Source organism: Dendrobates tinctorius, unplaced genomic scaffold (genome assembly GCF_039654945.1).
Source record: "Dendrobates tinctorius isolate UK_male_01 unplaced genomic scaffold, ASM3965494v1 ptg000134l, whole genome shotgun sequence".
NCBI lineage: Eukaryota > Metazoa > Chordata > Amphibia > Anura > Dendrobatidae > Dendrobates > Dendrobates tinctorius.
Window position 1 is genome coordinate 15,292,093 of NW_027361802.1, and position 72,089 is coordinate 15,364,181.

Consider the following 72,089-nt stretch of genomic DNA (forward strand, 5'->3'; position numbering starts at 1 on the left):
TGGTGAGAACTTTGAACCCCCATGGGCTTCACAGAAGTTTATAACATAAAGCCATACAATTAAAAAATCATATTTTTTCCACAAAAATGATCTTTTCACCCTCAATTCTTATTTTTTCAAGGGTAACAGGACACTAAAAGTTATTGTGCAATTTGTCCTGAGTACGCTGATACCCCACATGTGGGGGTAAACCACTATTTGGGCGCATGGCAGAGCTCGGAAGGGAAGCAGCGCCATTTGACGTTTTGGGCTGGAATTGAGATCGGACACCATGTCGCGTTTGGAAAACTCCTGATGTACCAAAACAGTGGAACCCCCCACAAATGACACCATTTTGGAAACTAGACCCCCTAAGGAACTTATCTAGATGTGTGGTGAGCACTTTGACCCCCCCAGTGCTTCACAGAAGTTTATAACACCCGGGCGTGAAAATAAAAAATTCGTATTTTTTCCACAAACATGATCTTTTAATCACCATTTTTTTATTTTCCCAAGGGTACCAGGAGAAATTGGACCCCAAAAGTTGTTGTCCAATTTGTCCTGAGTATGCTGATACCCCATATGTGGGAGAAAACTACTGTATGGGCACACGTCGGGGCTCGGAAGGGAAGTAGTGACGTTTTGGAATGCAGACTTTGATGGAATGGTCTGCGGGTGTCATGTTGCCTTTGGAGAGCCCCTAATGTACCTAAACAGTGGAAACCCCCCACAAATGACACCATTTTGTATACTAGACCCCCCAAGGAACTTATCTAGATGTGTGGTGAGCACTTTGAACCCCCCAGTGCTTCACAGAAATTTACAACGCCCAGGCATGAAAATAAAAAAATTCGTATTTTTTCCACAAACATGATCTTTTAGTCACCATTTTTTTATTTTCCCAAGGGTACCAGGAGTAATTGGACCCCAAAAGTTGTTGTCCAATTTGTCCTGAGTATGCTGATACCCCATATGTGGGAGAAAACTACTGTATGGGCACACGTCGGGGCTCGGAAGGGAAGTAGTGACGTTTTGGAATGCAGACTTTGATGGAATGGTCTGCGGGTGTCATGTTGCCTTTGGAGAGCCCCTAATGTACCTAAACAGTGGAAACCCCCCACAAATGACACCATTTTGTATACTAGACCCCCCAAGGAACTTATCTAGATGTGTGGTGAGCACTTTGAACCCCCCAGTGCTTCACGGAAGTTTACAACGCCCAGGCGTGAAAATAAAAAATTCGTATTTTTTCCACAAACATGATCTTTTAGTCACCATTTTTTTATTTTCCCAAGGGTACCAGGAGAAATTGGACCCCAAAAGTTGTTGTCCAATTTGTCCTGAGTATGCTGATACCCCATATGTGGGAGAAAACTACTGTATGGGCACACGTCGGGGCTCGGAAGGGAAGTAGTGACATTTTGGAATGCAGACTTTGATGGAATGGTCTGCGGGTGTCATGTTGCCTTTGGAGAGCCCCTAATGTACCTAAACAGTGGAAACCTCCCACAAATGACCCCATTTTGAAAACTAGACCCACTAAGGAACGTATCTAGATGTGAGGTGAGCACTTTGAACCCCCAAGGGCTTCACAGAAGTTTATAATGCCAGGGCATGAAAATAGAAAAATCGTATTTTTTCCACAAACATGATCAATTAGTCCCCAATTTTTTCATTTTCCCAAGGGTAACAGGAGAAATTGGACCCCAAAAGTTGTTGTCCAATTTGTCCTGAGTACGCTGACACCCCATATGTGGGAGAAAACTACTGTATGGACACACGTCGGGGCTCGGAAGGGAAGCAGTGACGTTTTGGAATGCAGACTTTGATGGAATGGTCTGCGGGTGTCATGTGCGTTTGGAGAGCCCCTGATGTACCTAAACTATTGAAACTCCCCACAAGTGACCCCATTTTGGACACTAGACCCCCCACGGAACTTATCTAGATGTGTGGTGAGCACTTTGAACCCCCAAGTGCTTCACAGAAGTTTATAACACTCGGACGTGAAAATAAAAAAATCATTTTTTTCCACAAAAATGATATTTTTGCCCCCAATTTTTTATTTTCCTAAGGGTAACAGGAGAAATTGGACCCCAAAAATTGTTTTGCAATTTGTCCTGAGTAGGCTGATACCCTACATGTGGGGGTAAAACACTGTTTGGGCGCATAGCAGAGCTTGGAAGGGAAGGAGCACCATTTGACTTTTTCAACTCAGAATTGGCTGGAATTGAGATCAGACGCCATGTTGCATTTGGAGAGCCCCTGATGTGCCCAAACAGTGGAAACCCCCAATTCTAACTCCAACCCAAACCCCAACATGCCCCTAACCCTAACCCTAGCCCTAACCCTAGCCCTAACCCTAACCCTAGACCTAACCCTAACCCTAGCCCTAGCCCTAACCCTAACCCTAGCCCTAACCCTAATGGAAAAATGGAAATAAATACATTTTTTAAATTTTATTATTTTTCCCTAACTAAGGGGGTGATAACGGGGGGTTTGATTTACTATTTATGGCGGTTTTTATGTTTGGCGGCTGTCGCACGCTAAAAGACGCTTTTTATTGTAAAAATAGTTTTTGCATCACCACATATTGAGAGCTATAATTTTTCCGTATTTTGACCCACCGAGTCATGTGAGGTCTTATTTTTTGCGGGACAAGTTGACGTTTTTTTTGGTACCATTTTCGGGCACGTGAAATTTTTTGATCGCTTTTTATTCCGATTTTTGGGACGCAGAATGAACAAAAACCAGCGTTTCATGAATTTCTTTTGGGGGGGTGCGTTTACACTGTTCCGCGTGCGGTAAAATTGATAAAGCGGTTTTATTCTTCGGGTCAGTACGGTTACAGCGATACCTCATTTAGGTCGTTTTTTATGTTTTTGTCGGTTTTATGCAATGAAAACTATTTTATATAAAAAATAATTATTTTTGCATCGCTTTATTCAGCGAGCTATAACTTTTTTATTTTTTTGCTGATGATGCTGTGTGGTGGCTCGTTTTTTGCGGGACAAGATGACATTTTCAGCGGTACCATGGCTATTTATATGCGTCTTTTTGATCGCGCGTTATTACACTTTTTGTTTGGCGGTATGATAATAAATCATTATTTTTTGCTTCGTTTTTTATTTTTATTTTTTAAGGGGTTCGCTAAAGGGGTTAACTAATGGGACAGTTTTATAGGGCGGGTCGTTACGGACGCGGCGATACCTAATATGTGTACTTTTATTGTTTTTTTTTTTATTATTTCCAAAAAATGGATTTATTGGGGGAATATTTTTTTTTTTTTCTAATTTATTTGGCGATTTTTTTTTAAATTATTTTTACACTTTTTTTTATTTTTTTTTTTACTTTATTAAATAGTCCCAGGTGGGACATCACTGTCCTGTGACAGATCGCTGATCTGTCACATCACAGATCACTGTGACAGATCAGCGATCTGACACAAGCACTGCAGAAGGCTTCCTCATGTCCGTCGCCATCTTGGATTCGGGGGCCTGGAGGAAGGGAGTCCCCCGCAGCAGCGCTGCACATTGCGCTGCCGTGGGGGGCTCAGGGAAGCACGGAGGAAGCCCCCTCCCTGCCGATGCTTCCCTTTAACCCCCGGTACACCGTGATCATGTTTGATCGCGGTGTGCAAGGGGTTAACGTGTCGGGGGCGGTCCGTGACATTGTGCCGGGTGTCAGCTGTGATAATCAGCTGACACCCGGCCGCGATCAGCGGTGCTCACCACGTGGGCGCCGCTGATCGCGCCGACGTACTATCCCGTCCCCGGTCATACGGGCCCGGGTACCGTGGACGGGATAGTATGTCGGATGGCAGGAAGGGGTTAAAAATGCCCATGGGAGGCTCCCAAACGTGATTGGCTACTGAAAACCTATAAATATAGTGTTCTGACAGGCCATATTTGACAGGTTGCAGAGGTGCAAGTGCAGGTTGTAGAGGAGGAGTTTTTGATGCAATGAAAATACACAGCATTAAAAACTCACCAAAAACTCAATGTGGACACACAATCTAATGGTGTGAAAATGTGAAGAGCAATTGCTATGAGTAGACATTATTCTACAGTGATTTTAGATAGTGAATGTATGATGTGATAAAGTCAATATTAGTATAGAAAGCATCTATCCCCAGCAGTACCACACACAATGAATAGAGCCGCTGTGATTATGCATGCCCTTCAGACCATTCTAAAAGGGCATTAGAGAGCTCCATTCTGGGGATCAGTGCTGTCCCAGTGGTGGTACCCTCAGCAATCTGCTAGTTACCCTCCTATTAACTATCAAAATGATAGGTGATAAATTATGTAGATAATGCTTTGTGTGGAAAAAAATGAATGTTATAACTTGTCAAAGTATGGAAAGTCAGCCTTATTTATAAGGATTGTCACAGGATTCCTAACTCATCTGTATTTTTACACAATCTCAATATCCATTGTTTCTGTGAATTGACGCATTCTAGATATGAATTAAGTGATAACGCTCTGGTTCGCTTGTAGCTTAGCTTCCACAAAGACCGGTATTCATTGGCAGAGGAAAAAAGTAAGTGTAAACTGATACGTCAACTCTGCCCACGTTTTATAGCTTTGTTTTTGCTGAAATGCTGCCAATATCAGTCTTCATATTGCATGTTCCCTGGCAAACCTAAGCACTTTGGAATTTACCCAAGCCTGTGAAGCAACCAAGGTAATGTAACCTGAATTTTAGGATACTGCTAACATCAAAAAAGGTAAGCCGTGTTACAGACACAGGGGTTAGACGTTTTAAATCAAATATTTCAGTCTTATTTTTACATATAATTTATGTATTAGCAATGCAAATTACAATATGTGTTCAGAAATAAAACATTTGTTTTAAGTTTTCAACTGGGAAAGTTAAAGGGATTTTCCCATGAACAAAAGTGAATTTTAATCAATAGATCTTGGAATAATAATAATTTCCAATTTTTTGTGTTTAAATAAAATGTTCCTGTGCCGAGAGAATCTTATAAATGTGTCCCCGCTGTGCGATGGCTGTGTCTGACCGTACAGGAACATGGTCTGATCATACCACAGCTTATTATTCCAAGATCTATTGATTAAAATTAATTTTTTTCACGGGACAACAAGAGTTTTTGCTACACAAATGTTATGAATTTTTAATCAGACATGACATTAGTGCATTTTGCACAATTTAGGAATGGTGTGAGACTAGATGATCCCTTATAATTCTCTGGCAGCCAAAAACTACATTAGGCCACATTTCACCAAAGAGTTTTTGATGCTTCAAAATATATGCACCTATTATTCAAATTAGATTACTTGCGTTATTTTACCATGTGTTTTTATTGTGTATTTGTTTTCGACACTGCATTTTTGTCTCTTTTTGGTGCTTAGTCATGCTTTAAATAAAGCTGCTTTGTTTTTTATACTTGCTGGTATTTGGCTTTGAAAAAACTTTATTAATTTAATTAGGGGTGGATTACATGCGGTTTTTATGTGTTTCCGCATTGAAAACGCACTAAAAACGCATGTATGTTTTGTTGCCTGTTGATTTTAAGCACCTACTGTAAGTCTATGGGAAAAATTCACACATAAAACTCGTCACACCCGCAAGAGAAATTGATATGTTGCAGATTTGAAACACGCACCACAGGTCAATTTACACTGAATAAAAAAACACAGTGGGCAGAAGATTTCTATAATAATAAAAATCTTTATTTTATAAAGCTCTGAAATATTCCGCAGCGCTTAGCAATTCAACAGTTCATATACAACAATCATAACAAAGTTAACGATAATACAATTTTTAATGCAAAGATATTGACTAGGATTGAGCGAATAGCTTCGGATCCAGTGGGTCGCAAACCGAGACTGAGGTCACAAAAGAGTCTTTACTCAAACAGCAGATAAAGTAGAACTTAGTATGTGGAGGAAACAGATTGGATACCCTTATACAGTACACTCACTCAGCCGGAGCTGAAATCAATATGCCAATTCAAGGTTCCCTGAAGAGTGTATTACACAGGGCTTTGAAATAAATTTACCTATCAGAAAGGTAAATTCAGGTACTCAGAGAACAGGTGTAAATCGAATGTAGTGATATCAAGGGACCCCCTGGGATAGCACACTGAGTATAACCTATACAAACCTACAATAAATAACAATACATATAAGTATAATACAAAGGTCCTTAAGTGCTTCAACTAGGGATACCCAGGTATTTATGACTATGGTACCGTTAACCTGAGGTGAGTCTCCACTCATGCAGAAAGACTGCAACGGCTGCAGCCAGTCAAAAATCTTCGGCGCCTATCAGTTGCAGCATCACAAGGCTCCTCATTTTGTTGGCTGGTGCTGAACCCAAACGCCAGGGACTTATAGTTCTGTAGCCTCAAGATGCCGTCTCTCCTCCTGTAGTCCTCACAAATTCTAGAAGCAATATGCCTGTTTCTGCATAAAATGTCTGTCCAATATTGCTTCTCAGCTCATCACAACAGGGACTTCACAGAGCTCCACAGTCACACAGCTCTCAGGAACGCTCTGCCTCTATTCCACAGCAAGGTCTCAGGCACCCACGTACACAGTCTCTTACAGCGTTCAATCTCTTTGCTTCTCACAATCTGCTCCACACACAGTGTCTCTCCGTGCAGTCTCTCTTCTCTTCAGTAAGCTTCCCTTACAGCTCTAGATAGCTGACACTGGGCCCTACCCCCCAGCACACACAGACTCCCAGGCACTCGCAGCACCTGCTCTTAGCTGCAGCAGGCAAGCACCACAGGGTCCTAGTGCTTTCCTGGTGTAATCACAGTTCACCCGCTTACAGACCTAATGAAAAAAAGAAGAATTAGCTGGGTAGAAAAGCAAAATGAGCAATTGTAAGTACACAATGCTATATAAAATAATGACTACAATATATTAGGAGGATAAAAATATTAACGGGAGTGCTTCTTTAATATGGACAGCACACGGAATGCACACTGATGTCATTCGTATGCTGCTCATGTTTTACATGGAACCATAGACTATTATTGGCACTTTTCATATATGATACAGGAGAATAATGGACATGTCTCTGTGAAAAAAACACAGACATGTGAATCGCACCATGTTTTAAAAATGGTTCTGTCTGTGAAAAAAACAGAACATGTATGTGCAACATGGATGTCTGAATGAGGCCTTACAGTACCAAAACAGGAGCACAGTGAAGCAAGTCTCAGTATATAGATACTGCACAGTCCCTGGGCTGGAGGAGCTAATAGGACAGTGTCACAGAGCTGCACATCCCTGCCCCTTCCCCCGACCCTGCCAATCAGGTCCAGACACAGATGAGGGATCACAGCATACTTTAATTTTAGGACCCTGAAGCCTTGTCCTGCGCTGCCTTTAGTACACAGGTAGTAAGGGAGTATTCTATCATGGATATGGGAGGAGCCGGATATCTACACCAGAGCTCCAGTCCTATATCATCATGTGAAGCAGCATTTGTGCAGAGCTGCTGACCATCATTCTGTCCATCAGCACTGCACTTTCTTTTTCTCCCTGCCTGTCAAGGCAAGAGACAAAAGAGGGAATTAATATATAGATATTATATCAGCAGTAGGTGGCACCACCCTCTCATGGTCTTTTGGTCTTTGGTCTTATTAAGCTTCATTACCATGGGACTTTACCTTTAAGGAGTTGACTGCCACTTTTATATTAATGACCTATGCTTAAGAGATGTTATCAGTATAAGATTGAGGAGGTGCAAGGTGTTGGACAACTATTAATCAGCTGTGTATAGCTCTGGCAACTACTAACAGCGTATGGCGCTGCAATGTTCTGCTTCACACACCATTTACATCCGGATGTCGAAGATGATAACAGCTGTTCGGTGGTGGGCACAAGGTGTCGGACAACCAGTGATCTTATATTGATGATCAATCCTGAGGATGAATACAGAATACATTAAATCTATGGTGTTTCCCTAGTTTCTCTTGAGAAATCCATGTTGGCTCATTTCTAATGTGCTATAAATAAGAGCATCACTGTTTATATGCATTTTGTGATATTTTTTAAGACATTTTTGGAGACCCTCTGTTAGGAGTCGGATTTCTGCGTTTACTCAGTAGGGATCCAGATCCTCACATTCTGCACTCTCCTCCTATTTGTCCACTGCAGAGGAGATTGCAGAGGAGATTGCCTTGCAGCAAATCTCTCCTGGGGCAAAGTCCTTCTGTCCTCTTACTGGGCATGCTCATGGGATGATCTCCCATTGGAGATCGGGAGTCATGTGCTCAGGTCCTGCTCCAGTTCTCATTGGTTCATCTCAGAGATCTGGAAGCGTGCAGAAGGTCCCGGCTGCTATAAAAGGCGCGCATGGCTGTTCCGCCATGCGCTAGTATAGACTTACTTGCTGCTGTGTGCATGAAGACGGATGCATGATTCTGGTGACTGACTCATTTGAAACCCCTTCCCTCTGATATTACGCATGTGGATAGGGACTGAGTAAGAATTAGCGCCAGCTCTCCTCTGCTGCAACATCCACAGCTGCTAGCATCCGACATTGCGCTTGCGCCTTGTCCTTGTCGTTTAGCGGCAGTGTCCACGCCGCGCTGCAGTAGCAGCCTCCATTGCATTCGCAGTTGCATACGGTAGGTCTAGACGGACGTAGTGCCGCCGTCTTGGGCTACTCCTGTGACTGCATACCGTGTGTGCGTTTTTTACTGAGTACTGTGACTACAACAGGCTCGGTCATTTGTGTTTGTACTCTTGGGCATCTCTGTGAGTTAACTGTGATTGCTCTGCGCACCTGGGTGAAGTTTAACCCTGTGTGCAGTTCCGCTATATTGCTCCTGCCACCACTTAGCAGCAGTTATATCACCTACTGCACGGTGGACCCCGAGCGGCGAAACACACTTTATTATTATTTTTATTTAGTGCGTTCCAACGTTCCTAACGTCCATCTTATGGTTAAATTAATTTTCTGTTGAATGAATGTGATATAAACATAGTTGATAATAACATATTAACCTGTCTTAACATTATTTACTTGTATAGGAGGATCATTCAACATGTTGTTTCTGACAAATGTGGAAATCACGTTAGCATTAGTGACATTTTTTATTGTCCTTTTAATAACAAAGAAAATCTGGAGAAAAAGAAAGCTTCCTCCTGGTCCTTGGGGACTACCGATTCTGGGCAACATATTACAAATCGAAGAACTTCCTCACATGACATTCTTTAAAATGAAGGAGAAGTATGGAGATGTATTTCTTGTAAAGCTAGGCTCGGTGCCAGTGGTGGTAGTGAGTGGATTGGAGACCGTCAAAAAGGTTTTACTAAAACAAGGAGAGCAGTTCGCTGGTCGTCCAAAACTTTACACTTTCAGCTTGATTAATGACGGAACAAGTTTGGCATTCTCAGAAAATTTTGGAGCTGCTTGGAAACTCCATAAAAAGATCGCTAAGACGTCGTTAAGAGAATTTTCAAAATCATCAAGATCTTCATCTTCCCAGAATCTTTTTGAAGAGTTTGTATCTGCAGAATCTGCAGCCCTCGTGGAAACACTGCTTATGAATTCTGAGAAGGGCTTCTTTGATCCATCAGAGAATATCACATATGCTGCAGCCAGTGTTGTCTGTGCTTTATGTTATGGAAAGCGCTACAGTCATGATGATGAAGAGTTTCTTGGAGTCATCCAAATAAATGATGAAGTACACAAGGCCTCAGGTTCTGCTGCCCCAGCAGACTTTATTCCCATATTACGTTTCTTTCCATTGCCCGGAATAAAAGCACTTCTGCAAGCAATTAAAGTATTTAACAACTTTACTAAAAGACGTGTAAAAGAACATTATGAGACATATGACAAGGTTTGTAATAATCATACACCAATTATTCTTATCATGTTTTTATATTGCTTTAGTTAATTAGACTGCTGTGTCTATAGTAGTAATGACATTTAAATTTCATAGTCAATGATTGCAAACATCTTACTACAGAGTGCTGTTGTATTCTTTGTAAATCAAATAGTTTGTCATGTGAAGAGTAACCGTCATTATAATTTTTATTTCAGAAATCAATAGAACACAAGGAAATAAGAAACTCTAATATATCTTATCAGATCAATCTGTTTCTTTCTTTGTTAGGACTGAGACTTCATTCTCAATTCGGGTGAATTCTGTATTCATATGTCATTTTTTGCCAGAGTTGTAAAGTTCTAAGAGCTTTTTACCAGATTTAGAATTTGTTTTTTTAGTCAGTAGATGTCTCAAAGGTCAGACATAACGCCATAACGGTTTCAGATAGTAACACACTTTTAACCCCTTAACGACTTATGATGTACTATAACTGTCATAAGGCATCTCCCTGTCTTTAATGTGGGCTTGCATGCCGGTAGATAACAGCTGAAGTATTCAGCCATTCTCTTCCTCTAAGCTGCGGTGGCGAAAAGCACCTCCTGTGGCTGTCAACCTGTTAAATGCCGCTGTCAACCTTTGACATCGGCGTTAACAGCGTGCTTCCAGTGGGGTGCACCATTCTATCCCCTCACTGGCGCGCCAATGACATGATCTTGGGATGCCGATGAATGAGGAACGTACACTCCAAAATGAGAGAATCACCCCAAATGCATCCAACTGAACTTTTTTTCTGTTTTCTTAATATTGAATCTTCCAATAGGCTTAAGCAGGTAAAAGATACAAAGTGAGTGTTCATGATCTCCGTTCTATGCATAAAGGATAGGTTGCATTTTCATTTTTTTAAACTTTGCTAAACTAAATGCTGAACAGCTTTATTGTAAAACTTGACATACTTTTCTGTGTTTGCATTAACTTTTTTTATTTACTACAGGATCACATAAGAGATATCACTGATGCGTTATTTTACTGGTGCGGCCGGAGACAGTTAGATGACAAGTTATCTGCTTTGTCAGATGCTCAGATTCTATCCACTGTGAATGATATCTTTGGAGCAGGTAAACAATTGTAATTCAGCTCATGTCTTTTACCAGATATTTAGAATGTAATCACTTATTTGGTTGCAAAGTGTGTAAAAAAAGAAACATTGCCTCAAGGCCATTTTATGGGGTCTGATAATTGATCAGAAAAATTCTCATTTCCGATTATCACCTGGCATAAACATGACGAAAGAGCAAAACATTTGTTCATCCCAGAGAGAAGGTATTGTGTGCTTTACTCCACTCCATCCAAAAGTTGGCATTGTGCTTGGTTATTTAAGGCTTACATAAATTGCTTGGCCATGGAAACTCATGCCATGTAATTCCAGGGCTGGCCATGACCATAGTCAAAGATTAGAGTAGTCCAACATCAACCTCTTTTCTCAGTGCCACTCTAGGTAGTTGACAGGTGAACACATAAGGGTGAGACCTGTCATTCAACTGAGCAGTGACCCATATTTTCACAACTGTTTGTACATGCAGACTGTATAACTGTGGGGGGGATATTATACATATGTAACAATGGAACTGAGCAAACAGAACAAGGCCTGGGGATTTAATGCATCTAACGGTGATCCAAAGATGCATTGAGGACCAGATGAGCAGTGATGAGGAGTGATTGGGCCTGTGAGATGAGTTTAAGGATTTGTTTTTACATTTTGATGGCCTCTTGTGGTTCAGAAAAATGGAATCCAGCTGCTGCCATTTTGCGTAATCTCTGTAAAAGTGAAAAACAAAAAAAAATCTGCAATTTGGAGATTGTGTAATTTTGGAAAATCTGAGTAGAATTTAATTCCACTCTAATTTATTTGCTTATCTCTAGTGAAGACTTAAGGTGGAGGACCTCCAGAGCAATATGCTCCTCCCTCTTTATAATTAAGCTTGGGATGATTAATTACAAGTAGAGATGGCAGGACTTGAACAGTAAAGTTCGGCGTCCGTACCGAACACCTACTGTTCAGCCATAGACACTGAGCACGGATTTTACCAGGAAGTCCATGTTACTGTTCGGTTCGGCCCCCGAACACCAGGTGTTTGTCACGCTGTCAAGTGCATGCCCCTAGCTGTCAGTTTTGCCTGGCTGGGTTTCAAAAATACAGGGGAACCCATGCCAGTTTTTCTTTTTAATTTTTTATTTAGAGCGCAGGTGCTAGCTGATGAATACTCCCATCAGCTGCCGCCTGCTCTCACTGTTATTAGCGACAGCAGGCGTTGGCTGATGAGAGCAGTAGTCCCATCAGCTGACACCAGTGACCGAAGGTAAGCTTTTTACCTTCTATTACAGCTGCAAGATCATACTGTCATTTAAAAGCTTTGGAACCACGGCTGTCTGACCCGCGGTAATGGTTTTACCACTGATCAGAAGCAGTGTTTGCCACGCTGTCATCCACATGACAGCGTGGCAAACACTGGATATTTGGGCACCCATTCAAGTTAATGGGGTATGGGTCCGAGTGCTGTTCTGATATCAAAACCCATACTTTTTTTAACTGTTTGATTGAAACCACTGGACACGAGAATCCAGGGGTCCGTCAATCTCTAATTACAATCAAAATAATTTTCACTATATTAAGTAAATATAATTCTCAGCACATAAAGAGCACAACATTTTTCTATGTGCATTCTCTGATGTGGAAATGTAATTGCATACTTCCCAACATTCACATTGAAAAAGCTCTAAATAACTCTATATAATTATCACAACATAGAGTACATCGTGCGTATGTAGCTACTTGTGTATTCAAATATACTTAAAGGGGTTTTCCCATGAACAATGTTCATTTTAATCAATACATCTTGGAATAATAACAATTTCCACAATTAGATGTGCTGAGATAATCATATAAATTTGCCCCTGCTATCTACTGTGTAATGACCGTGTCTGACAGTACAGGAACATGGTCTGATCATACCACAGTTCCTGGGCAGGGGAGGAAGCAAAAATGTATACAGACATGACAGCACAAGATCACAAATAATTATTTTTTTGTGGTAAAACATTTTTTTAAAAAACAGGCAGTGAAATGTTTTATGTCACCAAAAGAATCAGCTGCGATCCTGTGCAGGAATGTCTGTAAAGTCTTTTACTTTCTCCCCTGCTCAGGAGCTGTGGTATGATCAGTCAATATCCCTGTATGGTCAGACACAACTATTACACAGTACACAGCAGGAGCACATTTAAAAGATTTTCTAAGCACATCCAGTTGTGGAAATTATTATTATTCCAAGATGTAGTGATTAAAATCAACTCTAAAATTAACTTTGTTTGAGAGAAATCCCCTTTAACCCCTTCCCGACCTTGGACGTATTCAGTACGTCATGGCTGGTAGGTACTTACCGACCTTGGACATACTGCCTACATCATCGCTAATGCGGACTGCGACAGCCGGTACAGTGATCACATAAGGGTGCCTACTGATTCCCAAAGCAGGGTACCTGGAGTTGTCTTTCCAGTGGGTGATGACGCCCCTGCAACTACGATCACTGTGATTGGATGTTCAATTCTGAATAGCCAATCACATCATTTTCAGTGTTTCAGGCAATGGCGTCATTTGTGTGGGGTTTCCACTGTTTAGGCACATCAGGGGCTCTCTAAATGCGACATTGCATCTGCTCTTAATTTCAGTCAATTTTACTTTAAAAAAATCAAGCAATGCTCCTTCCATTATGAGCCCTGTCGTTCACCCAGAGAGTGTATTTCACCTACATGTGTGGTATCGTTGTATTCTGCACAACAGTAAAAAAAATTTGGGGTTCGATTTTCTCATGTTACCCTTGCCAAATAAAAAAAAATGTGGCTAAAAGCACGTTTTTGTGGAAAGAATGTGATTTTTTGTTTTCTCGACTCAACAGTATAAATTTCTGTGAAGCACCTGGGGGGTTCAAGGTGCCCAACACACATCTTGATAAGTTCCTTAAGTGGTCTAGTTTGCAAAGTAGGGTCAATAGTGGGAGGTTTACACTGTTTAGGCACATCAGGGGGTCTCCAAACACGTCACAGCATCTGCTCTCAATTCCTGTTAATTTTGTGTTCCAAAAGGCAAATGTGCTCCTTCCCTTCCAAGCCTTGCCATGTTCACAGACAGTAGGCTTACCTCACATACGGGAAATCTGCATACTCAGGAAAAATTGCACAATTTTTTTGAAATGCTGCTGCAGTGCAGTATAGTGCAACTTCCACCAGGGGGTGCTGGTGAGGGAGGAGAGGTTGCACACACAGCGTAGCACCACCATGAAGCAGCACAGGCGCCACCAGGTGGCGAAAGAGTGGTCAGACGAGCCGAGTCAATAACTGTCAGGAAAAACAGGACCAGATGAAAAAGCAATACACATGGTCAAAAACAAGTCATAAGTCAGAGGGAGACGGGAGCAGAGATAACAGAGACATGAGACAATAAAACAGGTCAGAAGACAAGTCGGGTCACATACCAAGAGGTCGAAGCACAGGGAGCGAACACTAAGACAAATGGGGTGGCAGGAAAGGGAAGTAATGGGAGCAGAGGAAACAGGCAGAGGACAAAAACCGGTATCAAGGGGTCAGTTGCTCTAGCCTGGAAGCATGAACTATCACTGATGTTGGTCTGCAGGCTGCAGCAGCCTGAAATAGCTCCACAGATCCCTAAATGAGTCAATGAAGGTTAACCCCTTCATGATCAGACAACAAGAAACAAACCCCGGCCTGGATCATGAAATTTTTGCAGTCCATTTTCTCCTATTACCCTTGCGAAAATAAAAAAAATTGAGGCCAAAAGCACATTTTTGTGGAATTTTTTTTTATTTTCAACCTTAGAAATGTCTGTGAAGCAACTGGGAGTTCAAGATGCTCAGATTACATCTAGAGAAGTCCCTTGAGGAGTCTAGTTTCCAAAATGGGTTCATTTGTGAGGGGTTTCCACTGTTTTATTCACATCAGGGGCTCTCCAAACGCGACATGGCGTCTGCGCTTGATTACATCCAATTTTGTGTTCAAAAAGTCAAGCCATTCTCTTTTCCTTCTGAGCCCTGCTGAGCGCCCAAACAATGGATTTCCCCCACGTATTGGGTATCAGCAAACACAGGAGAAACTGCACAACAAATTTTTTAGCCCGCTTTCTCCTATTCCGCTTGTGAAATCAAAAAAATGGGGTTTAAAATTTTTGTGAAAAAAAGTTAAATGTTCATTATTTTCTTCCACATTCTATTAATTCCTGTAAACACTTGAAGGGTTAATAAACATTTTGAATGTACTTTTGAGCACCTTGTGTGGTGCAGTTTATAGAATTTTGGTAATTTCTGTCTTATAGACCCCTCAAAGTCACTTCAAATGTGATGTGGTTCCTAAAAAAATGGTTTTGTAATATTTTTTGGAAAAATGAGAAATCGCTGGTCAACTTTTATCCCTTATAACTTCCTAACAAAAAAATGATGTTTCAAAATTGTGCTGATGTAAAGTAGACATGTGGGAAACGTTATTTATTAATTATTTTGTGTGACAATCTCTCTGATTTAAGGGCATAAAAATAATGTGAAAAGTTTGAAAATAGCAAGTAATTTCAAAGAAATTCTGCCACTATCATGAAGTACAATACGTCAGTAAAAAAAACAATCCCAGAATTGGTGGCATCCGTTAAAGAGTTATTACCACAAAAAGTGACAATGGTCAGAATTGTAATATTTGGCCTGGTCATGAAGGTGAAACAGGCTTTGGTGGTAAAGAGGTTAAAGATTTCTCTTTATGAAGGGGGGATTCATCTTAATATGTTGCTTTTTTTCAGAAAAATATAAATTTACCATTGAAGTAAATTGAACTGTCACATCTCAGCATCATTATCATATTTTCATTATGATTTATTTCTATCACTTTTAGGTTATGACACTTTGTCTTCTGCTGTACGATGGTCATTCTTATATTTGATTAAATATCCAGAGGTCCAAGACAAAATTTATCAAGAGATAGGTAAATTGCATTTCATAATTTTCCTTACTGTATATGTGAAGCGCCCCAGGGGCCGTGGGTTATCCGGTACCGGGCTGGTGTCTTGAAGGGGAAGTGTCGCGGTGGCAGTGACCCGGTCCGTGGCCCCAAGCGTTCATGTAAAATTAAGAAAATTGAATAATAATAAAGTTTATGTGAATGAGTTTGTGACGCCACCTGTGGTATATGGTCAGAGGTGACCAGCGCTGCAGTGAAGTTCCTCTGGGAGAGATGGTATGATGCAGCAGAGGTGTAATAGCTCTCCACAGGCAGAGCTGTAGTCCCAGGGCAGTTGAGAGGAATTTAGAGATGATGATGTAGTGTGGAGCAAGAGCGGACACAGACTGTAGAGGGCCCCTGTGCAAGAAATTTTTTGGGCCCCCCAACCCTTCATAGGGCAACAAAGTTATTTGTTATTTGTTGTTATCTAATATTGAGGCTCTGCAGGACTGGATATAATATCTGTATAGAACTTAATGTAACCCCCCATAGAATATAATGCAGTCCCCCCATATAGTATAATGCAGCCCCTCCATAGAATATATGGCAACCCCCTCATAGAATATAATGCAGCCCCTTATATAGTATAATGTAGCCCCTCCATAGAATACAATGTAGCCCTCCTCATATAGTATAATGCAGCCCCCATAGAATATAATAAATATAATACAGCCCCCTATAGAATATAATGTTGCCCCAAATAGAATATAATACAGCCCACCTCCCCATAGAATATAATGTAGCCCCCCATATTATATAACACAGCCTCCCTTTATAGAATATAATGTAAAATGTACCCCCCATGGTATATAACACAGCCGCATAGTATATAGCCCAGCACCACATGGTATACAGCCCAGCCCACTATGGTATACAGCCCACCATGGTATATAGCCCACCATGGTATAATACAGCCCAGCATGGTATATAGCCCCCCTGAATGGCATAATACAGCCCAGCATGGTATAATACAGCCCAGCATGGTATATAGCCCCCCCAGCATGGCATAATACAGCCCAGCATGGTATATAGCCCCCCCAGCATGGTATATAGCCCCCCCAGCATGGTATATAGCCCCCCCAGCATGGCATGATACAGCCCAGCATGGTATAATACAGCCCAGCATGGTATCTAGCCCACCAGCATGGTATAATACAGCCCAGCATGGTATATAGCCCCCCAGCAATACAGCCCAGCATGGTATATAGCCCCCCAGCATGGTATAATACAGCCCAGCATGGTATATAGCCCCCCCCAGCATCGTATAATACAGTCCAGCATGGTATATAGCCCCCCCAGCATGGTATATAGCCCCCCAGCGTGGTATGATACAGCCCAGCATGGCATATAGCCCCCCCAGAATGGCCCCACAGTCCATTACTCACACTGATTTAAAAAAAAACAAAAAAAAAACAACACACTTCTCATCTTCTCCTCGTGCCTGCATTGCTCCCGGCTCCTGTCTCCTCTCCTGCACTGCCTGGTACACAGTGAGAGCGCGATGACATCATCGCGCACCCGCTGTGTCAGAGGCAGAGCGGGGAATGATGGGAGAGGGAGCGTCAGCTGACGCTCTCTCCTCCAGGCTCCATCATTGCCTCCTTCAATGCGGGGAGGGGGGTGGAGTCGGTGCTGGGGGCAGGCGCACCCCCCTGCCTCACAGGGGCCCCTTTGCCTCCCACAGCGCTGCTCTCCTCTTTGCACTACACATCACTAATTTGAATTTTGACATAATTAGCCATGTGGTGCTGGACGCAGGAGGGGCCCCCTCTCCCCCGGGGCCCCCGTGCAATTCACGGTCTGCATGGGCAGTAGGTCCACCCCTGGTGTGGAGTAAAGGATGTAGCAGTTCTGGGTTGATGACACAGGAAGAAAGCAGATAACGCAGTTGAATGCAGTTCCAATACTTTACTCACAGTTCTGTCTGCAGTACAGATGCCCGGTTCAGTGCTCTGTTCTCCAGGTGAGGGGTCCAGCCAACTTCCAAGTAAAATGAAGTATACCCTTCCAGCACTCCATGTCAGTATATACCTTCCTTGACCGTCTCCACAATGCTGCTTTCCACTTTCCTTCCTTTCCAGCACTTCACAGTCAGTGTCCCAGGCCAGCAGCTGTGAATCCTGTCAGACAACGGGTATAATCTGCTTCTTTGATACTATATAGCTGCCTTTCTGGTGAGAGTAACTGTGGTAGTTTTCTGTGGCCCATAAAGTGACCACAACTGTCAGCTTGCTAGTTGAGTTCGATGTACACTCCGCTAGGCTAGGGGCTGTGTCCCTTTTTTGACCTGGTTCCTTCCTCCACCTGACGTTGGTCAGCATGGAATGAGACCCATGGGGAGCACATTTTACCCGTGCCTCTGGAAGAACCACTTTCCCTTCAGGGAGCTTTCTGTCCAAGCAAATCCATCCAACAGCTTCTACTAGCAGGAGCTGCTCCAGACATGTCCTTCTCCTTCCCTCCCTCTGAGGGACTCACTTCCCATCCTACAATTCTCTCCCTCTTTTCCTACGCTCCGCCCAACTCCCAACACCCTTCATGTTCCAAGCAGGGGCTCTGCTATTCTATATATGTGTGGGATGCGGGTGTGTAATGTGGTCGGGTGTCTCCACCTTACCTGGTCGTGGGGTACCACACCTCTGGGTGAGGTGCAGTACCTCTGTGGAGACTGGACCCTCAGGGGCGCCATATATGTGTAATCTAAACTGTTCATGTTTGCAAAAAGGTTTCTGAGAAGTAAAAAATTCCAGAAGCAACATTATTTTGTCTGTGCTGTAGGGAAAATTTAAAACCTACAACAAGGGCTTTTTTGGGCTGTAATATTGGAGCTCTATTCCTTGAAAAGGCTATAATTTTTGAGTGAGTGGTGGAGGTCTGACTCTGAACTCCCCCATCAATTTGCTGACCGATATGAAAGTAGTAAACTAGAGAGCACCAGACCACCTTATTACTTACCAAGTCACAAAATATGCACAGGCGCTGAGAATTGCATGGCGCTGCGCATAGGTAAACTATGCTGGAGACCTTTTGATCATTGCAGTACCACTGACTGTTTTAAGTTGATTAGAGGGGATACGTGCCTGCTTTACTGTTACTTCTGAACGGCAAACCCTAGCGATCAGCATTTATGCAAATTTGTGTTATTCTATCTACGCTACTTTAAAATTTCAAATACATGTATTGATGATTTCTCTATTAATTGCAGATACTCTAATTGGAGCTGGTAGAGTTCCAACATTTGATGACCGACACAACCTACACTTTACAGAAGCGTTTATACATGAGGTCTTCAGGCATTCATCATTTTCTGCATTTACGCTACCACATTGGTAAATTTTCAAAAATTATTAACAAACTCTGTATATCACAGGCAGTCTTTCGGTTATTAACTAGATTCTGTAGGTTTGTTAATAACCTGAATTTGTATGTAAAAAAAAAAAGCTTATCTGATCGCTAACATCTCTGGTTGCTCCCATAATCGCTACTTGCCATCCATTCCTCTTTTTTACACCATAGCATGTTGCATTGTTGGACTTTTCACTATAGACCAGGACTTCAACATCACAATCTTATGATGCATAGTGACCTCCGGGACCGGGACATGGCCAAAAGTGCTGGCCTATAGGAAAGAGGACAGAGATGCGACACGTGTCGGTGGTAAGAAGAGGGAGGAACAGGTGATGAACAGTGAGCAGTAGGGCAGCGAGAGAGGTGAGCGATGAGTTGAGTATAGTTTTTTTTTTCAATATCCAAAGGTCCTAACTTGAGGTTTTGTATACATCGAATGTTCACAAATCAGAGACTGCCTGTATATACTTTTACATCTAGTGATTAGACAGTAGGGTAAATGTGATATTGCTCTACATCATAAGCAGAACCAAAAAAAGGAGCTGGCACATCTGTTGGTAAAAGTGCAATATGTAGGTGCACATTCATACTGTGACCATTTAACAGACAAAACCTTGGATAACAAAATGAGCCATTACCCTGCAGTAAATACGTAAAGCAATAGTAATAGTATATGTAAATAACATATGGTACTTAGTTGATCAAAAATGTGTAAAAGCCATCCCACCTTGACAAGGTATACCCAACCAGGATGGTACCTAACTCTTGTAGTTCACTTCATTATGTGTCAGAAGATCTCAAAACAGATGGTTGCAGAGCAGGACCTAGACCTGACTTTTCAGATTCAGACACCTTCCCATGAAAAGCTATAGCTATATATATATATAGCTATAGCTATAGCCAAGATGTACAGCACAAAGTGAGTTCCCACACCCCTGTATGTAATAAGTACAAAAAACTAAGGGTGCTTTTACATTGCATTCCGACACCCATTCGGTGGATTCGTCGAGGCTTACATCTGAACCCATTGCAAAATGGGATTTTGAATCATGTGCCAACGGGGCCTGTATTGTCAAGTCAACACTACTGTTTGGATACGACTTTAAAGAAGGCTACTACTTGTGATACAACGCAATTTTATTTCAAAATACAAAATTAAAGGAATAGTATGATTGCATAAACTTTTGTATATTTTAACATGCAAAGGTTAAGTATATATAGGGATTAAGTACTCGTACATATAAAGTTTAAGCACATATACTCATATCATCACCATGGAGTAATTTAACTTATTCACAACATGCGCCGTTCTAGTACTGCTCTGCAGGAGGTGACAGCTGACACCCCACAGCAACGCCCACTATCTGTTCTAGCACCGATCTTGGGCATTTAACCCCTCTGATACCACTGTCAGTAGTGACAGCGGCATAGAGAAGCATCGCGCAGGGAGGGAGCGTCCTGCACGTTTCCATCAGAACAACACACGTTGTCCAAATAATCTCTATGGAGACCTCTGACACCAAGATAACCATGGGGTCCTTCCATATACTACAGGTAAGGTGGGATGGGCATGCCTCATTAATTGTCTGTCAGATCACTGATCTGATGTTCTGCAGTGCAGAGTGTTTGAACAGCGATCTGATGTAAAATAGTAATGTAAAAAGTAAAAAAAAATTACAAAGTGTTAAATTATTTTTTTAAAAATCCCTAAATAAAGGAAAAAAGAGATAAATATTTTCCTATAAATACATTTATTTATGTAAATAAAAAAACAATAAAAGTGCACATATTTGGTATTGCTGCGTCCGTAACTACCCGCTCTATAAAACTGTCCCACTAGTTAACCCCTTCAGTGAACACCATAAAAAAGAGGAAAAAGCAATGCTTTACCATCATACTGCCAAACAGAAAGTGCAATAAAACGCGATCAAAAAGACGGATGTAAATAAAAATAGTACCACTGAAAACGGCATCTTGTCCCGCAAAAAACTTGCTGCAATACAGCTATATTAGCAGAAAAATAAAAAAGTTATAGCTCACAGAATAAAGCGATGCAAAAATATTTTTTTCTATAAAATAGTTTTTATTGTGTAAAAGCACCAAAACATAAAAAAGATATAAATGAGGTGTCTCTGTAATGATACTGACCCAAAGAATAAAGCTGCCTTATGACACGTGGAACGGTATAAAAAAAAGCAATTCCTGAATTGCTGGTTTTTGTTCATTCTGTCTCCCAAAAATCAGAATAGAAAGCAATCAAAAAGTGTCATGTGCCCGAAAATGGTACCAATAGAAACGTCAGTTCGTCCCGCAAAACAACAAACCCTCACATGACTCTGTAGGCAAAATATGAATATATTAAAGCTCTAAAAAAATGGTGACAAAAAAACTAGTTTTCACAATGAAAGGCGTCTTTTAGTGTGTGACAGCAGCCAAACATGAAAACCCGATATAAATCTGGTATTGCTGTATTCGCACCGACCCGAAGAATAAAGTCGTCTAATCACTAATACCGCATGAGGAATGGCATAAAAAAAATAAAGCCAATTCTTCACATGCTGTTAATTTTTTTATTTTGCCTCCCAAAGATCGCAGTAAGACTTGGTGCACATTTATCCTGCGCTCTGTGCTGAGTACTTACACCAGTGTTTCGGTGAAAATCTCTGAAATACGTGATTCAGACAGAACCTCTGTCTGAAGATTCCCTATAATGAGGCAGATTGAGGCACTGTGGATGCCGTCTAACCTGTGATCTGGCGGTGTCCGTCTTTTTAGGATTGCACAAAAGTGCCATCGGCCACAGTTTTGTGCACTTCTGAAAAGAAGGACACATCGTAACTTTGGCCAGATGGAGTCCAGAGTCCAGAGTAACTATGCTGCCTCACTATAGTGAATGGAACCATCGGGGGTTTCATCGGAATCACGTCACTCTGAGATTTAGATGGAAACCACTAAGTAAGTGGTCAGCTTAGAGTGCCGGATAACTGTAATCCCAAACGCTATGTAAAATGTTCCCAATAAAAGCTTTCACTCAATCCACAAAACAGCAAGTCCTCACTCAGATCTGTCATCTGTTAATGGAAATATAGGGGGCTACCACGTTACTGGTAGCACAAAGGCTCTGGAAAAACTAAATGGCTCCTCGCCCCCCAAAAGAAATTCAGCAAATTCTCTGCTCCCAAATTCAAATGCCCCCCTCCCTTCTGAGCCCCAGTGTTCCTAAACAACATTTAGCAGCCACATGTTTGGCATTTCTGTAGTGATGAGAGCCTGCCTAATTTACAGGTGCGTGTCTCCAGAAGAATGAGCTGGGCATAATGTATTGGTCACTACAACGGCAGTTTGCAATTTTCACTCAGCAACATCCACTACTGCCTGATTCTGGAAACCACCCATGGAGTCAAAATAGTCACTACATTGGTAGATGAATTCCCAAAGGATTATAATTTCCAAAATTGGGTAACTTGAGGGGGTTTCTGCTTTAGTAGCACTTATGGGCTATTTATACGGAATCCGCAAACTAGTTTAGGAAAATCTGCGTTCCTGGAGGCAAATATCGCTCTGTCCCTCCTGAGTCACTCCTTATGGCAAAGTAGTACAGTACTGTACAACCACATATGGGGTATTTCTATATTCAGCAGAAATTGTGGGACAAATTCTGGTGCCATTTTTATCCATTTGCCAGTATGAAAATGTAAAACTTGGGGCTGAAAGATAATCTTGGTGGTAAAAATGTAAATAATTTTATCTTCACTGCCCAATGGTATAAAAGTTTGTGATACACCTGTAGTGTCATTATAATCAATGCATCCCTAGATGAATTCATTGAGAGGTTTAATTGGGGTCACTTATGAGGGGCTCTGCTGTTATGGCACCTCAGGGGCTCTGCAAATTTGACATGGCACCCTCAAATCCGTACAGCAAAATCTGCACTGTTATATGGCGCTACCTCCCTTCTGAGCTTTGCACTATCCCTCAAAAGTTGTTTAAGACCACATATGGGGTATCGGTGAACTCAGGAGAAATTGCAAAACAATTTTTGAGGTCCCTTTTTTCTGTTACCTTTGTGAAAATACAACATTTGGAGCTAAAAAAGATTTTTGTGGGAAAAATGTGATTTTTTTTATTTTTGCGGCTTAGCTTTATAAACTTCTGTGAAGCACCTGGGAGTTCAAGGTGCTCAATACACATCTAGATAAGGTCCCAAAGGGGTCTAGTTTTAAAAATGGTGTCACTTGTGGGTGGTTTCCACTGTTTAGGCACATCAGGGGCTCTCCAAATGCGACACAGCATCCACTCTCAATTCCAGTTAATTTGGTGTTCCAAAAGGCAAATGGCGTCCGCTAATTATTCCATCAAATTTTGCATTCAAAAAATCAAATGCCGCTCCTTGCATTCCAAGTTCTGGCATGAGCCCAAACAGTAGTATGCCCCACATATGGAATATTGCTGTACTCAGGAGAAATTGCACAACAAATCGTATGGAGAAATTTCTCCTGCTACCCGTAAGAATATGCAAAATTTGGAGCTAAAAAAAGATTTTTTTTGGAAATGTGATTTTTTTTATTCCCACGGCTCTATGCTATAAACTTCTGTGAAGCACCTGTGGCTTCAAAGTGCTAATAAACATCTAGATAAGTTCCATAAGGGGTCTACTTTCCAAAATGGTGTCACATGTGGGAGGTTTACACTGTTTAGGCACATCAAGGGCTCTTCAAATGCAACATGGTGTCCGCTAATTATTCCATCAAATTTTGTATTCCAAAAGTCAATTGGTGCTCCTTCCCTTCCAAGCCCTGCCGTGTTCTCAAACAGTAGATTTCCCCCACATATGGTGTATCAGCATGCTCAGAAAAGTTACACAACAAAATGCATTGTCCATTTTCTCCTGTTACCCTTGCAAAAGTAAAAAAAAAAATAGGTCTTTAAAGGAAGATTTTTGTGAAAGAAAGGTAAATGTTTATTTTTTCCTTACACATTCCAAAAATTCCTGTGAAGCACCTGAAGGGTTAATAAACTTCTTGAATATTTTGAGAACCTTGAGGGGTGCCGTTTTTAGAATGGTGTCATTTTTGAGCGTTTTCTATCATATAGGCCCCTTAAAGTCACCTCAAGTGTGAGGTGGTCCCTAAAAAAAAGTTTAGCAAATTTTGTTCTAAAAATGAGAAATCGCTGGTCAACTTTTAACCCTTATAACTTCCTAACAAAAAAATATATTTCTCAAATTGTGCTGATGTAAAGTAGACATGTGGGAAATGTTATTTTTTAACCATTTTGTGCAATATGACTCTCTGCTTTAAGGGCATAAAAATTAAAAATTTGACAATTGCGAAATTTTCTAAATTTTCGCCAGATTTCCATTTTTTTCACAAATAAACACAAGTCATATCAAAGAAATTTTACCACTATCACAAAATACAATATGTCACAAGAAAACCTTTTCAGAATCCCGGGATCCGTTGAAGCGTTCCAGAGGTATGACCTCTTAAAGTGACAATGGTCAGAATGATAAAAATTGGCCTGATCAGGAAGGTGAGAACAAGCTTCGGAGTGAAGGGGTTAACAAAGATTTGTTGAAAGTAGGAGTAGGAGAAATCAGATACTGTGGTCTTCTGGCTATTCTTTGTCATGGTATACCAGTGACATCCTGTTTGGAATATGTTTGGTGCAACAACTCCATTCCTGTCTATGTGTGTTTAGTTGCTAGATTTGTATGCTGTTTCTTAAAGTTAGAACAAAAAAAACTCCCAGAGTCTTCCACAGGGATAGCATGTGACTGTTTTTCCTGCTTTTTCTGTCTGTGTATGAGAGAAGCAGCCTGCTGTAGATGCTGCACAGATAGAGACACACAAATGATTTATTCCTGATCTATTAAGCTTATCATATATTGCTTCTGATTGTTCCTGAATAAAGAAGCTTTGATGTCACACGCTTGGAGAGTATCCTGAATAATCTGTTGCCAACAGGTTATGGGCCCAGAGTGACGCAGAACCCCAGAGTAACACAGTAACAGAAGCCCAGAGAAAAAGCAGCACAGAGCAACAGAGAAGATGTCCACTAGCAGCAATCCTGTCAAGTAGAGATGAGCGACTTTGCCTTTTTTTGGGTCGTCGGGTTTCACGAAACCCGACTTTCGCAAAAGTCGGGTCGAACGAAATCAGCCGATTATTGTGAAAAGTGGAAGTCCGACTGAAACACGAAACCCAATGTAAGTCAATGGGGAAGAAAAGTCGGCAGTGAGTGGAGGACAGGAAACACTCCTAGAGTGCCCATTTTAATGCCAAAAACATCAATTCTTATTCCTTAAGCTTGTCAACCTTAATTTACTTTATAATAATAGTTAGGCATTGAAAACTGGGGGTTATTTGGCTAAAGTTGTGGGGGGGGGTAGTGCTGGCTCCAGATTTTTGTGGGCCCAGGGCCAAAGAGTATCACTGGGCTCCTTTAATACATGACACAATTCATGATCCTTTGATAGGGCAGAGAAATAGCAGTACTTTACAATGAAAAATTCTTACATCACATGACTGATATCCATTTTAAATTCTCCAATAGCTCCAAAAACAGACAGTATATTCCTCCATACAGTATTATGGCCACCGCATAGTGCCTAAATAAAGGAAAAAAGAGATAAATATTTTCCTATAAATACATTTATTTATGTAAATAAAAAAACAATAAAAGTGCACATATTTGGTATTGCTGCGTCCGTAACTACCCGCTCTATAAAACTGTCCCACTAGTTAACCCCTTCAGTGAACACCATAAAAAAGAGGAAAAAGCAATGCTTTACCATCATACTGCCAAACAGAAAGTGCAATAAAACGCGATCAAAAAGACGGATGTAAATAAAAATAGTACCACTGAAAACGGCATCTTGTCCCGCAAAAAACTTGCTGCATCATACTGCCAAACAGAAAGTGCAATAAAATGCGATCAAAAAGACGGATGTAAATAAAAATAGTACCACTGAAAACGGCATCTTGTCCCGCAAAAAACTTGCTGCAATACAGCTATATTAGCAGAAAAATAAAAAAGTTATAGCTCACAGAATAAAGCGATGCAAAAATACTTTTTCTATAAAATAGTTTTTATTGTGTAAAAGCACCAAAACATAAAAAAGATATAAATGAGGTGTCTCTGTAATGATACTGACCCAAAGAATAAAGCTGCCTTATGACACGTGGAACGGTATAAAAAAAAGCAATTCCTGAATTGCTGGTTTTTGTTCATTCTGTCTCCCAAAAATCAGAATAGAAAGCAATCAAAAAGTGTCATGTGCCCGAAAATGGTACCAATAGAAACGTCAGTTCGTCCCGCAAAAAAACAAACCCTCACATGACTCTGTAGGCAAAATATGAATATATTAAAGCTCTAAAAAAATGGTGACAAAAAAACTAGTTTTCACAATGAAAGGCGTCTTTTAGTGTGTGACAGCAGACAAACATGAAAACCCGATATAAATCTGGTATTGCTGTATTCGCACCGACCCGAAGAATAAAGTCGTCTAATCACTAATACCGCATGAGGAATGGCATAAAAAAAATAAAGCCAATTCTTCACATGCTGTTAATTTTTTTATTTTGCTTCCCAAAGATCGCAGTAAGACTTGGTGCACATTTATCCTGCGCTCTGTGCTGAGTACTTACACCAGTGTTTCGGTGAAAATCTCTGAAATACGTGATTCAGACAGAACCTCTGTCTGAAGATTCCCTATAATGAGGCAGATTGAGGCACTGTGGATGCCGTCTAACCTGTGATCTGGCGGTGTCCGTCTTTTTAGGATTGCACAAAAGTGCCATCGGCCACAGTTTTGTGCACTTCTGAAAAGAAGGACACATCGTAACTTTGGCCAGATGGAGTCCAGAGTCCAGAGTAACTATGCTGCCTCACTATAGTGAATGGAACCATCGGGGGTTTCATCTGAATCACGTCACTCTGAGATTTAGATGGAAACCACTAAGTAAGTGGTCAGCTTAGAGCGCCGGATAACTGTAATCCCAAACGCTATGTAAAATGTTCCCAATAAAAGCTTTCACTCAATCCACAAAACAGCAAGTCCTCACTCAGATCTGTCATCTGTTAATGGAAATATAGGGGGCTACCACGTTACTGGTAGCACAAAGGCTCTGGAAAAACTAAATGGCTCCTCGCCCCCCAAAAGAAATTCAGCAAATTCTCTGCTCCCAAATTCAAATGCCCCCCTCCCTTCTGAGCCCCAGTGTTCCTAAACAACATTTAGCAGCCACATGTTTGGCATTTCTGTAGTGATGAGAGCCTGCCTAATTTACAGGTGCGTGTCTCCAGAAGAATGAGCTGGGCATAATGTATTGGTCACTACAACGGCAGTTTGCAATTTTCACTCAGCAACATCCACTACTGCCTGATTCTGGAAACCACCCATGGAGTCAAAATAGTCACTACATTGGTAGATGAATTCCCAAAGGATTATAATTTCCAAAATTGGGTAACTTGAGGGGGTTTCTGCTTTAGTAGCACTTATGGGCTATTTATACGGAATCCGCAAACTAGTTTAGGAAAATCTGCGTTCCTGGAGGCAAATATCGCTCTGTCCCTCCTGAGTCAATCCTTATGGCAAAGTAGAACAATACTGTACAACCACATATGGGGTATTTCTATATTCAGCAGAAATTGTGGGACAAATTCTGGTGCCATTTTTATCCATTTGCCAGTATGAAAATGTAAAACTTGGGGCTGAAAGATAATCTTGGTGGTAAAAATGTAAATAATTTTATCTTCACTGCCCAATGGTATAAAAGTTTGTGATACACCTGTAGTGTCATTATAATCAATGCATCCCTAGATGAATTCATTGAGAGGTTTAATTGGGGTCACTTATGAGGGGCTCTGCTGTTATGGCACCTCAGGGGCTCTGCAAATTTGACATGGCACCCTCAAATCCGTACAGCAAAATCTGCACTGTTATATGGCGCTACTTCCCTTCTGAGCTTTGCACTATCCCTCAAAAGTTGTTTAAGACCACATATGGGGTATCGGTGAACTCAGGAGAAATTGCAAAACAATTTTTGAGGTCCCTTTTTTCTGTTACCTTTGTGAAAATACAACATTTGGAGCTAAAAAAGATTTTTGTGGGAAAAATGTGATTTTTTTTATTTTTGCGGCTTAGCTTTATAAACTTCTGTGAAGCACCTGGGAGTTCAAGGTGCTCAATACACATCTAGATAAGGTCCCAAAGGGGTCTAGTTTTAAAAATGGTGTCACTTGTGGGTGGTTTCCACTGTTTAGGCACATCAGGGGCTCTCCAAATGCGACACAGCATCCACTCTCAATTCCAGTTAATTTGGTGTTCCAAAAGGCAAATGGCGTCCGCTAATTATTCCATCAAATTTTGCATTCAAAAAATCAAATGCCGCTCCTTGCATTCCAAGTTCTGGCATGAGCCCAAACAGTAGTATGCCCCACATATGGAATATTGCTGTACTCAGGAGAAATTGCACAACAAATCGTATGGAGAAATTTCTCCTGCTACCCGTAAGAATATGTAAAATTTGGAGCTAAAAAAAGATTTTTTTTTGGAAATGTGATTTTTTTTATTCCCACGGCTCTATGCTATAAACTTCTGTGAAGCACCTGTGGCTTCAAAGTGCTAATAAACATCTAGATAAGTTCCATAAGGGGTCTACTTTCCAAAATGGTGTGACATGTGGGGGGTTTACACTGTTTAGGCACATCAAGGGCTCTTCAAATGCAACATGGTGTCCGCTAATTATTCCATCAAATTTTGTATTCCAAAAGTCAATTGGTGCTCCTTCCCTTCCAAGCCCTGCCGTGTTCTCAAACAGTAGATTTCCCCCACATATGGTGTATCAGCATGCTCAGAAAAGTTACACAACAAAATGCATTGTCCATTTTCTCCTGTTACCCTTGCAAAAGTAAAAAAAAAAATAGGTCTTTAAAGGAAGATTTTTGTGAAAGAAAGGTAAATGTTTATTTTTTCCTTACACATTCCAAAAATTCCTGTGAAGCACCTGAAGGGTTAATAAACTTCTTGAATATTTTGAGAACCTTGAGGGGTGCCGTTTTTAGAATGGTGTCATTTTTGAGCGTTTTCTATCATATAGGCCCCTTAAAGTCACCTCAAGTGTGAGGTGGTCCCTAAAAAAAAGTTTAGCAAATTTTGTTCTAAAAATGAGAAATCGCTGGTCAACTTTTAACCCTTATAACTTCCTAACAAAAAAATATATTTCTCAAATTGTGCTGATGTAAAGTAGACATGTGGGAAATGTTATTTTTTAACCATTTTGTGCAATATGACTCTCTGCTTTAAGGGCATAAAAATTAAAAATTTGACAATTGCGAAATTTTCTAAATTTTCGCCAGATTTCCATTTTTTTCACAAATAAACACAAGTCATATCAAAGAAATTTTACCACTATCACAAAATACAATATGTCACAAGAAAACCTTTTCAGAATCCCGGGATCCGTTGAAGCGTTCCAGAGGTATGACCTCTTAAAGTGACAATGGTCAGAATGATAAAAATTGGCCTGATCAGGAAGGTGAGAACAAGCTTCGGAGTGAAGGGGTTAACAAAGATTTGTTGAAAGTAGGAGTAGGAGAAATCAGATACTGTGGTCTTCTGGCTATTCTTTGTCATGGTATACCAGTGACAGCCTGTTTGGAATATGTTTGGTGCAACAACTCCATTCCTGTCTATGTGTGTTTAGTTGCTAGATTTGTATGCTGTTTCTTAAAGTTAGAACAAAAAAAACTCCCAGAGTCTTCCACAGGGATAGCATGTGACTGTTTTTCCTGCTTTTTCTGTCTGTGTATGAGAGAAGCAGCCTGCTGTAGATGCTGCACAGATAGAGACACACAAATGATTTATTCCTGATCTATTAAGCTTATCATATATTGCTTCTGATTGTTCCTGAATAAAGAAGCTTTGATGTCACACGCTTGGAGAGTATCCTGAATAATCTGTTGCCAACAGGTTATGGGCCCAGAGTGACGCAGAACCCCAGAGTAACACAGTAACAGAAGCCCAGAGAAAAAGCAGCACAGAGCAACAGAGAAGATGTCCACTAGCAGCAATCCTGTCAAGTAGAGATGAGCGACTTTGCCTTTTTTTGGGTCGTCGGGTTTCACGAAACCCGACTTTCGCAAAAGTCGGGTCGAACGAAATCAGCCGATTATTGTGAAAAGTGGAAGTCCGACTGAAACACGAAACCCAATGTAAGTCAATGGGGAAGAAAAGTCGGCAGTGAGTGGAGGACAGGAAACACTCCTAGAGTGCCCATTTTAATGCCAAAAACATCAATTCTTATTCCTTAAGCTTGTCAACCTTAATTTACTTTATAATAATAGTTAGGCATTGAAAAATGGGGGTTATTTGGCTAAAGTTGTGGGGGGGGGGTAGTGCTGGCTCCAGATTTTTGTGGGCCCAGGGCCAAAGAGTATCACTGGGCTCCATTAATACATGACACAATTCATGATCCTTTGATAGGGCAGAGAAATAGCAGTACTTTACAATGAAAAATTCTTACATCACATGACTGATATCCATTTTAAATTCTCCAATAGCTCCAAAAACAGACAGTATATTCCTCCATACAGTATTATGGCCACCGCATAGTGCGCCATACAGAGTAATGAGGCCCATATATTTCTCCATACAGAATCATTGGTCCCATATAATGTTAGATACAGTATATGATGAGCTCCACATAATGCTACAGTATATGTTGTTCACCATGGATGAAGCTCCAGTGTCTTATGGGCCCAAATAATGCTCCATATACACTCACTGGCCACTTTATTAGGTACACCATGCTAGTAAGGGGTTGGACCCCCTTTTGCCTTCAGAACTGCCTCAATTCTTCGTGGCAGAGATTCAACAAGGTGCTGGAAGCATTCCTCAGAGATTTTGGACCATATTGACATGATGGCATCACACAGTTGGCGCAGATTTGTCGGCTGCACATCCCTGATGCGAATCTCCCGTTCCACCACATCCCAAAGATGCTCTATTGGATTGAGATCTGGTGACTGAGGAGGCCATTTGAGTACAGTAAACTCATTGTCATGTTCAAGAAACCAATCTGAGATGATTCGAGCTTTATGACATGGCGCATTATCCTGCTGAAAGTAGCCATCAGATGTTGGGTACATTGTGGTCATAAAGGGATGGACATGGTCAGCAACAATACTCAGGTAGGCTGTGGCGTTGCAACGATGCTCAATTGGTACCAAGGGGCCCAAAGAGTGCCCAGAAAAAATTCCCAACACCATGACACCACCACCACCAGCCTGAACCGTTGATACAAGGCAGGATGGATCCATGCTTTCATGTTGTTTATGCCAAATTCTGACCCTACCATCCGAATGTCGCAGCAGAAATCGAGACTCATCAGACCAGGCAACGTTTTTCCAATCTTCTACTGTCCAATTTCGATGAGCTTGTGCAAATTGTAGCCTCAGTTTCCTGTTCTTAGCTGAGAGGAGTGGTACCCAGTGTGGTCTTCTGCTGCTGTAGCCCATCTGCCTCAAAGTTTGACGCACTGTGCGTTCAGAGATGCTCTTCTGCCTACCTTGGTTGTAACGGGTGGCAATTTGAGTCACTGTTGCCTTTCTATCAGCTCGAACCAGTTTGCCCATTCTCCTCTGACCTCTGGCATCAACATGGCATTTCCGGCCACAGAACTGCCGCTCACTGGATTTTTTTTCTTTTTCGGACCATTCTCTGTAAACCCTAGAGATGGTTGTGCGTGAAAATCCCAGTAGATCAGCAGTTTCTGAAATTCTCAGACCAGCCCTTCTGGCACCAACAATCATGCCACGTTCAAAGGCACTCAAATCACCTTTCTTACCCATACTGATGCTCGGTTTGAACTGCAGGAGATTGTCTTGACCATGTCTACATGCCTAAATGCACTGAGTTGCCGCCATGTGATTGGCTGATTAGAAATTAAGTCTTAACACACAGTTGGACAGGTGTACCTAATAAAGTGGCCAGTGAGTGTATAATGGGCCCCATTTCTAATGCTCCACTGTGTAATGGGCCCTGTAAATGCTGCTCCAGTGACTGATGTCCACCTTTGGAATGCTGAAAAAATAAGGAGACTGCTAGTAAGACAGCACTGTGGCCAGCATGCATGGAGACGCCTACCAGTGGGGCTGCCCCCCGAGGAAGCCAGATAGGTGAAACGTGCGTTGGGGCACGTTCCTGGAACTCACATATTCACCCATAAGGGTAAGCACGATATGGCACTTTGATCTGCACCGTCACTTTATTTAGAAGGGAAGGCATAGCCCCACTGGTAGGCGTCTCCATGCATGCTGGCCACAGTTCTGTCTTACTAGCAGTCTCCTTATTTTTTCATTTAGATATACATATATTTCGGATACTTATGGGATTCAAAGAGACGTGTTATATGTATACATGGGGAATGGTTCTGATATGGGCATTTTACTGCCCCCCTTCTTTTTAGGAATTTTTCTCATGGTGTACTTCGCTGGTGCCTAGGCCATGAGTTAGTTTTGGGGAATCTGTTCTTGTTTCCCAAACACTGACTACTTCATTTACTATTACTATGATTTTGTGATTTTATGTGATGTCTAATAAAAGGATTTTTTAATCTAACTTTTTTGGATGTTTATTTACATTGGGCAGCATGCTCTTCCCATGTGTGAATTTTGTATTATGTTTAGAGTGGCCCATCCCCTTTGGGGACTATGGAAATTGTTGATCACCCATAGTACCGGATATATTAAACTAATTTATTCAAAGTGTTGTAGTTCGACGAACGGATCTAACACCGCCCAAAACAGCTAGAATTTGAACTTGGCCAACAGTTCCACTCAAACACCACTCATCTGTAATCAGGAGGCAGACTCAGATGGTCTCAGGCACAATATGGATTCGACAAGATTGCAGAAAGTTGAGAAAGGGTACAGTATCACCGGATAACAGGTACATATAACATAGTTTAAACATTTAAAATCTCCGTGTTTATTTCCGGAGTCCGACAAAGGCACTCACAGCCTCAGTATGGATTAGACAACAATCTAAAAAGTAGAAAAAAGGAAATGTTTTTGAAGCGTACACCAGTAAACACTGTTAGGGTAATTTTAAATCTTCATAAATATTTCTATCTCAGTAAGACAGTCCAGACTCTCTGCAAGAGGAAACGAGATGGATAAAAGAACAGACATAAAGTGGAGCGATTGCAGAAATTTAGGAATTACTAATCATGGGAAAAACTCCCAGGAGAATTCTCAGAGGGGATGCTGACCCTCAATTACTTTGTGTGTGGAGACAGCGAAAACAGTTCTTTTTGAAGAAAGGGTTGCTGTATCGCAGTACCGTTGATCCCATCACCGTTACTCATCTCCATCAAATTTTGATCACAGGGAGAGATGTAGACATGGTCCTCACTGCCTATCATGATCTGTCAGGTAACTTTGGAGTGCAAAAGACAGAAGCCACAGGCTGTAGGCGATTCTATTGGATTGGCATGAGAGGGCACATTTAAAAATGTGGGCAAGAATGTCACACGTCTGTGAGTAGGAAAACTGTGAAAGCTGATGATAAACCACCACTGCATCTCATTGTGAGTCGACGTCCATAACAAATAGAAGCCATTGATCATCTGAAGCTAGAGCCCGGCCAGCAGGACAGGGCATAGCTACGTCTTAACCATCATCTATCAGTTCACCAAATTTGTAGTGGCAGTCCCAGGGAAGGATTTGACAGCCCAGACTACACAGCGGAGGAGCAGGGAGAGGTAAATATTGCAAATGCTGGGGCCCTGCCCAAGCAAGGGGGGCCCACTCATGGGTGTTGGTACTGGCACTGGGCCCCTCATAGTACGCCGGTGTGTCTGACGGTGGATGTGCACCCACACCATCAGAGGCACTTGATTGCACTATGAGGGACCCTGTGCCAGTGCCGGCGCCCAAGTGTCGGCCCACCCACCTGTCCAGGGCAATAGCACTTGCACGGTTGCGTGCGCTAGGTGGTGACCCTTGCCATGGGGGGGGAGGCAGCCCAGTTAGGGAGGTTTAAAAAATGGCATTTGTTGATGTTGGACATTCAGCAGCTGCAAATGGAGGAATTGGAGAAGTCCGAGGAAGAGGAGGATAAAAGCGAGCCATTTTTCTGGCAACCTATGTGTCATCAGGGGAAGGTGGGACAAAATCCTTTGAAACCCATGCATGGTTCATTTTAATGAAGGTTAGATCATCAACATTTTGGGTCGACAGGCGGGTCCTTTTTTCTGTCAGGATTGAGCCAGCAGCACTGAAGACTCTTTCCGATAGCACACTAGCAGCAGGGCAAGCGAGCTCCTGTAAGGGATATTGTGCGAATTCAGGCCAGGCGTCCAGTTTAGAGGCCCAATAGTCAAAGGGGAATGACCTGTGAGGGAGAACATCGATATGGGATGAGTAGTTTGTAACCATAGTTGACAACTGCTGTCTCCTGTCACTTTCAATCGATGCAGTATTACCAGTCGTGTGAGTGGGACTTGAAAAATCAGTCCACAACATGGTCATGAAACCCCTGTCTCCAACGCCACTTCTCATGTGTGCACCATGAACACCTCTTCCATGTTTCCCCCTACGGCTCGTTGGAGAACCATCACCGCTGCTGTGTGCTGGGAATGCCTCAAACAAACGGTTTACCAGAGTTGCTTGTTTGTTAGCCAATATTAAGTCAAGGTTCTCCTATGGCATGATGTTTTGGAATTTGCCTTTATAGCGTGGATCCAGGATGCTGGCCAACCTGTAGTCATCATCGTTCATCATTTTGGCAATGCGGGGGTCCCTTTTTAGGATCTGCAAGGCATAATCTGACATGTGGGCCAATGTTCCCGGTCTCAATGATGCACTGCGAGTGCTGGGTGGAGGAGCACTTTCTGGCAAATCCGCATCCCTCCAGTCACGCACAAACCCTGTACAAGACCTTGCCACGCCAACATTTTCTCTTGCCCCACGAGAAGCATCCTCCTCCCCTAAATAATCATCCCCATCATAATCCTCCTCCTCCTCTTCCTCTTCTTCCTCCACCTCATCCAGGAGAGGTCCCGGAGGAGACAATGGCTGACTGTCATCAAAGCTTCCCTCCTCCTCTTCCTCATCCTCCTCGGCTGCAGACGCCTGCTCCTTAATGTGCGTCAAAGTTTGCATGAGCAGACGCATAAGTGGGATGCTCATGCTTATGATGGCGTCGTCTGCGCTTACCAGTCGGTTGCATTCCTCAAAACACTGAAGGACTTAACAGAGGTCTTTCAGCTTCGACCACTGCACAGCCGACATCTCCATGTCTGCCCTCAAAGTGCCTGACCGTGTATCCTCCCACAAATGCATTACAGCCTGCCTCTGTTCGCACAGCCTTTCAACCATGTGCAGGGTGGAGTTCCACCTTGTTGCAACGTCGGTAATTAGGCGGTGCTTGGGAAGTTGGAGCAGCTTCTGCATACGATTGGAGTGTACGGGCGACCGGCGGATGTGCGAGCACAGTCTTCGGACCTTCTGGAGCAGGACTGTTAACTCCGGATAATTATTGAGGAAGCACTGCACCACAAGGTGTGAGCCAGGCAAGGTACAGTTGTGGCCAAAAGTATTGACACCCCTGCAATTTTGTCAGATAATACTCAGTTTCTTCCTGAAAATGATTGCAATCACAAATTATTTGGTATTATTTTCTTCATTTAATTTGTCTTAAATGAAAAAACACAAAAGAGAATGAAGCAAAAAGCAAAACATTGATCATTTCACACAAAATTCCAAAAATGGGCCAGACAAAAGTATTGGCACCCTCAGCCTAATACTTGGTTGCACAACCTTTAGCCAAAATAACTGCGACCAACTGCTTCCGGTAACCATCAAAGAGTTTCTTACAATGCTCTGCTGGAATTTTATATATTCTTCTTTGGCAAACTGCTCCAGGTCCCTGATATTAGAAGGGTGCCTTCTCCAAACTGCCATTTTTAGATCTCTCCACAGGTGTTCTATGGGATTCAGGTCTGGACTCATTGATGGCCACCTTAGAAGTCTCCAGTGCTTTCTCTCAAACCATTTTCTAGTGCTTTTTGAAGTGTGTTTTGGGTCATTGTCCTGCTGGAAGACCCATGACCTCTGAGGGAGATCCAGCTTTCTCACACTGGGCCCTATATTATGCTGCAAAATTTGTTGGTAGTCTTGAGACTTCATAATGCCATGCACACGGTCAAGCAGTCCAGTGCCAGAGGCAGCAAAGCATCCCCAAAACATCAGGGAACCTCCGCCATGTTTCACTGTAGGGACCGTGTTTTTTCTTTGAATGCCTCTTTTTTTCTCCTGTAAACTCTATGTTGATGCCTTTGCCCAAAAAGTTCTACTTTTGTCTCATCTGACCAGAGAACATTCTTCCAAAACGTTTTAAGCTTTCTCAGGTAAGTTTTGGCAAACTCCAGCCTGGCTTTTTTATGTCTCGGGGTAAGAAGTGGGGTCTTCCTGGGTCTCCTACCATACTGTCCCTTTTCATTCAGACGCCGATGGATAGTACGGGTTGACACTGTTGTACCCTCGGACTGCAGGGCAGCTTGAACTTGTTTGGATGTTAGTCGAGGTTCTTTATCCAACATCTGCGCAATCTTGCGTTGAAATCTCTTGTCAATTTTTCTTTTCCGTCCAAATCTAGGGAGGTTAGCCACAGTGCCATGGGCTTTAAACTTCTTGATAACACTGTGCACGGTAGACACAGGAACATTCAGGTCTTTGGCGATGGACTTGTAGCCTTGAGATTGCTCATGCTTCCTCACAATTTGGTTTCTCAAGTCCTCAGACAGTTCTTTGGTCTTCTTTCTTTTCTCCATGCTCAATGTGGTACACACAAGGACACAGGACAGAGGTTGAGTCAACTTTAATCCATGTCAACTGGCTGCAAGTGTGATTTAGTTATTGCCAACACCTGTTAGGTGCCACAGGTAAGTTACAGGTGCTGTTAATTACACAAATTAGAGAAGCATCACATGATTTTTCGAACAGTGCCAATACTTTTGTCCACCCTCATTTTTATGTTTGGTGTGGAATTATATCCAATTTGGCTTTAGGACAATTCTTTTTGTGTTTTTTCACTTAAGACAAATTAAATGAAGATAATAATAACAAAGAATTTGTGTTTGCAATAATTTTCAGGAAGAAACAGTATTATCTGACAAAATTGCAGGGGTGTCAATACTTTTGGCCACAACTGTATGTGTCGGAGTTTTGAAAGGGCTATGGCTGCCACAAAATCCCGGCCGTTATCACTAACTACCTTGCCTGCCTCAAGATGTAGACTGCCCAGCCATGACTCAGTTTGTCGCTGCAAGTAGTCGGCCAGTACGTTCGCGGTGTGTCTGTCGCCCAAACGCATCATCTTCAACACAGCCTGCTGACACTTACCACTAGCTGTTCGATAGTGGAACACCGAGTGTGCAACACTGGCAGCTGCGGATGGAGTACTCGTGCGACTGCGCTCTGTGGACGAGCTTTCGCTTCTGGAGGAGGAGGAGGGTCGAATGCCTACACCCAACTGTTTACTATACCATAGGCTAGGCAGCACTGTCCCACCGCCGCTGTCCCCTGTGGACCCTGCATCCACCACATTAACCCAATGCGCAGTGATGGACACGTAACGGCCCTGGCCATGCCTACTGGACCATGCATCTGTTGTGAGGTGCACCTTTCCACTCACTGATTGCTTGAGTGCATGGACAATGTGGTCTTTCACATGAAGGTGGAGGGCTGGGATGGCTTTGCGAGAAAAGAATTGCCAACTGGGTAGGTCATAGCGTGGTACTGCGTAGGCCATGAGTTCGCGGAAAGCTTCGCTTTCAACCAACCGGTGGGGCATCATCTCTAACGAGATTAGTTTGGCTATGTGGGCGTTCAAACCCAGTGTACGCGGATGAGAGGATGAGTACTTTCTTGTCCTACTCAGAGTCTCTGGTAGGGTGAGCTGGACTTGAGAGCTGCATATGGTGGAACTAGGGGTGGACATGGCGGACTGAGAGAGGGTTGATGATGGTGATGGAGTTGGTGTTCTTTCTGATGGCCTACATTCAGTCTTTCGTTGCAATAACATTGTGATTCCCTGACTGCTTTGGCCTTGCGACGACACCTCAACGTTTGCTGCTGGTGGTGTGCTAACCGGTGGGCTTACAGTGGGGGAAACGATGTAGCATTGCTGACTACCTTCAATGGGAGCAGTTGCATATGTGGTACGTGAGGTTTGGTAGTCCGTCCACGCTTGCAAGTGCATGATGGTTAAATGTCTAAGCATGCAACTGGTATTCAAATTTCTCAGATTTTTCCCTCGGCTAAATGTCTTTGCGCACTTCTTACAGATAACCTTTGCCTGATCATTAGGATTTTGTTGAAAAAAGTGCCACACTGCACTCTTCCTACTATTTTGAGGTCTTGCACGCTGTGCTAATTTGACCGTCTGGCCTAGCTGTCCTGCAACTCTTTTGGTTTTTGTAACCCGTTTTTGGAGTGCTCCGGGCATGCCAGATAACAGCTGTTGCGATGTCGATGCCTGCTGAGGATGCACCTCCTCCTCTTCTGAGCTATTGGCAGCGGCACCCTCTTCCCCCCAATGGATGCCAATCTGGGTCAACAACTGGGTCATCCATCACCTCCTCTTCAATGTCATGTGCACCTTCCTCTGTGTCACCATGTAAGGTGGTATAGTATGCGGGAAGGGGCACCTGAGTTTCATCAGGGTCAGATTCTGGCTCAGTACACTGCGAGGACAATGTAGTGCTCTGAGTGAATGTACCAGCAGATAAATCTAGCAGTGGCTGTGCATCAGTGCACTCCATGTCAGATTCTTCTTGGACTAGGTAATTCACGATTTGACTTGATAACCCAGGCATGGTATGTGAAAAGAGCTCCATGGAGTAATCTGTAGTGAGGCCTGCCGCATCCTTTACTTTTGGTATGGGTGAAGGACACAAGGAAAGGTGTGGTTCCTGACCATCAGCCTCCAATGACGACTCAGTGCTTTTATTTTTTGAAAGTTCAGAAGAGGAGGCGATAGAGCTGGAGGCTGTGTCAGCAATGTAAGCCAAAACTTGTTCCTGATGCTCTGGCTTTAAAAGCGGTTTACCTACTCCCAGATAAGGGAGCCTTCGAGGCCTTGTGGAGCCAGACGATGACGCAGGCTCAACACCTCCTGCATTAGGTGCTATTGTGCTTTTGCCACTACCTGCAGATCCACCACCAACACCATCATTACCAGCTGGCAACCCCTGCCCACTTCCACGGCCTCTTCCAGCACACTTCCTCATTTTTGGGAAAATGTACCCAAAATACCACCAGCAATAAGGTACTGTAAAACAAGGTACAAGGTGTATATAGTATTGGGGAGAATTTGAATCTCCCTACAGACTTGAGGACACTGAACTATTATCTCAGGCCCAGTGTAGATTACACCTCAATATAACAGGCTGAAATTGGATGGTGTATAAAATGTCTATATAGGACTGGGGAGAATTTGAATCTCCCTACAGACTTGAGGACATTGAACTATTATATCAGGCCCAGTGTAGATTACACCTCAATATAACAGGCTGAAATTGGATGGTGTATAAAATGTCTATATAGGACTGGGGAGAATTTGAATCTCCCTAGAGATTTTAGCAAGCTGACAATGATGCTCTCAGTCTCAAGTATGGCAGCAGGCAGCATAATAAGCAGGACGGCTGCACTCAAAAGTGTGGAAAAATGAACGCTTGGTAACTGGGCAAAAAAGAGGATGAAAAGTATTTTTGCTTTTAAAAAAGCAGTTTGCACAGCAGTGTGAAAACAGCAATGCAGCTATCAGGGAGCCTTATAAGGCAGCCTAATAACCAACAGAGCTGATGCACCAAAATATAGCCCCTTGCACTGCACACTAACTGGTGTGTTGTACAGGCAAAATCGCTAGCAGCAGAAGCAGTTTTTTGTATCTTCTTCCCTGCCTAGCGCTCTCCCTACACAATCATCAGCAGTAGCAGCTCTCTCTAGTCTGAGATCAGCAGAAGTAAGATGGCGGTCGGTGTGCATGCCCCTTTTATAGCCCCTGTGACGTCACACAAAGCAAGACAATCACTTGTATGCCCTTCTCATAGATGGTGGTGACCGCTGCCTATGTCATCGCGTTGCCCACAGTGTGTGTCCTCCATCATTGGCTGAAAAAGGGCGCTGAAGCATCATTTCAAACGCGACTTTGGTGCCATGGTCGCCGACCTCGTGGCCGACCTCACGCTATGGTCAGGTTTCGTTTCATGAAACCCGACTTTTGCGAAAGTCGGCGACTTTTGAAATTGACCGACCCGTTTCGCTCAACTCTACTGTCAAGTTCTCAGTACCAAGCCTCACTAAACAGAACTACCAGTCCTGGAAATTTAAGTTGAAGATGCTGCTCATAAGAGAAGGTACGTGGAAATATACTCAGGAACAAGTACCTCATCCATTACCAGATGATTGGCTAGAGAAGGATTAGAAAGCACAAAGCACAAACTCCCTCAGGGTAGTTTATAATCAGATTGTGCATATATGAAAGTGTGCAACTGCAAATGAGATGTGGGATGAGTTCCAGAAAGTGCTTGAAAGATCAAATCTCAGCAATAAGCTTTATCTCATAAGAAAGTTGTATCAGTCTAAGATAAGTGATGGACAGAATATGCAGAACTATATAAGAAACACCCTAGAGATTGTGGAGCATTCTCAGAAGTATTGGAGAAGAAATTAAAGACTTTCATGTTGCTACGATTCTATTAAGTGTTCTTCCAGGGAGTTATGACACACTCGTGACTGCACTAGATGCACAGCCAGATGATGAGCTGACACTAGAGTATGTTAAAGGCAAACTTGTGGATGAATTCAAGAGAAAAACGCAGTATGTAAGCAGCAGTAATGAATCCAGAGCAGAAAAAGCACACAGGATTTCCCTAAATATAAGAGCAATCAAAGGAAACTCGTGAATATTTTGTCTGTAAATGTCAATGAAGAATGCCAAAAGCCCTGCGTGCAGATAATGGAAGCAAACATACAAGTGGTAAGTTGCAAACCATTTAAAAAAAATGCTGTGCATCATTTTAGAGCCTGAATGTCTACTGGAGGCAGACACTCAGATGTAGTAGACTGCATTTGAGTTCCTGCCTCCAGTAGGTGCATACACACGTTCGCTCTATCGGCACCATTACTGTATAGTTTATGGCCCCATCGGGACATACGTCCGAATCCGATCCATGAGTAATTAAATAAATAAAAAGAGTAATAAATACTCATTTTAACACACAAAACCAGGCTTTTACTTTTTTTTATTCAAAATAGTATCAATTAAGTGCCCTACTTGATTTTGATGTACTATTACTATTTATTTATTTACTTACTACAGAGTATTTGCTCATTTGTTATTATCTTAGGTTCTGTCTGTTAATTGGTCACAGTGTGAATGTGCACCTACACATGCACTTATTCCACCATGCGTACCATCTCATTTTTTTGTTTTTGCATAAGGCCTGGACTACACAGCAAAATGTATCGCACAATCCTAAAGTCAGTGTCACTAGTGAATCTAATGATTTCCCATGGTGTCTCACTGTGACTTGTGACCTCCTGTTACTGTGACAAAAAGTGGCAAACATTTCCAAATATACTGAATTTTTGGTCATAAATCGCACACAACTTGCTTGCTGTAGACTTCAATGCAAGTCACATACGACTTCAACTTGCCTGCAACTAGGCTGTGATTTGGCCATACTTTTACGGAAAAATTACATCTCTAAATTAGTCATGTGACAGCAAGTCACAGACAAGTTGCACAAAATGTTTTGGTTGCGCAACTTGTCTGAGAATTGCTGTTATGCATAGCCATTGACTAAAATAATGTATTATTATGTTAAATTGCCATTGAGAATGAAACATTTAGCTCATTTCACTTTATTTTTCATTGCAGTGCCACCAGAGACACAAGTTTGAATGGCTACTTTATACCAAAAAATACCTGTATATTTGTGAACTTGTATCAAGTGCATCATGATCCGTGAGTAAAATATAAGTGTATAGTATAATTAAAATAAGTTACCGTATACTTGAAATGTATCAGTTTTATTTCTAATATTGCATGTTCATTCTGTGGCAAAATGTATTCTGATATATGTATACATTAGTACATGTAATTTTAACCCCTTAACAAATGCCTGTACGCATTAAAACGGCAGATGGTAAGGAACCTTAATCCCTCTTCGACGTTTTAAAATGGCAGTTGGGAATAAGAAAATAGTGCTGACTCATGCATGAAATTCCCCTGAGTGACAGCTGTACATGACAGCTGATAGCCTATAACATCTGCCCCAGACAGTTTTGAAACAGATCGGGGCCAATTAACCTGTTAAATACCGCTGGCAATCACAACAGCGGTATCTAAGTGGTTAAAAGGGGGGTTAAAAGACCCCCTATGGCAGGACCAATCCCTGCTTTCGTAATTGTGAGTGCCAATCGGGGCCATGGTACCCTGAAGTCATCTGACGCTGTAAACTGGGTCTCACATGCTCTGTCAGTGAGTCACTGATAGGTCTCAGGCACTGCAGTGCAAATTTGGGGGGAAAATAGGAGTGTGTCTTATACTCCGAATGTAGTTTACTGGGGTTGGGGGGGGGGTTGTTGCCATGGAGCGGGGTCCCAGGAGGCAGAATCACTGCTGCTGAAAGCTGGTGGCGAAGGCAGGAGTGGGGCGATGCTGGGAGCCCCGTGCTAGGAGGAAGGGGTGTTCGGCGGGGTGATAAAATGTTGAGAGTCAACGCACTTACCATTCTTTTCACTGCAAGAAAATGGCTGGCAGCGCATGTGCATATTGCGATCTCATCTTACGAGATTTCAATTTGCGCATGCGCTGTCTCCGGTCGCCATTTTCCCAAGATCCACCACAGTGAAAGGAATGGAAAGTGTGGATACTCCTGACATTTGGAACAATCCCGGGTCCTGTCGCAGCCTCACACAACCAAATACAGCATTGACCCTGCCCCCTGGGACCCTGCTCCACCACAGCTGCTACCCCCCAGTGAGTCACCGTAAAAGAAGTAATATATATAAGTCGCACCACCATTTTTTTTTTAAATGTTCTAATTTTCCTTCCCTAAATTTGGTGTTTTTCAATACAGAGTTACTGTATTTTATATTTATCCCCTGTCTGGCATTTTTTTCCCTTCCTTATATTGTCTTTGAATGCCTAAAATGATTGATAACAGCAGAATAGACATCAAATGGAGTCCAAAAAGTCTCAATCTGCCTCATTAGAGTAAGTGGTTACATCAGAAGTTTCTTCTGAATTGCATTTTTGTGGGATTCACACAGAAACCCTGATTTAAGTGCTCAGTGATGAACACAAGAAAATGTTCTCGCGTCAACCTGAAAGCGATCCTAAAATGATATGTACCCCAAAATCAGACTATGAAGGGAGTTAGTGGACAAATTCTGAGCTGCCGACAATATTAAGTCTCATATCCCAGTATACTAGAGTAAAATGGTGGTTTATTTCAACGCGTTTCGAAGTCTAAAACTTCTTCAGGAAAAACCACATGTATGACAAGACAGCAGGAGTATCACTTAAAGTGAGTCTGTCACCTACAGTATTTTTTTTGCCTGTCGCATCGGGGGCTTATCTACAGCATTCTGCAATTCTGTAGATAAGCCCCCGATGTTACCTGAAAGAGAAGAAAAAAGAGTTAGATTATACTCACCCAGGGGCGTTCCGTGTCCCGTTCGGGTCCGGAGGGAGTCACGGTCCGGTCTGGCACCTCACATCTTGCAGTGATGACGTCCTGTTCATACCTGGCCATCGCGGATCCGGCGCAGGCGCATTGCTCTGCCCTGTTGAGGGCATATCAGAGTCCTGCAGTGCGCCGAGTGCGCTGGTGCAGGACCTCTTCCGGCGCCTGCGCACTGCAGTAATCTGCTCTGCCCTCAACAGGGCAGCACAGTGCGCGTGCACCTGAGCCGCGCCGGCCAGGAATGAAGAGGACATCATCGCTGCAAGATGGGCGGCGCTGGACCGCGACTCCCTCTGGACCCAAACCGGACCCGGAACACCCCTGGGTGAGTATAATCTAACTCTTTTTTCTTCTCTTTCAAGGAACATTGGAGGCTTATCTACAGCACTAAAGAATGCTGTAGATAAGCCCCTGATGCCGGTGGCCGCAGCTGATATGCAAAAAAATTGATGACAGATTCCCTTTAAATAGGTTAACGCTTTGAATGTGGGCGACAAAAAACTGAACCACATGGCAAAATGTCAGGGTTCAGTCTGGTACCACAAGGTAGGACACATGACATGCAAAAAACATTAGTAAGTTTCAATGCAAAACAATAGTGTCATTTTAAAAATAAACCCACAAAAAAAGAAATTCAAAATGTTGACTAAATTTTATTATGAAATACCAAAATTTTTTTTACATGATATAGAATATAAAACATAAAATATTCAATAATGATACCGAAATAAGATGCAACATAAAGAATTTTATTTCTATTCTCACAAAAATTCATGCAATCATACATAAAGAATTAATGTTAAAAATGTTAAAAACACAAATATGTGCAGGGGGCACAAAGAAGAACCCCTATGGCCAGGAGGAAGACTCAAAAGTAACCTTTACAATATAATTAAAATATATGTACATAGTTATCAAGTGACATATCATACACAAGAATTCATCCTTTTTAATTTGAAGTGCAGCATAATAGTCATTATACAGTGGGGAAAAAAAGTATTTAGTCAGTCAGCAATAGTGCAAGTTCCACCACTTAAAAAGATGAGAGGCGTCTGTAATTTACATCATAGGTAGACCTCAACTATGGGAGACAAACTGAGAAAAAAAAATCCAGAAAATCACATTGTCTGTTTTTTTTTCATTTTATTTGCATATTATGGTGGAAAATAAGTATTTGGTCAGAAACAAGCAATCAAGATTTCTGGCTCTCACAGACCTGTAACTTCTTCTTTAAGAGTCTCCTCTTTCCTCCACTCATTACCTGTAGTAATGGCACCTGTTTAAACTTGTTATCAGTATAAAAAGACACCTGTGCACACCCTCAAACAGTCTGACTCCAAACTCCACTATGGTGAAGACCAAAGAGCTGTCAAGGGACACCAGAAACAAAATTGTAGCCCTGCACCAGGCTGGGAAGACTGAATCTGCAATAGCCAACCAGCTTGGAGTGAAGAAATCAACTGTGGGAGCAATAATTAGAAAATGGAAGACATACAAGACCACTGATAATCTCCCTCGATCTGGTGCTCCACGCAAAATCCCACCCCGTGGGGTCAGAATGATCACAAGAACGGTGAGCAAAAATCCCAGAACCACGCGGGTGGACCTAGTGAATGAACTGCAGAGAGCTGGGACCAAGGTAACAAGGCCTACCATAAGTAACACACTACGCCACCATGGACTCAGATCCTGCAGTGCCAGACGTGTCCCACTGCTTAAGCCTGTACATGTCCGGGCCCGTCTGAAGTTTGCTAGAGAGCATTTGGATGATCCAGAGGAGTTTTGGATGAATGTCCTATGGTCTGATGAAACCAAACTGGAACTGTTTGGTAGAAACACAACTTGTCGTGTTTGGAGGAAAAAGAATACTGAGTTGCATCCATCAAACACCATACCTACTGTAAAGCATGGTGGTGGAAACATCATGCTTTGGGGCTGTTTCTCTGCAAAGGGGCCAGGACGACTGATCCGGGTACATGAAAGAATGAATGGGGCCATGTATCGTGAGATTTTGAGTGCAAACCTCCTTCCATCAGCAAGGGCATTGAAGATGAAACGTGGCTGGGTCTTTCAACATGACAATGATCCAAAGCACAACGCCAGGGCAACGAAGGAGTGGCTTCGTAAGAAGCATTTCAAGGTCCTGGAGTGGCCTAGCCAGTCTCCAGATCTCAACCCTATAGAAAACCTTTGGAGGGAGTTGAAAGTCCGTGTTGCCAAGCGAAAAGCCAAAAACATCACTGCTCTAGAGGAGATCTGCATGGAGGAATGGGCCAACATACCAACAACAGTGTGTGGCAACCTTGTGAAGACTTACAGAAAACGTTTGACCTCTGTCATTGCCAACAAAGGATATATCACAAAGTATTGAGATGAAATTTTGTTTCTGACCAAATACTTATTTTCCACCATAATATGCAAATAAAATGAAAAAAAAACAGACAATGTGATTTTCTGGATTTTTTTTTCTCAGTTTGTCTCCCATAGTTGAGGTCTACCTATGATGTAAATTACAGACGCCTCTCATCTTTTTAAGTGGTGGAACTTGCACTATTGCTGACTGACTAAATACTTTTTTTCCCCACTGTAAGTGCCCATAAGATGAATCTAATAAATAATCTCCATGTAATAGTGCATGTGAACAAGTTAAAGTAATATGTGCTATAGGTCTCCTTCACCTATTAAGATACCAGCTGTGAGCAGCGCTATACTCTATCAATTAATCTCCATGAGATAGTGCACATGAAAAAAATAAAGTGCCCAGTGCTAAAGATCTCCTGCACCTCTCCAAATAACATCCATAAGTAGCGCTTACTAAATTGTAAAAGTGAAGATCACAATGAGAATCATACTGACCCAGGTTCCTTCCTGCCCCCTACACACACCACTCCAACGCACATTTCGCTTCCGCTTCATCAGGGAGTGATGTGAGCAGGGGCAATTCATGTTTAAATAGTGTGCTGACAGCTGTAAATAATAAATAATTAGGAGCGCCATGTATGGCGCTGACACACGCATACACAGCCGCTGCCATTCCAGGTCAGAAACCCGGAAGCGCAATGAATTCCTTGATGGATGTAGTTTCCAAAAAGGGTCACTTGTGGGGGTTTCTGCTGTTTTGGTAACTCAGGGGCTCTGCAAATAAAACATGGTGTCTGCAATCTATTCCAGCCAAATATACATTCCAAATACCAAATGTCACTTCTTTCTTTCTGAGGCTTACTGTGTCTTCAAACAGATTTTTTTTACTACATGTGGAGTATTGCTAGAAGAATTTTTGTGGTTCACTTTTTCATGCTACCTTTTGCAAAAGTTAAAAATTTGGGGCAAAAGCAACATTTTTATGAAAATGAACATATTCAATATGACTACCTAATGTTATAAAATTCAGTGTAGCACCTGTGGGTTCAAAATGCTCTCTATACCCTTGGATATAATCCTTGAAGGATGTAGTTTACAATATGGGGTCACTTGTGGGGGTATTCTCCTGTTTGGGCATCTTAGGGTCTGTGCAAATGCAACATGGTGCTTGCAACCTACTTCAGCCAAATTTGTGTTCCAAAATTCAAATGGTGCTCCTTCCATTCTGAGTCCTGCCATTTGTCCAAACAGACATTTCTGATCACATGTGAGATACCCGTGCGCTCAGAAGAAACTAGGTAAAAAATGGCGTGGTCAATAATGTATGCTTGCGATATTTCTTGTAAAACTGAAAAAAAATTGGGGCTAAAGCAAGAGTAAAAATTGCAAATTTTTTTTGACTTTGCATTAATTCCTGTGTATCACCTGAAGGGTTAAAACATTTTCTGACAGCAGTTTTGAAGCATTTGAGTGCTATGGTTTTTAAAATGGTATCAAGTTTGGGGAGTTTCCAATTCATAGATTCCCTCAAAGTACACTTAAAGGGAAGGTGCCATCCCAAAAAAATTTTTTCAGCAATTGAAAAAAGGTAAAGAATTAATGTTTACATTTTCTTAAAAAATATTATCATTTGTTTTTAATTTTGTAAAATATGAAAAATAATTTTAAAAAGTTTGGCATTTCCACTTGTTAAGACTAGGGGGAGCAGCTACTGAAGTTTGGCACAAAAACCTAGTGTACAACTAGCTCACATTACTGTCCTGCAGTAATTATGGGCGTACAGTGTCCATGATGTTTGATTTTGATATATGATCATGCCCTAAAATGGACACTGTATGGGCGGAGTCTGCTGACATGGGTGGGATATCACTCCTCTCCTCCCCTTCTGGGTGTTTGCTAAGGGAAAAGTGAGGATGACATTTAGGAACACAGTGAGCAGCCATTTTGATGGGGCCTGCAAAGTTACTGACTGTCTTTTCATGTAAAGTCTGGATCAGAACAGGCCATCAATCAGCAGAAATGTTTCCTGGATTTCTGTGGAGCAGACATGAAGACGGTCCATCCATGTGTATAAAACACAGCGCTCTATGTACAATCCCTGGCACCGAACAGGGTGCCCCCAAAGACCAGCACACTGCTCTCCTGGAATACTCTGCTGCTGTCACCCTGCTCCTCCACCATATATCAGGCCCTGTCGCCTCGCTTTCACACATTGCCAGGACAGGATCTGAGGCGAGGAATGGGGTCTTTGGTCACCGAGGATGGCAGGCAGCAAGGATTCTGGGAGCAGGGTGACAGCAGCACAGAGTATTTCAGGAGAGCAGTGCGCTGGTCTATGGGGGGCACAGAGGGAGATATATGGGGGAGGAGCAGGGAGACAGCAGCACAGAAATCCAGGAAACATTTCTGCTGATTGATGGCCTGTTCTGATCCAGACATGGCATGCAAAGACCCCATTCCCCTCCTCAGATTCTGTCCTGGCGATGTGTGAAAGCGAGGCGACAGGCGCAGTCCGGGGTGACACTGGGAAGCAGGCTGGGGGGGAATGGAGCCATACAGTAATGATAAAAATGAGACCCCTCTCTTCAGCTGCCTCACCAGCCCTCCCCTGACTGCACCTATTACCCCTGACCCGTGTGCAGGTGCTCAGCCAGAACCACCCTAGAATGGGTCCCCTTTTAGCAGATCACAAATAATACCGCCATATACTTCACACACAATGCCGCCATATAGATCATACACAATACCACCATGTAGATCACACATAAAACCAGCAGGGTGACAGCAGCACAGAGTATTTCAGGAGAGCAGTATCACACGGCAGAGAATTAGATACACGGCTCAGCAGACAGTATCACACAGGAGAGGATTAGATACACGGTTCAGCAGTCAGTATCACACAAGAGAGGATTAGATACACGGCTCAGCAGTCAGTATCACACAGGATAGGATTAGATACACGGCTCAGCAGGCAGTATCACAGGAGACAGTATTACAGATATGCTCACACTGGTGTAACTGCCCCCCCCATACACTAGACTATGGGCTGTATATGTCGCTGTCACTATAAAAGCAAAGGTGTCAGATTACCGGAGATCACTGGGGCTGTGTGTGAGTGAGGAGGCGGAGACAGAGCAGGAGGACAGTGGAGCTGGAGCAGGAAGCACGGTGCAGAAAGTCGAGCTCAGCAGATAGCACTGGGCTACAGTAAAATGGCGCCCAGCCACACCTATAGCAGTGAATGGTGCAGCCCACAGGGGCGTGCCCAGTTCTCTGCTAATGAGGCTGCATGGTGGGGTCAGGAGCCGACCGCAGTCTCCTATGTCCAGGGACGGCCATATTTGCAGACTGTATGAGTCCTCCACAGATCTGCAAATCAAGATGGCATTACCCAGTGGCTACATTAAAACATTATTACAAACAAACCATAAATCCTAGTTAGTACAACATTTGCTTTAACAACATGTTTTGTTACTTACTTTTTGCAAATTATATAAAATTGCGGCACCTTCCCTTTAAGTCTGAATAGGTTCCTAAAGAAAAAGGTTTTGTAAATTTCTTTAAAAAATGAGAAATTACTACTAAACTTTTAACTCTTCTAATATCCTAGCAAGATAAAATGATGTTTTAGGCTGAGTGCAGATGGAGTTTTGAGCCCTGCGGATTTTTCCGTGCAGAATGGAAGAAAACCGCAGGTCAAATGACCTGCATTTTTCCTGCGGATTTCTTCCATTTTTCACGCGGTTTTCATGCGGTTTTTGTGCGGTTTTCCATTGCGGTCTTCCCCCTGCGGATTTGGTGACAGGGGAGATAGAAAACCGCACAAAAGAAGTAACATGCTGCGGATTTTGTACCGCAGGAAAACCGCGCGGAAAAACCCGCAGCGTCTGCACAGCGTTTTTTTTTTTCATTCATTTTAAAGGTACTGTACATCACAATGCGGATATGCAACGTTTCTGCGCGGTAAAATCCGCTGCGGAAACACTGCAAATCTGCATCGTGTGCACATGGCCTTAAAAGTGATTCAGATGTAAAGATGACATATGGGAAATGTTATTTATTAATTCATTTGTGCAGCATAAGGATATATAGATTAAATGTATAAATTGAAAATTTTCAGAAATAAACTAAAAATATATCGACCTAACTTTACCACTAACATAAAGTACAGTGTGTCATAAAAAAGTCTCAAAATCACTGGCATATGTTGAAGCGTTCCAGAGTTTTTACATCATTTGGCCAGGTCATTAAGATCAATATTGGCTTGGTCACTAAGGGGTTAATATAATGCACATTAATTCATTTTGCCTTGAATTGTGTTACTGAAAGCAGACTAACACTATGTTTGCATTTTACCTTTCTTGTAGAACTCTGTGGGCAGATCCAGAATGTTTTAAACCAGAGCGCTTTTTGGATAAGGGTGGAAAACTAGACAAACTCATTGCTCAAAATGTCATTATTTTTGGAATGGGTGTCCGTAAATGTCTGGGAGAAGAACTTGCCAGAAATGAATTGTTTTTAATGTTAACAATTGTTTTACAAAAACTGCAACTGCAAAAGAAGTCATCAGATGAAATAATAATGACACCAATGAATGGAATGAATCTCAAGCCCAAAAAATATGTATTGAAAGCTGTAAGACGTTATTAGTGTTTCAAAGTCTAATCAAAGCATAATTTTGAAATATACTCTTTTAAAATGGGTTGTCCACTACTTGGACAACATTATACATTCTGAATGTTTGGTCCCGCTAAAATAAAAACAACTATATTCACCTCTGATGTCGGCACTTGCGTTCCCGGGGCTCACGTGAGGTTGTTAGGTCACACGACCCTGCGCCCTGCTGACTTCACTGTCTCTGAATTTGGGTGTATTGAACATCAACAGAAAGTCAGGGCTGCGCTGCTCTTTGACTTCCTCTTAATGTTCGAATTGTCCGAAGGCAGGGACAGTGACGCTAGTGCTGATTAGGTACAGAGATCACGTGACATAACAACCACACTCACACCCCAAGAACACAACTGCCAACATCGGTGGAATTGCGCTGGCACCGGGGGTGAGTATAGGTATTTTTATTTTAACAGCAACAAACATGGGGGATGAGAAGTGGTTGTCATAGCAATGGACAATCCCTTTATAATCTTTAAAATTGAACACCAAAAAGGAAGTTGTAGAATTATAGAAAACACAGGAAAAAAATGCATACAGCACAATTCTTAATAAATAGAAATGTGCTTAAAATTTAGCTTTCAATTTTTCATTATTTGCATATCATTAACATGTCTATCAATCCTCTGATTTCCATAATTATTTAGCTTTTTATTTTTGTTGTCATAAATTTAGGATTAAGCAGTGTATATCATAGTGTATATTTTCATGTTTATTTTTCATAGACTACCAATAAAAATTTGGACACGCCTGTTCATGCAGTAGTATTCCTTGTTCTTATCGGATTCAAGGAATTTTTTTACACCATGCATCATGCCGTGTAAGTGAGAAGACAGTTTTATTTTCATATCAGTGCGATTACTGTGATATCAGATAGTTTTTTTTATTTTGTTACTTTTGCATATTAAAATTGTATTAAAAATTGTTGTTTGTCATTATATTTTGAGGATTATAACTTTCTTATTTTTTTGGTCAACAGTATGTATGTCTTTTGCAGAATAAGTTAAAGTTTTCATTATTTCCATGTCGGGTTATTCATCATTTTTATAATTGCTTTTTATTAAGATTTTTCAGGCAAAGAATGAAAAAAACTCAGGAATTCTTTTTATTTTTTGCCATTTACCTTGCATGAAAAGTGATAAGCTGGCTTTGTTCTTCGGGACAGTACTATTACAGTGATAACCAATTTATTTTGTGTTTTTATGGTTTAGTACTTTTGCACACAGAAAACAAGATTTTACAAATGTATTATTTGTTTATGTATCGCCATATTCTGAGAGCTATCTATAACTTCTTTATTTTTCCACTGACAGAGCCATATGAGAGCTTCTTTTTTTCAAGACGAGTAGACATTTTCAGAGATACTATTTTTTATTTACATAATAATAATAAAAATAATTTTATTTTTATAGCACCAACATATTCCGCAGCATTTTACAATTAAGTGAGGACATGTTCAGACACTACAAAGTAACACATAGTTCAACAGTAACAGGAGTGAAGGCCCTGTTCCGAAGCTCTCAATCCATAAGGAAACAGGGGGACATATGTGTTTGTCATGTAAGGTTCAGTGCATTTCAGATAAGCTGCATGATCCAGTCATCAGCCAGTATTTGTCTATGTTCAGTTCTCAAGTGCTATTGAGTAAATGGAGGATGTGGACACGGATGAAAAGGAGAGATCAGATTCTAAGCAAAATTTAGAAATAAGGAACAGGAAAGCATTAGATTAGTGAGTTGATAGACTTGTCTAAAGAAATGTGTGTTTTTAAACCACACTTAAAAATGTATAGGATCGTCTTGGGTAGTGCATTCCAGAAAACTGGCGCAGTACAGGAGAAGTCTTGGAGATGGGGGGGTGAGATTCAAATTATGGAGGATATTACTCTTAGAAAGCACAGGTTGGGTGATAGACAAAGATGAGGGAGGAGATGCAGGGTGGTGAAGAAATTTGGAAAGCTTTGTGGATGAGAGCGAAAAGCTTGTATTTTATTCTGGAGCGAATGGGCAGTAAGTGCAATGACTGGCACAAGGTAGAGGCATTGGTGAAATGCTTGGACAGAAATACAACCCTGACTGTTACATTCAGAATGGATTGGAGAGGGGAAAGTTTGGTTAGAGGAAAACCAATCAGTAAAGAGTTGCAGTATTCTAGACAAAAATTAATAAGAGCAACAGCAAGAGTTTTTGCAGGTTCAAAGATGAGAAAAGGTCGGATTCTAGAGATGTTTTTAACATGCAGGCAACATGAGTAAGGGAGTGATATGATGTAGGGAGTAAAAGAAAGTTCTGTGTCAATTAGGACACAAAGACAGCAAGCATGCTGCTTGGAAGCTATGGTTGAACCACCTATGGCAATTGGAATACTGTATACAGGTAGGTTAATAGATGGAGCAAGCATGAGAAATTCAGTTTTGGAGAGATTCAGTTTCAGATGGAGGAAGACATGATGTTAGAAACAATGAATAGAATTACTGGTATTTTGTATTAAGGTGGGGATGAGATCAGAAGAGGTGTATAATTGGGTGTCATCAGCATAGCGATGATACTGAAAACCAAATCTGCTGATGGATTGTCCAATATACAGTAGGCTGTATATAGGGAGTAGAGGACCTAGAACGGAGCCTTGATGAACCCATATATTATTGGGAAAATTATAGGAATAAGAGCCAGAAAAAGATACAGTGAAAGAGCACTTAGAGAGGTAGGAGGGAAAGGGATCCAGGCTCTGAGGAAATAGTGCAAAAATGACATGACGGACATGGTTGATTTTTTTTGGAGGAATCGTAGAATCATAGAATCGTAGAGTTGGAAGGGACCTCCTTGGCCATTTGGTCCAACCCCCTGCTCAAAGCAGGATTCGCTAAATCATCCCAGTCAGATGTCTGTCCAGCCTCTGTTTGAAGACTTCCATTGAAGGAGAACTCACCACTTCTCATGGCAGCCTGTTCCACTCATTGATCACTCTAACTGTCAAAAAGTTTTTTCTAATATCTAATCTGTGTCTCCTCCCATTCAGTTTCATCCCATTGCTTCTGGTCTTTCCTTGTACAAATGAGAATAAAGATGATCCTTCTACAATGTGACAGCCCTTTAGATATTTGTAGACAGCTATTAAGTCTCCTCTCAGTCTTCTCTTTTGCAAACTAAACATTCCCAAATCCTGCAACCTTTCCTCATAAGACAGGGTTTGCAGACCGGTCACCATTCTGGTCGCTCTTTTCTGAACTTGCTCCAGTTTGTTGATGTCTTTTTTAAAATGTGGTGCCCAAAACTGGACACAATATTCCAGATGAAGTCTGACCAAAGAGGAGTAGAGTGAAATAATGACTTCACGTGATCTAGACTGTATGCTTCTGTTAATACATCCTAGAATTACATTTGCTTTTTTTGCTGCTGCATCACACTGTTGACTCATATTCAGTCTGTAATCTATTAGTATACCCAAGTCTTTTTCACATGTGCTGTTGCTTAGCCCTTTTCCTCCAATTCTGTATATGCTTTTTTCATTTTTATTGCCCAGATGTAGTACTTTGCATTTTTCCCTGTTAAAAACCATTCTGTTAGTTGCTGCCCACTGCTCCAGTTTATTTATATCTTTTTGAATCCTCTCTCTCTTCTCTAGTAATAGCTATCCCTCCTAGCTTTGTGTCATCAGCAAATTTAATCAGTTTACCCTCAATTCCTTCATCTAAGGCTGGTTTCACATTTGCGTTTTTTAGCGCTGGAAAAAAACGCATACCTGCGCATGCGTTTTTTCCCCTATATTTAACATGGGTGCGCATACCTGCGCGCTGGTAAGCGCATGTATGCGATTTTCATGCGCTGCGTTTTTTTGGGGTGTGCGTTGGTATTTTCCAGACGCAGCATGTTGCATTTTTTGGCCCTGCAAAAAAGCGCATGCGCACATATGCGCACGTTTTGCGCTAAAAATGGCCATTATAGCCTATGGATGCGCATATGTGCGCACTGGCATGCTCATGTATGCGTTTTTTTGCATATGCGTTTTTTTTTTTTAACCATGGAATTTAGGGGTTTGGGTTAGAGTTAGGGTTAGTTAAGGGGGTTTAGGGTTAGGGTTAGGGTCAGGGTCAGGGTTAGGGTTGGGGTTTGGGTCAGGGTTAGGGTTAAGTATGGTTTGGTTAAGGGTTAGGGTCAGGGTTAGGGTCAGGATTAGGGTTAAGTATGGTTTTGTTAAGGGTTTGGGTCAGGGTTAGGGTTAGGGTTAGGGTCAGGGTTAGGGTTAGGGTCAGGGTTAGGGTTAAGTATGGTTTTGTTAAGGATTAGGGTCAGGGTTAGGGTCAGGATTAGGGTTAAGTATGGTTTTGTTAAGGGTTAGGGTCAGGGTTAGGGTTAGGGTTAGGGTTAGGGTCAGGGTTAGGGTTAAGTATGGTTTTGTTAAGAATTAGGGTCAGGGTTAGGGTCAGGATTAGGGTTAAGTATGGTTTTGTTAAGGGTTAGGGTCAGGGTTAGGGTTAGGGTTAGGGTTAGGGTCAGGGTTAGGGTCAGGATTAGGGTTAAGTATGGTTTGGTTAAGGGTTAGGGTCAGGGTTAGGGTTAGGGTTAGGGTTAGGGTCAGGGTTAGGGTTAAGTATGGTTTTGTTAAGGGTTAGGGTCAGGGTTAGGGTTAGGGTTAGGGTCAGGGTTAGGGTTAGGGTTAGGGTCAGGGTTAGGGTTAGGGTTAGGGTCAGGGTTAGGGTTAGGGTTAGTTAGGGTTTAGGGTTTGGGTTAGGGTTAAGTATGATTTGGTTAAGGGTTAGGGTCAGGGTTAGGGTTAGGGTTAGGGTCAGGGTTAGGGTTAGGGTTAGGGTCAGGGTTAGGGTTAGTAAAGTCATGGTTTGGGTAGTGTGAGGGGCCACCTAAAAATGTTGGAAAAAAACGCAAACGCGGTAAAAACGCACTAAAAACGCATACAAACGCATAAAAACGCTGCGTTTTTTTCATGCATGCTCATAAAAATGCTTGAAAAAAACGCAGCAGTTGTATGCTTATGTATGCGTTTTTTCAATGCGTTTTTTTGCGGGAAAAACGCGCTGCAAAAAAAAGCAAGTGTGAAACTAGCCTAAATCGTTGATAAAGATGTTGAACAATACAGGGCCCAGGACAGAGCCCTGTGATACCCCACTTGAGACATTCTTCCAACTGGATGTGCAGCCATTTACGACCACTCTTTGTGTCCGATCACTAAGCAAGTTATAAATCCACCTAACAGTTGCCTTGTCCATTCCATACTTAGTCATTTTTTCAATAAGGATTGTATGAGATACTTTGTCAAATGCTTTGCTGAAGTCAAGATATACTATATCTACAGCATTTCCCTGATCCACCCAATCAGTGATTCCGTCATAGAAGGAAATTAAGTTAGTCTGACATGGCTTATTAGTTAAAAACCCATGCTGACTCTGTTTAATCACTTCATTCTTATCCAGGTACTGACATACATGTTGTTTAATAATTTGTTCAAAGATCTTTCCTGGTATAGAAGTCAGACTCACCGGCCTATAGTTGCCTGGGTCCACCTTCCTCCCCTTTTTGAAGATAGGAACAACATTTGCTCTTCTCCAGTCTTCTGGGACTTCTCCTGATCTCCAAGAATTTTCAAAGATTATGGAGAGGGGTTCAAAAATTTCTTCTTCTATCTCCTTCAGTACTCTGGGGTGTAATTCATCTGGACCCGGAGACTTGAATTCATTTAGGTTAGCTAAGTGTTTCCTCACTATCTTTCTGTTTATAGATATTCTGGATTCTTCTATTCCCTTAATAGGACAGTGAAGAACAGTTGATGTTACATTTCCTTTCTAAGAGAAAACAGATGCAAAATAGGAATTTAAAAGTTCAGCCTTCTCAACATCCTGTCTTACCATTTCATCATTTTCATCCTGTAAAAATCCTATAGCATCTTTGACTTTTCTTTTACTTTTGACATATCCCCAAAATTCTTTATTATTGCTTTTGACATCTCTTGCAAGCCTCAATTCATTGTCAGCTTTAGATAATCTGATTTGTGCCCTGCAGGTTCTGCAGACAGCATTATAATCTTCTTTAGATATGCCTCCCTCTTTCCATTTTATAAACATTTTTTTCTTCCTTTTTAGCATGTGCTTAAGTTCTGTGTTCATCCATCCTGGTTTCCTTAAATGCTTCCTATTCTTCCCTCTTTTCGGAATTTTTAACAATTGTGCTTTGAGAATTTCATTTTTCAAGATTTCCCATCCTTCCTGGACATTTTTGTCCTTAAGGATATCCAGCAACTGGATCCCTCCAATTCTCTTTCTGAATCCCTTAAAATCTGCCTTTCTGAAATCTAACCTTGATGTCTGAGTCTTCACAGGTCTTCCTCCTCTAGTTATCCAAAATTCTAAAATAGCATGGTCGCTACCTCCTAGGGTCCCAGCCACTTTTACCTCCTCAACCATTTCCTCCCTGCTTTTTAGGATTAGATCCAAGGTAGCAGTTCCCCTTGTTTTCTCCCCTACCTTTTGGAAGATAAAGTTGTCAGCAAGAGAGGATAAGAATTTCGTTGACCTGTTAGTTTTGCCTGAGAGAGATTCCCAACAAATGTCAGGATAGTTGAAATCTCCCATGACCACTATGTCATATTTTTTAGAGAACTCGGCCATTTGATGCATAAAGAGTTCATCCATATCTTCAGCTTGCACAGGCGGCCTGTAGTAAATGCCTACAATGGTGTCCTTTCCATTGTTCTGTCCTTGTATTCTTACCCAAACAGTTTCCACAGGACTCCCAGTCTCTGAAGCTTCAATCTCTGTGCAGATATACGCGTTTCTAACATACAATGCAACACATCCTCCTCGTTTATCAAGTCTGTTTCTTGCCAATAAGTTGTATCCTTCTAGTCTTGTATTCCAATCATGTGTATTGTCCCACCAAGTTTCAGTGATTCCAATGACATCATATTTCTTTTCCTGTGTTAGTAGTTCCAATTCTCCTTGTTTGTTGCCCATGCTTTGTGCATTAGTATAGAAACATTTTAGTTTGTGATTGGTTTCTCTTTCTCCAATATTTTGATTAATTAGATTCTTTTGTCTTTGTTCTTCCTTTCCACTTCTAATAGCAGAGTTCTCAATAGCATTCGTCCGTTGTATGGCTTTTTCTGGTCTTTTGCTTCCCTTCCCATGTTGTTCTAGTTTAAAGCTCTCCTTACAAGTGTAGCAAGGCGACTTCCAAATACATGTTTTCTAGTCTTCGTAAGGTGCACCCCATCTCTAGCAAGTAGTCCATCGTATAGGTAATTCACTCCGTGATCCAGAAATCCAAATCGTTGCTGACGGCACCATTGACGTAGCCAGTTGTTCACCTGCAGAATCTTATTCCACCTCCTTGTTCCATGGCCATCCACTGGGAGGATGGAATAGAAGACCACCTGCTCTCCCTGTTCTTTCACTTTCTTGCCTAAGTTTTCAAAGTCTCTGCAGATGGTTTCCAGGTCGTTTCTTGCGGTGTCATTTGTCCCCACATGTAGTAGCAGGAATGGGTAGTCATCTGTAGGTCTGAAGAGTCCTGATATCCTGTCAGACACATCTTTATTTTTTGCACCTGGAAGACAGCACATTTCTCTTGAAGTTATATCCGGTCTGCAGATAGCGGCCTCTGTTCCTCTCAACAGGGAATCCCCCATGACCACCACTCTCCGTTTCTTCTTCACAACATTTTTCTTTATCCATCCAGGAGGACTCTGAAGGCGTACAAGGTTGCTGTTTGTGGGCAAAGTCTTATCCTGATGTATTTCTTCATCGTTTTCCTGCGTGAGAGCCTCGTACTGGTTCCTGAGAAGTAAGGGTGCTGACTGCCTCCCGATCCTTCTGCTTCTCTGGGTCACATGTTTCCATTCCTCTGTTTCTTCAGGTGCATTTTGAATTTCTTCTCTTTCTGTACAATGAAGAGATAATTCTGCTCTGTCTAAGAAAATAAGGAAATATATGACAAGATCGTTAGGCCTGATTTTGGTGACAGGGGCCTGTAGTTTAGGGGTCAGGAGAAAGTGGAAAGTTTTGAAGAGTTATTGTGGATTGATGGCTACTGATGTGATGAGGCTGGTGAAATAGACTTATTTAGCCAGATGGAAAGCAGAGTTACAAGCTTGGAAGCTTTGAAACTTATAGTGAATGAAATCTTCTGCTGAAAGTTATATTCTCCAGTGACACTTGGCACACCTTGAGCAGCATTGGAGAAAATGTGTTTGCAAAGGTTGTCATTGTTTGAATGTAACAGGTGCTGCTTCATTCAGGTCACTCTGCAATGTATTATAATAATGTATTATTCTCCCACGCATCCCCCCTACTCGGGAACTCTCTACCCCAACATATCAGACTCTCTCCTACCGTGGAAACGTTGAAAAGGAACCTGAAGATCTACCTCTTCTGACAAGCCTACAACCTGCAGTAACCATCAAACCGCTACACGACGAGCTCTCCCCTCATCTATTGTATCTTCACCAAGCCCTTGTAGATTGTGAGCCCTCGTGGCAAGACTCATCTCTCCTCCTGTACCAATCGTCACTTGTATTGTTTAAGATTATTGTACTTGTTTTTTATTATGTACACTCCATTTCACATGTAAAGCACCATGGAATAAATGGCGCTATAATAATAAATAATAATAATATGACAATGCTGAGTCTGAACATTAGAGGGAGGAAATTTGAGTTAAAGATGATTGTAGGTTGTTCATAAGCTTTTTCATAACATTTCTTGATCATTTTTTAATCCATTTTATGTTTATCAGTATGATAAGAAAGCTACATTTTCTTCTTGTTTTTTATTTTCTTTTTTATGGAGATCACCATATGGAATAAATATTGTGACAGCTTTATAGTTTGGTTCAATCCATAAGCAGCTATACCATTCATGAGCATTGTAATTTTTTGTTAATTTTGCTATTATTAAAAAATGTGTTTTCTCTAAAACGCAGCAACTAGAGTTGAGCGAAACGGGTCGGTCAAATTCATAAGTCGCCGACTTTCGCAAAAGTCGGGTTTCATGAAACGAAACCCGACCAAAGCGTGAGGTCGGCCATGAGGTCGGCGACCAGAGCGCCAAAGTCGCCCTTCCAGCGCCCTTTTGCAGCCAATGATGGAGGACGCACACTGTGGGCAACGCGATGACATGGGCAGCGGTCACCACCATCTTTGAGAAGGGCATGCAAGTGATTGGCTTGCTTTCTGTGGCGTCACAGGGGCTATAAAAGGGTGTGCACGCTGACCGCCATCTAACTTCTGCCGATCTTAGCATAGGGAGGGAGAGGTTGCTGCTGCTGATTCTGAATAAGGGAGAGCGTTAGGCAGGGAAGAAGAAAAAAAACTGCTTCTGCTGGTAGCGATTTTCACTGTACAGCACAACAGTTTGTGTGCAGTGACAGGGGAGGATATATTTGTGTGCATCAGCTCTGTTGCTTATTAGGCTGCCTTATAAGGCTCCCTGATAGCTGCATTGCTGTTTGCACACTGCTGTGCAAACTGCTTTTTTAAAAGCAAAAATACTTTTCTTCTTCTTTTCTGCACAGTTACCAAGCGTTCATTTTTCCACACTTTTGTGTGCAGCAGTCCTGCTTATTAGGTTGCCTGCTGCCATACTTGGACTGAGAGCCTATTTCAGCCTGTTAAATTGAGGTGTAATCTATAGTGGGCCTGAGATAATTGTTCAGCCTCCAAAAATCTCTAGGGAGATTCAAATTCTCCCCAATACTATATACACCATGCACCTTGTCATACACCAGCCTATTTCAGCCTGCTAAATTGAGGTGTAATCTATAGTGGGCCTGAGATAATTGTTCAGCCTCCTAAAATCTCTAGGGAGATTAAAATTCTCCCCAATACTATATACACCTTGTACCTTGTCATACACCAGCCTATTTCAGCCTGTTAAATTGAGGTGTAATCTATAGTGGGCCTGAGATAATTGTTCAGCCTCCTAAAATCTCTAGGGAGATTCAAATTCTCCCCAATACTATATACAACTTGTACCTTGTCATACACCAGCCTATTTCAGCCTGTTAAATTGAGGTGTAATCTATAGTGGGCCTGAGATAATTGTTCAGCCTCCAAAAATCTCTAGGGAGATTCAAATTCTCCCCAATACTATATACACCTTGTACCTTGTCATACACCAGCCTATTTCAGCCTGTTAAATTGAGGTGTAATCTATAGTGGGCCTGAGATAATTGTTCAGCCTCCTAAAATCTCTAGGGAGATTCAAATTCTCCCCAATACTATATACACCTTGCACCTTGTCATACACCAGCCTATTTCAGCCTGCTAAATTGAGGTGTAATCTATAGTGGGCCTGAGATAATTGTTCAGCCTCCTAAAATCTCTAGGGAGATTCAAATTCTCCCCAATACTATATGCACCTTGTACCTTGTCATACACCAGCCTATTTCAGCCTGTTAAATTGAGGTGTAATCTATAGTGGGCCTGAGATAATTGTTCAGCCTCCAAAAATCTCTAGGGAGATTCAAATTCTCCCCAATACTATGTACACCATGCACCTTGTCATACACCAGCCTATTTCAGCCTGCTAAATTGAGGTGTAATCTATAGTGGGCCTGAGATAATTGTTCAGCCTCCTAAAATCTCTAGGGAGATTAAAATTCTCCCCAATACTATATACACCTTGTACCTTGTCATACACCAGCCTATTTCAGCCTGTTAAATTGAGGTGTAATCTATAGTGGGCCTGAGATAAGTGTTCAGCCTCCTAAAATCTCTAGGGAGATTCAAATTCTCCCCAATACTATATACACCTTGCACCTTGTCATACACCAGCCTATTTCAGCCTGCTAAATTGAGGTGTAATCTATAGTGGGCCTGAGATAATTGTTCAGCCTCCTAAAATCTCTAGGGAGATTCAAATTCTCCCCAATACTATATACACCTTGTACCTTGTCATACACCAGCCAATTTCAGCCTGTTAAATTGAGGTGTAATCTATAGTGGGCCTGAGATAATTGTTCAGCCTCCAAAAATCTCTAGGGAGATTCAAATTCTCCCCAATACTATATACACCTTGTACCTTGTCATACACCAGCCAATTTCAGCCTGTTAAATTGAGGTGTAATCTATAGTGGGCCTGAGATAATTGTTCAGCCTCCTAAAATCTCTAGGAGATTCAAATTCTCCCCAATACTATATACACCTTGTACCTTGTCATACACCAGCCTATTTCAGCCTGCTAAATTGAGGTGTAATCTATAGTGGGCCTGAGATAATTGTTCAGCCTCCTAAAATCTCTAGGGAGATTAAAATTCTCCCCAATACTATATACACCTTGTACCTTGTTTTACAGGACCATATAGCTGGTGGAATTTTGGGTACATTTTCCTAAAAATGAGGAAGTATGGTGGAAGAGACCGTGGACGTGGGCGGGGGTTGCCAGCTGGTACTGATGGTGGTGGTGGTGGTGCATCTGCTGGTAGTGGCAAAAGCACAATAGCACCTAAGGCAGGAGGTGTTGAGCCTGCGTCATTGGCTCAACACCTCCTGGCTCCACAAGGCCTCGAAGGCTCCCTTTTCTGGGAGTAGGTAAACCATTTTTAAAGCCGGAGCTTCAGGAACAAGTTTTGGCTTACATTGCTGACACAGCCTCCAGCTTTATCGCCTCCTCTTCTGAACTTTCAAAAAATAAAAGCACTGAGTCATCAGTGGAGGCTCCTGGTCAGGAGCAACATCTTTCCTTGTGTCCTTCACCCCTACCAAAAGAGAAGGATGCAGCAGGCCACACTACAGATTACTCCATGGAGCTCTTTTCACATACCATGCCTGGGTTAGCAAGACAAATTGTGAATTCCCCAGTCCAAGATGAATCTGACATGGAGTGCACTGATGCACAGCCACTGCTAGATTTTTCTGCTGATACATTCACTCAGAGCACTACATTGTCCTCGCAGTGTACTGAGCCAGAATCTGACCCTGTTGAAACTCAGGTGCCCCTTCTCGCATACTATTATATACCACCTTACATGGTGACATAGAGAAAGGTGCACATGAAATTGAACAGGAGATGACGGATGACCCAGTTGTTGATCCAGATTGGCATCCATTGGGGGAAGAGGGTGGCGCTGCCAATAGCTCAGAAGAGGAGGAGGAGGATCCGCAGCAGGCATCGACATCGCAACAGCTGTTATCTGGCAGGCCCGTAGCAGTCCAAATACAGCTTACAAAAACCAAATGAGTTGCAGGACAGCTTGGCCAGATGGTCAAATTAGCACAGTGTGCAAGGCCTCAAAATGTCTTCCATAGTAGGAAGAGTGCAGTGTGGCACTTTTTTGAACAAAATCCTAATGATCAGTCAAAGGTGATCTGTAAGAAGTGCGCAAAGTCCTTTATCCAAGGGAAAAATCTGAGACATTTGAATACCAGTTGCATGCTTAGACATTTAACCACCATGCACTTGCAAGCGTGGACGGACGACCAAACCTCACGTACCACATGATTACCTGCTCCGAATGAAGGTAGTCAGCGACGCTACATCGCTTCCCCCACTGTAAGCCCACCGGTTAGCACACCACCAGCAGCAAATGTTGAGGTGTCGTTGCAAGGCCAAAGCAGTCAGGGAATCACAATGCTATTGCTACGAAAGACTGAATCTAGGCCATCAGCAAGACTACCAACACCATCACCATCACCAACCCTCTCTCAATCCGCCATGTCCACCGCTAGTTCCACCATATGCAGCTCTCAAGTCCAGCTCACCCTACCAGAGACTCTGAGTAGGACAAGAAAGTACTCATCCTCTCATCCGCCTACACTGTTTAAACGCCCACATTGCCAAACTAATCTCGTTAGAGATGATGCCCTACTGGTTGGTTGAAAGCGAAGCTTTCCACAAGCTCATGGCCTACGCAGTACCACGCTATGACCTACCCAATCGGCACTTCTTTTCTCCAAAAGCCATCCCAGCCCTCCACCTGCATGTGAAAGACCGCATTGTCCATGCACTCAAGCAATCAGTGAGTGGAAATGTGCACCTCACAACAGATGCATGGGCCAGTACCGTTACGTGTCCATAACTGCGCACTGGGTTAATGTGGTGGATGCAGGGTCCACAGGGGACAGCGGCGGTGGGACAGTGCTGCCTAGCCCATGGTATAGGAAACAGCTGGCTGTAGGCGTTCGACCCTCCTCCTCCTACTCCTCCAGAAGCGAAAGCTCGTCCACAAAGTGCAGTTGCACGAGCACTCCATCCACAGCTGCCAGTGTTGCACACTTGGTGTCCCAGTATCGAACAGCTAGTGGTTAGCGTCAGCAGGCTGTGCTGCAGATGATGTGTTTGGGAGACAACAGACACACTGCGGAGGTACTGGCCGACTACTTGCAACGAAAAACTGAGTCATGGCTGGGGAGTCTACATCTTTAGGCAGGCAAGGTAGTTAGTGATAACGGCCGGAATTTTGTGGCAGCCATAGCCCTTTCAAAACTCAGACACATACCTTGCCTGGCTCACACCTTGAACCTGGTGGTGCAGTGCTTCCTCAATAATTATCCAGAGTTAACAGCCCTGCTCCTTAAGGTGTGAAGACTGTGCTCGCACATCCGCCGGTCGCCTGTACACTCCAGTCGTATGCAGAAGCTGCAGCGATTGCGCCACCTTCCCAAGCCCCGCCTAATTATCGACGTCGCAACAAGGTGGAACTCCACCCTGCACATGGTTGAGAGGCTGTGCGAACAGAGGCAGGCTGTAATGCATTTGTAGGAGGATACACGGGCAGGCAGCTTGAGGGCAGACATGGAGTTGTCGGGTGTGCAGTAGTCAAAGCTGAAAGACCTCTGTAAAGTCCTTCAGTGTTTTGAGGAATGCACACGGCTGGTAAGCGCAGACGACGCCATCATAAGCATGAGCATCCCACTTATGCGTCTGCTCATGCAAACTTTGATGCACATTAAGGAGCAGGCGTCTGCAGTCGAGGAGGAAGAGGAAGAGGAGGAGGGAAGCCTTGATGACAGTCAGCCATTGTCTGCTCAGGGAACTCTCCAGGACGAGGTGGAGGAAGAAGAGGAAGAGGAGGAGGATGATGGGGATGATTATTTAGGGGAGGAGGATGCTTCTCAGGGGGCAAGAGAAAATGTTGGCGTGGCAAGGTCATGTACAAGGTTTGTGCGTGACTGGAGGGATGTGGATTTGCCAGAAAGTGCTCCTCCACCCAGCACTCGCAGTGCATCATTGACACCTGAAACATTAGGACACATGTCTGATTATGCCAAAAAGGGACCCCCGCATTGCCAAAATGATGAACAATGATGACTACTGGTTGGCCAGCATCCTGGATCCACGCTATAAAGGCAAATTCCAAAACATCATGCCACAGGAGAACCTAGAGCTAATATTGGCTAACAAACAAGCAGCTCTGGTAAACTGTTTGTTTGAGGCATTCCCAGCACACAGCAGCGGTGAAGGTTCTCCCACGAACCGTAGGGGGCAACATGGAAGAGGTGTTCGTGGTGCACACATCTGAAGTGGCGTTGGAGACAGGGGTTTCATGACCATGTTGTGGACTGATTTTTCAAGTACCGCTCACATGACTGGTAATACTGCATCGATTGAAAGTGACAGGAGACAGCAGTTGTCTTTGTCAACTATGGTTACAAACTACTTCTCCTCCCATATCGATGTTCTCCCTCACAGGTCATTCCCCTTTGACTATTGGGCCTGTAAACTGGACACCTGGCCTGAATTGGCACAATATGCCTTATAGGAGCTCGCTTGCCCTGCTGCTAGTGTGCTATCCGAAAGAGTCTTCAGTGCTGCTGGATCAATCCTGACAGAAAAAAGGACCCATTTATCGACCCAAAATGTTGATTATCTAACCTTCATTAAAATGAACCATGCATGGGTTTCAAAGGATTTTGTCCCACCTTCCCCTGATGACACATAGGTTGCCAGAAAAATGGCTCGCTTTTGTCCTCCTCTTCCTCGGACTTCTCCAATTCCTCCATTTGCAGCTGCTGAATGTCCAACATCAACATATGCCATTTTTTCAACCTCCCTTACTGGGCTGCCTCCCCCCCAGGTCCGGGATCACCAACTGGCGCAATCACCTGTGCAAGTGCCTTGCCCTGAACAGGTGGGTGGGCCCACTCTTGGGCGACGACACTGGCACAGGGTCCCTCATAGTACCATCAAGTGTCTCTGACGGTGGGGGTGCACACCCACCGTCAGACATACCGGCGTACTATAAGGGGCCCTGTGCCAGCACCGCCGCCCACGAGTGGGCCCCCCCTGCTTGCTCGGGGCCCCAGCACTTGCAATACTTACCTCTCCCTGCTCCACTGCTGTGTAGTCTGGGCTGTTAAATCCTTCACTTGGACTGCCACTAAAAATTTGGTGAACTGATAGATGATGGTTAAGACATAGCTATGCCCTGTCCTGCTGGGCTCTATCTTCAGATGATCAATGGCTTCCATTTGTTATGGACGTCGACTCACAATGAGATGCAGTGGTGGTTTATCATCAGCTTTCACAGTTTTCCTACTCACAGACGTGTGACGCTCCTGCCCACATTTTTAAATGTGTCCTCTCATGCCAATCCAATAGAATCGCCTACGGCCTGTGGCTTCTGTCTTTTTCACTCCAAAGTTACCTGACAGATCATGATAGGCAGTGAGGACCATGTCTACATCTCTCCCTGTGATCACAATTTGATGGAGATGAGTAACGGTGATGGGATCCACGGTACTGCGATACAGCAAACCTTTCTTCACAAAGAACTGTTTTCGCTGTCTCCGCAGACAAAGTAATTGAGGGTCCGCATCGCCTCTGACAATTCTGCCAGGAGTTTTTCCCATGATTAGTAATTCCAAAATTTCTGCAATCACTCGACTTTCCGTCTGTACTTGTATCCATCTCATTTCCTCTTGCGGAGAGTCTGGACTGTCTTACTGAGACTGAAATATATATGAAGATTTAAAAATACCCCAAGAGTGTATACTGGTGTACGCTTCAAATACATTACCCTTTTTCTACTTTTTAGATTCTTGTCTAATCCATACTGAGGCTGTGAGTGTCTTTGTCAGACTCTGGAAATATACACAGAGATTTTTAATGTTTAAACTATGCTATATATACCTGTTATCCGGTGATACTGTACCCTTTCTCAACTTTCTACAATCTTGTTGAATCCATACTGGGCCTGAGACCATCTGAGTCTGCCTCCTGATTAGAGGTGAGCGGTGTTTGAGTCGAACTGTTCGCCAAGTTCAAATTCGAGCTGTTTTGGGCGGTGTTCGAGTCGTTCGTCGAACTCGAACACTTTGCTTAAAATTCGGCTGTTCGAGGTTCCGTTTGAGAATGGTTCGTTCACCAAAAGCGTAACTTTATTTTCACATTATTAATGGTTTTCAATGTTAATAGACAGTTTCATGGCATAGTAGCGGTGTCTGGTAGCCAGCGGTGTAGTACACCTGTCAAGGAGCTACACCGTGTGTTTCTAATAATTTTTTACTGCATCTTGTCCAGAAAAACCTTTTGAGCCTTGTAGCACTGTCTGCTACTCAGCAGAGGAGCCCACCCGTGAACCTAGCTATGCCGCCTATTTATGAAAGAACCAGTTTCTGACTGCATTTAGCCCAGTTAATACTTTGTGCCTAGTAACTGTGCTGTTACTCAGCAGAGGAGCCCACCCGTGAACCAAGCTGTGCTGCCTGTTTATGTAAGAACCATTTTTTAACTCCATTTAGCCCAGTGAATACTTTGGGCCTAGTGCCTGTGTCTACTGCTCAGCAGAGGAGCCCACCAGTGAACCTAGCTATGCCGCCTGTTTATGTATGCACTTTCTGCTACTCAGCAGAGTTGCCCACCCATGAACCAAGCTATGCCGCCTGTTTCCATATATCTGATGTTATTTTGGGTACATTTTCTCCAAAATTTGGAAGTATGGTGAAAGAGGCCGTGAATGTGGACGTGGGGGGGGCAGCTGGTACTGATAGTGGTGGTGCATCTGCTGGTAGCGGCAAAAGCACAATAGCAGCTAAGGCAGGAGGTGTTGAGCCTGTGTCATGGTCTGGCTCCGGAACGCCGGGAAGGCTACCTTTTCTGGGAGTAGATTATCCGCTTTTAAAGCCGGAGCATCAGGAACTGGTTTTGGCTTACATTGCCGAAACAGACTCCAGCTAATATGTCTTCCTCTTCTGAAGTTTCAAAAAATGAAAGCACTGAGTCATCAAGTCCTGGCTCCTGGTCAGGAAGAACCCCTTTCCTTTTGTCCTTCACCCCCACCAAAAGTGAATGATGCAGCAGGCCACACTTCACATTAGTCCATGTAGCTCTTTCTCACCTACCATACCTGGGTTATCAAGTCAAATCGTTAATTCCCCAGTCCAAGATGAATCTGACATGGAGTGTGGGTCGCCAGCCAGGGCAGTGGGGTTAATCGGTACTGGGCCGGTGTCTCAGAGGGATGTGTCACGGTGGTGGTGACCCAGTCCGTGGCCCTGGGCGTCCATGCAAAGGAGTGAATAACGTTTATAGGTGAATGATACGTGACGCCACCTGTGGTTTCTGATCAGATTGACCAGCACTGCAGTGTCGCTTCTCTGGGACAGATGTTGTGGTGCAGCTAAGATGTAGAAGCCCTGTACAGGTAGGGCCATAGTCGCAGGGCAGATGAAAGAGTTGGTAGATGGTGTGCAGTGCAGGATGTAGCAGAGTCGTGCGACAGGCACAGGAGAAAGATGACAGACTCAGTCGTGCAGTTCCTTTACCTGTACTTGTTAAGTGCTGTCCAGGACCCAGAGTACAGATGGAGAAGGAGTTGGTCAGCCTGGAAGCAAATTAGGAATTCTCTCTCTGCAGATAGGTAGTGTGGCCTACGTTCTAGCACTTATCTGAGGTACTCGCAGTACTGAGTTCACTGAAGTTCTCCCTGTTGACTCTCTTTAGGAACTTTCTCGTATGGCAGGCAGCCGTAGACTTTTCCTTCTGGCTGCTGGGGCCTCCGAGCCTTAGTTGGGAACAGAGCATTTACAGCTGCTACTTCCTCCGGTTTCTGCTGCAGGACCATCAGTGTCCCTACAAACTCGGAGACCGGAATCCGGAAAATGCGCTCCAGCTAGGAGTGAGCCTTAACTCTGCTCATCCTCCAGCTTCTCTTCTCACGCCCACACAATTCCCCTTCCCTTCACAGACTGCCCTAACTTCCCTCCTCCCGACCACAGAGAGCAGCTCCTCAGCAGTCAGGTTCAGAGCTCTCCCTGCTGGCCTGGAGTGGGAACTGTGTTGTGTGTTGGTTTAACTGCTAGAGAGATCCTTCGTTGCTCCCAAGCATGGCATCACACTCCCTAGGAGGAAGGTAATGCCACTGTGGCGACCGTACTCCTGGGGGCGCCACAAGTGCACTGATGCCCAGCCACTGCTAGATGATTCTGCTGGTACATTGACCCAGACCACTACATTCCCCTCGCACTCTACACAGCCAGAATCTGACCCTGATGAAACTCAGGTTCCCCTTCCTGCATACTATACCACCTTACACGGTGACAAAGAGGAAGGTGCAGATGAAAGTGCAGGTTCCTTGAGCAGGTGGGGGGGCATACTGATGGGTGATAACACTGGCACAGGGCCCCTCATAGTATGCAAAAGTGTCTCTGCCGGTGGGAGGGAGGGGGAGGGCCCACCCACCGTCAGACACACCATCGTACTATGAGGGGCCCTGTGCCATTGCCATCGCCAACGAGTGGACCCCCCTGCTTGCTCAGGATCATAGCACTTGCAAAGTTAAAATACTTACCTCTCCCTGCTCCACCGCCGTGACATCTTCCACATTTCCTGACAGTGACATTCTGGTCAGAGAGCGCAATGAGATCACGTCTGTACGCCCTCTGCCTAAACAGTCCAAGTGCAGAGAGATGGAAGATGGGGACGACGAGGAGTCCAGAGTACAGGGATTCACTAGCGAGGAGACTTATTTAATTGTTTTAAAGGTTGGATGCAATTTTTGGGGCGCACTATACTCTGGAGAATGATATATGGGGCCTACCATACACTGGAGCATTCCAAAGGTGGACATCAGACACTGGAGCAGCATTTACAGGGCCCATTATACACTGGAGCAATAGAAATGGGACCCATTATATATGGAGCATTATTTGGGCACATAAGACACTGGAGCATCATCCATGGGACCCATCATATACTGGAGCATTGTAAATGGGGCAGATTATATATGGAGCATTATTTGGACCAATCGTACACTAGAGCATCATCCGTGAGGCCCATCATATGCTGGAGCTTTCGAAATGGGGGACATCAGACACTGGAGCAGCATTTACAGGGTCCATTATACACTGGAGCATTTGAATTGGGGCCCATCATATATGGAGCATTATTTGGGCCCGTAAGACAGTGGAGCTTCATCCATGGGGACCAACATATACTGTAGCATTATGTGGAGCTCATCATATACTGTATCGAACATTATATGGGACCAATGATTCTGTATGGAGAAATATATGGGCCTCATTACTCTGTATGGCGCAATATGCGGTGGCCATAATACTGTATTGAGTAATATAATGTCCGTTTTTGGAGCTATTGGAGAATTTAAAATGGATATCAGTCATGAGATGTAAGAAGTGAAGTATCTTTCATTGTACTGTACCGCTTATTTCTCTGCCGTATCAGAGGATCATGAATTGTGGCATGTGTTAAAGGAGCCCAGTGACACTCTTTGGCCAGCCCTACCCCCCCCACAACTTTAGCTAAATAACCCCCAGTTTTCAATGCCTAACTATTATTATAAAGTAAATTAAGGTTGACATACTTAAGTAATAACAATTGATGTTTTTGGCATTAAAATGGGCACTGTAGGTGTGTTTCCTGTCCTCCACTCCCTCCCGACCTTGGTTCCTCATTGACTTGCATTGGGTTTCATGTTTCAGTCGGCCTTCGACTTTTCACGATAATCGGCCGATTGCGTTCGACTCGACTTTTGCGAAAGTCGGGTGGTCTGAACCCGACTCGACCCGAAAAAAGGGAAAGTCGCTCATCTCTAGCAGCAACGTTTCACAGAAAAGCATACCTGACGGAGATCATACAAGCAATGCCTGATATGTGCTACCCGTGGATTGTACAGCATGTACAGTGTTGGCCAAAAGTATTGACACCCCTGCAATTCTGTCAGATAATACTCAGTTTCTTCCTGAAAATGATTGCAAACACAAATTCTTTGTTAATATTATCTTCATTTAATTTGTCTTAAATGAAAAAACACAAAAAGAATTGTCCTAAAGCCAAATTGGATATAACTCCACACCAAACATAAGAAAGAGGGTGGACAAAAGTATTGCCACTGTTCGAAAAATCATTTGATGCTTCTCTAATTTGTGTAATTAACAGCACCTGTAACTTACCTGTGGCACCTAACAGGTGTTGGCAATAACTAAATCACACTTGCAGCCAGTTGACATGGATTAAAGTTGACTCAACCTCTGTCCTGTGTCCTTGTGTGTACCACTTTGAGCATGGAGAAAAGAAAGAAGACCAAAGAACTGTCTGAGGACTTGAGAAACCAAATTGTGAGGAAGCATGAGCAATCTCAAGGCTACAAGTCCATCTCCAAAGACCTGAATGTTCCTGTGTCCACCGTGCGCAGTGTCATCAAGAAGTTTAAAGCCCATGGCACTGAGGCTAACCTCCCTAGATGTGGACGGAAAAGAAAAATTGACAAGAGATTTCAGCGCAAGATTGTGCGGATGTTGGATAAAGAACCTCGACTAACATCCAAACAAGTTCAAGCTGCCCTGCAGTCCGAGGGTACAACAGTGTCAACCCGTACTATCCGTCGGCATCTGAATGAAAAGGGACTGTATGGTAGGAGACCCAGGAAGACCCCACTTCTTACCCCGAGACATAAAAAAGCCAGGCTGGAGTTTGCCAAAACTTACCTGAAAAAGCCTAAAACATTTTAGAAGAATGTTCTCTGGTCAGATGAGACAAAAGTAGAGCTTTTTGGGCAAAGGCATCAACATAGAGTTTACAGGAGAAAAAAAGAAGCATTCAAAGAAAAGAACATGGTCCCTACAGTGAAACATGGCGGAGGTTCCCTGATGTTTTGGGGTTGCTTTGCTGCCTCTGGCACTGGACTGCTTGACCG

The 72,089-nt window shown here is 42.8% G+C and overlaps 1 protein-coding gene across 2 annotated transcripts; it reads left to right on the forward strand.

Annotated features, from left to right (window-relative positions):
* Positions 1–4,593: 4,593 nt before the first annotated feature.
* On the forward strand, positions 4,594–51,912 carry LOC141048291 (cytochrome P450 1A1-like). 2 transcript variants are annotated; one of them, XM_073543742.1, is made up of 7 exons: positions 4,594–4,705; positions 8,994–9,805; positions 10,785–10,908; positions 15,737–15,826; positions 19,050–19,173; positions 42,147–42,233; positions 50,688–51,912. In XM_073543742.1, exons 2-7 carry the CDS (start codon positions 9,008–9,010, stop codon positions 50,968–50,970), a joined length of 1,506 nt encoding a protein of 501 aa, XP_073399843.1. In that variant the 5' UTR covers positions 4,594–4,705; positions 8,994–9,007; the 3' UTR covers positions 50,971–51,912. The 2 variants fall into 2 exon arrangements, with proteins under 2 accessions (XP_073399843.1, XP_073399844.1); XM_073543743.1 differs by lacking the exons at positions 42,147–42,233; positions 50,688–51,912 and adding an exon at positions 25,159–31,131.
* The last annotated feature ends 20,177 nt before the right edge of the window (positions 51,913–72,089 follow it).

Excerpts from the sequence above, each read along its gene's own strand:
- LOC141048291 (XM_073543742.1), top strand. The coding sequence starts at position 9,008 with ATGTTGTTTCTGACAAATGTGGAAATCACGTTAGCATTAGTGACATTT. Across the intron at positions 10,909-15,736 it reads GAATGATATCTTTGGAGCAG|GTTATGACACTTTGTCTTCT; the intron begins GTAAACAATTGT and ends TATCACTTTTAG. Across the intron at positions 15,827-19,049 it reads CAAAATTTATCAAGAGATAG|ATACTCTAATTGGAGCTGGT; the intron begins GTAAATTGCATT and ends TATTAATTGCAG.